This window comes from Eptesicus fuscus, chromosome 2, assembly GCF_027574615.1.
Source record: "Eptesicus fuscus isolate TK198812 chromosome 2, DD_ASM_mEF_20220401, whole genome shotgun sequence".
Taxonomy (NCBI): Eukaryota; Metazoa; Chordata; class Mammalia; order Chiroptera; family Vespertilionidae; genus Eptesicus; species Eptesicus fuscus.
This window is the reverse complement of record NC_072474.1, coordinates 105,443,554-105,515,642: the sequence shown is the minus strand read 5'-3', so window position 1 is coordinate 105,515,642 and position 72,089 is coordinate 105,443,554. Positions and strand designations below refer to the sequence as shown.

Here is a 72,089-nt window from a genome sequence, read left to right as displayed (position 1 = left end):
GTGTCTGTGGAAGGTTGATATTTTTTCCTCTTACAGGTTTGATTAAATTTACTGAAAAGCATAAAGTATGTGATTGTCTAACCCAGTGGTTCTCAACCTTTCTAATTCTGTGACCCTTTAATACAGTTCCTCATGTTGTGGTGACCCCCAACCATAAAATTATTTTTGTTGCTATCTGTGTTTTCCGATGGTCTTAGGCTCTACAGCAGCAGGGTCACCTAAGACCATCAGAAAACACAGATATTTACATTACGATTCATTAACAGTAGCAAAATTACAGTTATGAAGTAGCAACAAAAATAATTTTATGGTTGGGGGTCACCACAACATGAGAAACTGTATTAAAGGGTCGCAGCATTAGAAAGGTTGAAAACCACTGGTCTAACCACTATCCTATACACTTGAAACTAATCCTATATAATAAAAAGGTAATATGCAAATTGTCCCCTCGACTGGGAATTCAACCAGAGTTTGACCAGGGGGCGGGGCTGGCCCACCAACCTCCTGAGGCCCCTCCCCCTAGCTGGCCCCGCCCCTGATTACCCACCCACCCCCCACACCAACCTCCTGCATCCCTTCCACCAAGCAGGCCCAGCTCGCTAGACCCTGATTGGGATAGTCTGGCCGGACTCCACCAATGCACAAATTCATTCACTGGGCCTCTAGTACAAAATAATATTGAATGTAAACAGTAATTGAAAAAAAATCATCTAAAAGCTTTCTGGATTTGTGTAGGGATTTTTTTCCAAGAAGGTTTTTAATTATGAAGACAAGTTATTTAATAGAGGGCTATTCAACATTTTATTTTTTCTCCTTGTGTCTGTTTTAAATATGTGTGTGTGCCTCAAGTAATTAGTTCACTTAATTTAAATAATCAAACATTGACAGAGTTGTTATTTATATCATTTCTTTATATGTCTGTAGGATTTATAGTGATGTTCATCATTATTGATATTGATAACTGTGCTTTTCTCTTTGATCAGTTTACCCAGGGGGTTATTAATTTTATTAAACTTTTCTAAGAAATGCCTCTTAATTTTATGAATACCTCCATTTTTATTCATTTCATTGATTTCTACTCATCATAATTTTTTCTTTCTATGTATTCTGGATTTAATTTACTCCATTTTTTTCTACTTTCCCAAAGTGGATTACTTTCAAACCTTTTATTTATTTTTCTTACATAAGCATTTAAAATGTTTGCAGAGCTTTAGCTATATTCACAAATTTTGATACATTCAGTTTGAAATATTTTCTAAATATCACTGTGATTTCTTCTTTGACACATAGTTTACTTAGAAGTATGTTACTTAATTTCCAAATATTTGATATTTTTCTAGATATCTTCTTTATTAATTTTTAATTTTGGTCAGAGAATATAAATGCATTGAAATTACTTAGTTTTTAGAGCACAGCATATGATTTATCTTTATAAATGTTCCATTTGAACTTGAAAATAATTTCTGCCCTAAAGTTTGGGACAGAAGTAATATTCCATATATATATGGTTAGAATAATTGATATGATTGTTCAACTCTGCTATAATCTCACTAAACTTGTTGTCTAATTATTATAACAACTAGTGAGAGAGGAGCAGTAAAATTATAAACTATAACTGTGGATATGTCTATTTTAAGCTTTGTTTTAGGTGCTTAGACAACTTCAGAATTTTTATATCTTCATGATAAATTGATTTTTTAATCATTTTAAATGTCTCTATATTTATTATCATATTCAATATCCTAAAATCTACTTTGTCTGATATTACTATATAATCATCTTAGTATCTTTTGAGTAATGTTTTCATGGTATTACAGTTTTCTATTATCTTACTTTTAGCCAATTTGTTCCTCATATTTAAAATGCATCTCTTACAATAGCATACAATTTGATTTTGCTTTTAATACCCTATTATCAATCTCTGCCAATTAATTGGAGTGTTTACTTCATATACACTTAATGTAATTATTGATAGAGTTGAGTTTTAGGCTATTATCTTGCTATTAGTTACCTATTTCTCCCATGTGTTATTCACTCATATTTTTTTCCCTTTCCTGTCTTCATTTGATTAATTAAATAAGTCATTTTTACTAAAGTATTTATTTTTATCTCTATTATTAGTGTTTAGTCTTGCTTCATTCATTTTTGGTACTGGTGTTCATTATTGCTTTAGGCATTACAATATGCATCCTTAATTTATCAGAGTGTCATAGAGTAATGTTTTCAAGGTAATGTTATGCTACCTCACGTGTACTGTAAGATTCTTAGAAAGAATATTTCCTTTTACTCGCCTCCCTTTCTCTGTATATTGTCATAGGTTTTACTTCCACATAGGCTACAACATCTACAATCATTATTAATTTATCTAAGTAATCAAGTGGCTCTGAAACAAATTAAGAAAAGACAGAAAAAGACAGTCTGATCTATTTATCCACACATTTACTATTTCTGGTTGTATATTTTTGTGTTTGTGTTTCCATCTGGTATCATTTCTCTTTAGTGCCAAAAAAAAAACAACAGAAAAACCCTCACTTCATATTTATGTGCTAGCCTATGTGGATAAATTGCTCTGCTTGTATTCATTTGAAAATGTTTTTATATCACCCTTTAAAAAAATATTTTTTATTGATTTCAGAAAGAAAAAGAGAGAGAAAGAGAGAAACATAATTGATCAGCTGCCTCCTGCATGCCCCTTACTAGGGATCAAACCCGCAACCTGTGCATGTGTCCTTGACTGGAATTGAACCCGGGATCCTTCAGTCCACAAGCTGATAATCTATCCACTAAGCCAAACCAGCTAGGGCTATCATCCTATCCTATATAATAAAGAGGTAATACACAAATTGACACCCATGCCCTTGCACAAGATGGCCACCCCCATGTGGTCAAAGATGGCTGCCACAAGATGGCTAGCAGGGAAGGGCAGTTAGAGGTGACCAGGCCAGCAGGAGAGGGCAGTTGGGGGTGAGAAGGCTGGCAGGGGAGGGCAGTTAGGGGCGACAGGGCCAGCAGGGGAGGGCAGTTGGGGGCTACCAGGCCTGCAGTGGAGGGCAGTTAGGCACAACCAGGCCTGCAGGGGAGGGCAGTTGGGGGTGACCGGGCCAGCAGGAGAGGGCAGTTGGGGGTAATTGGCCAGCAGGAGAGCAGTTAGGCATCAATCAGGCTGGCAGGGGAGTGGTAAGGGGGGAATCAGGCAGGCAGGCAGGCAAACACTTGGGAGCCAGCAGTCCCAGATTGTGAGAGAGACTGTCTGTCTGCAGTTTAGGCCTGATTCCACAGGGATTGGCAATTAGACATCCCCCCCAAGGAGTCCCAGATTGGAGAGGGTACAGGCTGGGCTGAGGGACACCCTCCCTCCTACTCGCCCCCACCTGGACAGTACATGAATTTCTTGAACTGGGTCTCTAGTTTTTAATAGTATTAGAAAAATAAACAGACATTCGTACCTAGTAAGATAGGAATTACTATGAAGGAGGCTTAGAAAGAGTTGTGGATGTGTATGGAAGAGGCTTTCCCTCAGTCTTGAATGAGTCAGGAAACCTCTGTGGTATACACGGTAGCTCAACTATTTGAAAGATGAGAGGAGTTAGGAGATTGATCAGTGAGATGAACAGAGCGGCCAAGTGAGTTATTTTCAAGCAAAGAAAAATATAATATACTTAACCAAAATTCTATAGTATATTTAGATTGTTTTTATTATTCTCTCCTTTTCTTTTGTTTATTTACTGATTATATAGCACTTTCCTTAAACATTCCATATGTATGTACTTGTATGCTTTACTCATAATAAAACTAGAATTATGCATTTCATATGCAAGGTATCACATTTTTAATATTTTAATACACATGATATTTTCCCTGGGACGGTTGTATCAATTTGCATTCCCACCAGGAGCCTATGAGGGTAATAAGTTTTATATTCTTGGAGCTTATAGTATAATTATTGAAATACTAGAGGCCTGGTGCACAAAATTCATGCATGGGGGTTGTCCCTTAGCCCAGCCTGCACCCTCTCCAATCTGGAACCCATCAAGGGATGTCCAACTGCCTGGTGGGATGAGGCCTAAATGGGCAGTTGGACATCCCTGTCACAATCCAGTACTGCTGGCTCCCAACCGCTCGCCTGCCTGCCTGTCTGATTGCCCCTAACCGCTTCTGCCTGCCAGCCTGATCACCCCCTAACCACTCCCCTGCCAGCCAGATTGCCCCTAACTCCCCTCCCCTGCCGACCTGGTCACCCCTAACTGCCCTCCGCTGCTGGCCCTGTCATCCCAACTGCCCTCCCTTGCCAGCCTGGTCACCCCTAACTGCCCTCCCCTGCCAGCTTGTCACCCCTAACTGCCTTCCCCTTCAGGCCCGGTCCCCCCAACTGCCTTCCCCTGTAGGCCTGGTCACCTCCAACTGCCCTCTCCTGATGGCCCGGTCACCCTTAACTGCCCTCCCCTGCAGGCCTGGTTGCCCACAACTGCCCTCCCCTGCTGGCCATCTTGTGGTGGCCATCTTGTGTCCACATGGGGGTGGTCATCTTTGACCACATGGGGGCAGCCATCTTGTGTGTTGGAGTGATGGTCAATTTGCATATTACCTCTTTATTATATAGGATCAGTCATCTCATTATCCCTCCCTTCTCTGCCATTGTTGGACCACCTATAGATCTATCTTTCCCATTCTCAGCAAAAGTCCAGATCATAAGTGGAGGCTGCCAAGACTCCTTCAGAGAGTCATTCTTGGCCTCTGAGGTACATAACCTTTCCTCCCAGACCACCTCCACCATATGCCCCATATATACCTCAACTCAGGCTCCATATGCACCCTTGGTCCCTGCTCTAATAAATTCTTGGGAATCTCAATTCCCCACAAAATGAGATTCCTAACTTACTGCTCAAATTTTCCCTCCTAGGAATTGAAAATCTGCCTCTGGATCCCATTCCTGTTTCTGGAACCACCGTGGAAACTGCAGACAAAACCTTATGATGTCAATGATTTCTCTGTACTTCGCATTGTCATCCAGCCTAAAATCAATGTCACTGTGTTACATTTATTCATAGGAAGGCTCCCTGCAGGCCACCTCCAAATTACATTCACATTAAGAAAAATTTACATCATAAAAATCTTCATAGCAATGTCCAAAATTCATTTTTACCGCCTCAATCACATCAGAGGCATTCATGCACACAGAATATAAATTTTCAAGACAGAATAACCTTAATCTGAACACAGTTTGAAATTCCTTGGTTTTGTAATGAAGAATACCTTTGTTTGCTGCAGGTGAGCTATCAGAAAGAGAAAGCCTCTTTCACCAACATTCTTGAATGCACATTTTATAAAAACCTAAACCATCTATTCCAGGCGTCCTCAAACTACAGCCACATGCAGGTGTTTTTGCCGTTTTGTTTTTTTACTTCAAAATAAGGTATGTGAAGTGTGCATAAGAATTTGTTCATAGTTTTTTTTTAAACTATAGTCGGGCCCTCCAACCGTCTGAGGGACAGTGAACTGGCCCCATTTAAAAAGTTTGAGGACCCTTGATCTATTCTATATAAGAGAAAAAAATACCTTCAATGGAAACAGATTCCAAAGCAGTTATATTTTGTTTGGTTGTACATATTCATGATTAAAAGTTTGCACATATTTTTATTTTCTCATTTTAATGGTATATCACTTACAATATGGCATTGCAAAACAATGAAGACTTGGTATTTATTGGGTCTGGTCATCAGTGAAGTTTTGTGTGGAATACAGCAACATACCTGATGTACTGTATATGTCATTATCCTTTATGATGTCCATGGGGAAGAGACGTTCCTAATTCTATACAGCATTCTTGTCTTCTCATGATGGGAAGGCACTAATCCCAGTTTCCTTTTATTCCCATGCCTTGCCCTTAGCAGTACAGAAGACCTGAAAAAGTCAGGAAGGAGAGAAAGACAAGTGTTACATGACCTCACTCATATATGTAATCTAAAAAAGAACAAAATAAACTGGTGAACAAAATAGATCCAGAGACATAAAAGCATGGAACAGACTGATGAATCTCAGAGGGCAGGCAAGGGTGAGTGGGGAGAAATTAACCAAAGAATTTATATGCATAACCGAGACAATAGTGTGGTAAAGGCCTGGGAGGTGGCAGGTATGGGGTAGAGGGGTTCAATGGGGAAAAAACTGGGACATCTGTAATATTCAACAAAAAGATAATTTTTTTAAGTTAGGAAAGAAATAATGAAAGAACACAATGTCTTTTGTGTTTTAGGGCCATGAGCACCATTATACACACACACACACACACACACACACACACACACACACACACACACACACCTATAAGCCAAATCCTTTGTTCTTGTCATAGACAACAGACATCATGTGTGCATTCACAGGAAGGAAGCATGCCAGCCCTCTGTCTCTGCACAGTGACCTCCTTCAGCCAGACCAGAGGATGTGGAACGGAAATCTCAAGTTAGGAGTTAGTTGGCTTTCTTGCTTGCCTGCCACCAATGGACACCTACTGGTATATACACTTCTCTGAAAATTCACCTTGTTTATTTGATTCCCTCAATTGTCGCTACATATCCTAGCCATTCTTTCATGTCCAGTCTCAAATGTTGCTCCTTCCATAAAAACATTTTCTGATCTTTCAGAGTAAATGGGAGGATTCTCAATCTCCCTACCACTTGTTTCTCTCTGAAGGTGATTTCAGAAATTGTAATGCAAAATAAGAGTTGGTATGGAGGAGGACTTGGAAAGACATGGCTGAGATAGCTAGGGCACATCACCCAGAAGGTGTGGGGATGGGTCACTATGTAAGTGGGATCTGAAATAACATTGCAAAAGTGAAGAGTTAGGCAGGTGGGTGAGTTATTTCTAGACATCATTCACCTTCATTTCTGAATCGAGTACCGAGTGTGTACCAAGCACTGTATTAAGGACTTTCAATGCTTTTATATGCTTTCCCTGCTTTATAATGGTCTTTTACTCAGGATGAAAACTATGCAGCTGTCCTTGACCCGTGTCTTCCCTCACACCCCAGTTACAAGTCCTCAGAAACATGTTGACTTTTCTGCACAAATTAGTCCAGATTCCCAACGCTTCCCATGACCTCTGAAGCTACCATCCAGCTCCAGCTGGACGGCATCACTGTAATAGTCTCTGAACCCCTTTTCCCTCTTTCACCATTGCTTACCTGCTCCTCCCTGTATTTACCCTTGTACTTCAAGTTTAAGATTATGCCACTTCTCCAGGGAACTCTGTAATGTCCTCCTTCCCCTTAGAATAAAGCCCAAATTCCTACCATGGCAAAAAGGTTCTATGCTACTCGGTCTTTCCCTCTGGTTGCCTTGCTGATCTCATTTCCTAAAACTCTGCCCATCGCTTACTCTCCCCCAGTCACACTGGCAGGCCAGACCATATCACTCTTCCTTCCATACCTCAGGCTGGCTGCTGCCTCGGGGCGTTGTGTGGTCTGTTCTTTGTCCCTGAATTGCTCTCCCCAGGATATATGCTGGTGACCTTTGCTCATATGGAACTTTCTCTATGAAGCTTACTCTGACGACCATATTTTAAAGTGTAACCCTTTCACTAGTCCCAGATTCCCTCTATCCTCATCTGCTTTTTGCCCCTCCCCCCCATATCACTTATTAACTCATCACATAGTATCCAGTTCACTTCCTTATTACATCTATGGTTTAGTGTCAATCTCCCTGCTCTGGAAACTGAGCTATATGAGGGCAGATATCTTTGTCTATCTTGTTCACCGGTATATATCAAGCATCAATTACAGTCTTTGGCTTAGGTAGGCACTCAAATGTTTGCCATTAAATGAACTAAAATATCTGATCTTTTCAATAAGCCATAGGAACTTGTTTACACTATTCTAAGAGGATAATTAACTACATTATCTTCTCACAAAAAAGATTCAAATACTCTCCAGAGGTCAGACCCTTAGTCTTGACTTCCAGTCTATTTCGCATCCTCAGTACTATCATATAATCTTTTTAAGGACAAAAAACAATGTGTATTCTACCTGGCTTGATATAATACACACAGTACCTTGCACACAGTAGCTGCTCAATAAACATTTATGTAAATGTGTTTGGCCAGCTTTTCCCAAGCAACATGACCTTGTTTGCTACAACCGTGGTCTTCTTACATTGGCTCTTATCAAACTTGCCCTAGGAATAACATATCTTGCTAACCAAGGAGTCATAGAAATTATCTGAGTAAACTGAGGCCCAGACAAGTGCTGTGGCCTATCCAAGGCTATACAGCAACTTAGAGAAAAAGGCAAGATTAGGACCTAATTATTCAGACTCTGCAGTCATTTTCCTTTTTGATTTTTAAATATAAAAATAGCATTTGAGTGCAAGTTAATGAAGGCAAATTTATTTGTCTCTTAAGTGTGCCCCACAGGAGATGTATCCAAGCTACACACACCCAGGGTATTGTTTATTTCCTATGACGCTCAACCTGGACTTGTACAAATAGTAGAACCAACCCAATTTACCTGGCTGGCCAAGCAGAGATAATGAGGGGAAGTGGGAAATGAAACGGCCTCATAAAAACAGCTGATAAGCAGTCAATTTCACCTTTAAAAGTGATGGCAGTTTCTGAGACAGAGTTGGAAATTAAATAGAATTTGGAAGATTTTCAATCAATGTTATGTGCCGCGACAGCACAGCCAAGAGTGAACCTGAGTGGGAACGGTGAAGGATTGAGAAAAGACAGACAAGAGAATGAAAGCTGGGTCTCGGTGGGACGCTGTCCTCTCTGATGGAGAGCCTCTCTGATGGAGAGCTAGAGACAGCGCCATGGACTACAAGCCGTGTCTTTATTTTATAGCCAGATGCCACGAGGTAAAGTAAGGGCGTGCTCAAGATGTTTACAACATTCTCGTGGGTTTTGATCCTACTCAGTTACATGCACCTGAACTCTATCAAGCCCACATCACTCATGTGGGGCCATGTGTTCGGACCATAGGTTCAAGCTTACAACTATCGCTGTTGGCTATAATTGTGCTGGGAGGGCTCTGCCAGCTGGGACTTGCACATGGCCATGAGAGGACTATGCCCTCTTATTAGTCTGAGACTTGTACCTGTCCAAACACTGTAGCTGCTCTTCACAATGTTATCCATGGTTTTCATTTTAATTTAAGGGGGGGGGGGGGGCAGCAAAGCCTTGAGCAAAACTGATAGATTGCTACTTGATCAATGTTTTCCTTGTCTCCACTGTAAAAACAAAACCATAAATTATGCTAATTCTTCTTTGGGCTAGGTGAATTTCAGCAGCATCAGTGGATGGTGACAGCCCAAGTAATCATGGAGTCATCACGGCATGAAACCGAGAATCCCAGCCCTGGGCTGCTACCCTGCCCGGGCATTGTCAAAAGACCAGGACCCTCCAGAGTTAAACTGAAAGCCTGTTAAATAATTTAAATGCTTCTTTTGTGTTCAAATAACTTTTTCCTGCATTTCTGAAAGCAGCTTGGGAATAATAACATCAATTCTCATGATTGATAAGACATGGCCCGATGCTATATAAGTTTTAGCTTAATTTTTCTTCCTAATAGATGGCTGTTGACTTCTGCAAAACTGGGATATGTGCTTTGGGTATATGTTAATCTCAAAGGCCCTTCTAACAATGCCTGTAACTTTAGGCTGATGCTCCTTGTCTAATGTAAAAATACTACACAATTCTGTACTAGGAGCAAGAAAATCAAATGAAAGTCAGAATAAAAAACATAGAAAATGGCATTAAAATAGAAGTTAATAGAACCTGGCTCCCCATCTCAAGCCTGTCATTCCTTTGAGCCAGCACCTTTGCAAGAGGAAGCCATTTTTTGTGAATTTGATGGGGAAAATAAGACATTTTTGAGGGGCTAGCAATCTGGATCTGTGCCAGTAACTTAAGGTACATTCTTGATAGCCTATAATTAAGTCACTGCCCCTTTCTCCACAATCTGGTCTAGCAAGACTTGTTTACCTAAGTACTCCCATTTTACAGAGGCCATAAACCATGAACAATACACAATCCCTGGAGGGGGTTATCAGCACTGGTGCCAGGCCACGCCTTTAGGTGTGATCTCACAGCTCCCATCCCAACACACAGGGCTTTTTGCAAAGCCCATGAAAGGTCTGGAAGTCCCATCCATATTTGGGGGACAAAGAAACCAAATGGTATAAAGGGAGAGCTTCCTCCATATTGGTTTGCTCAGGATTTGGAGAGAAACAGTCTCTCCTGAGTCACTGTACTAGTACATGCAAAACATCTGAAAAGAAATGTTTTTTTCCTGTATCTCTGGTACTCTTGTGTATTTTTTGGTCACTTGGTAAATTCTGTAACAAATTGAAGCCATTTGGTGACCTTTGAATGCCTAGGACCTCTGTGTTTGATTGAAATTAACATGAAAGTTTTGGTTTGCATCATACAGCAGAGCCTTAAGCTTATTATTTTCCTCACTGAAATCTTCTCTCTTTTCTTCTCCTGTGCCTCCCCTTCTCTCCTCTCGCTTCCTTTCTCCTTCCCTCCACTCCACTCCCTCCTCTTCCCTCCCCTCCCCTTTCCTCTTCTCTCCTCCCCTCTCCTCTCCTCTACTGTCCTCTTCCTCTCTTACTCTCTCTGAGAAATTTATTTTAAAGAACTGATTCACATGACTTGTGGAGAACAGGCAAGACCAAAATCTGCAGGGAAAGCTGGAAACTCCTGGGCAGGAGGCCATGTTACAGTCTGGAGGTAAAATTTCTCCTCTCAGGGAAATAATCTGTTTTGCTCTTAAAGTCTTTCAACTGATTGCATGAGCCCCACTCACATTATTAAGGGTCACCTTACTTGAAGTCAACTGATTGTAGGTGTCAACCACATATTCAAGTACCTTCAGAGCAACATCTAGACTAGTGAGGATAACAAAAGTCTTGCCTACAGAAATTATATTCAAACAGCGACCTAGTAAATTACCATGAGTTGGCCAAGCCAGAAGGAAAGGAACTACATTTCAGGGCTTTTGCATGAGCTTACATAAAAGCCCTGAATCAAGAATGAACCCTTTTCCATTTGAGACATAAAAAGTAGCCAGAGCAGCTGGAGCCTAATAAACTTTGCTCCCAGATGTCCTTAGTAGACAAAGCAGAGTTACTGAACAGGACTAAAAGCTTTTGTTTCCATTGGATCCAGGCACAGAGCCTACACATATTTATGAAATCTTTGAGGCAAAATATAATTTTACTTATTCTATTGGTCCCATGATTAAAATCTTCCATGGTCCTATTAGATGTAGAATAAAATCTTTGTACTCAGATCTGATACTGCCTTGCTGTCTTCATAGCAACCCCTACCACTCTCTTTCCTAACTACTTCACTCCCATCATGCCTTTAGATCTCAAACTTGTCAGTACTAGTCCAGTCTTGGGGCCATTGAACTTGCTCTTTCTTCTACTCACATCATCATTCTCAAAGTTTTCACACATCAGGACAATTCTCAGTTTTCAGATCTCAGCTCAAAATCCCTCCTCCCCTTCCCATTTTCATCATCACCATCTGATCCCATCTTATTTGTTTGTTTCTTTCCTTACAGTCTATCTCCACTCACTAGCATGGAATTTCCTAAGAGCAGAGACTTTGATAGTAAGCAGATAATACATATTCTTTTGAAAAAAATGGATCTAATACTTTTGGTAAATAATCTTGGAGCTCAAGTTTATTTATCTTTAGATTGAAATTAATAATGCATATTTTGTCTATCAACAGGACTACCAGGCTATGCAATAGAACATGTATTTAACACATTTGTAAACTATGGAGGGCTGCAAAGTGATTCTCTTTTGTCAACCAGAGACTAAAATTTTTCTAGTTGACTTTGAAATGTCTTTGTATTTTTCTTTTTTTTCTTTGCTTTTTGGTCAATAAATTCATGATTCCCAAATAAAAAAAGCTTATAAAAGAACATGATTTAAACAATGTCCCAGACAAGCTATCACAAGGAAATGAGAGATGAAGAAAAACTGTGATAAGACTGATTGCATATTAGCAGAAACGTTCTAGAATCAGGCCCAGTATGAGAAATGTTACAAGCCTATACATGGTGATAAGTAGGAAGGACACAAATTGTAGAGTTAGATAAATGAGGTTCCAAATCTTAGCTCCTTGCTGAATGTTTGTTTGTAAAACGGGCGAAAAAAGATACCTAGCAAGAAAAGATTGTCATGAATTTTAGTTGGGATATGTAACAGTATATACCACTAAGTCTGGCACATAGTAGGTGCTAAAAATATTACTTATGATAATATTAGAAGGGTGAGCATAGCATTTTACACCATGCCATCCATATTGACAAATTGTGGATGATCCATTTAGGGTCCACCAGAGGAGGTCCACTGAGTTGTAGACACCGGCATAATGAGGGTCACGTGATAACTTTTAGACACCAAGTGTAAACATTTCCAAAGCCCCCTGCCTCAGTAGCTTTGGACAATAGCTCCAGGAGTCAGGTTCTTCCATAATTCTTGATGCTGTTTTTCATCCCCGTAGAAAAGTCTCTGGCAAGGACAAATGTGCAGCCTGAGCTGAGAGCTGTCCAGCCAAGAATGATAACATCTACCAGCTTTACAAAGAAGCCAATTCCTCCTGTCTCTTACAGATGTCAGAGTCTGTTTAATGGGCATCCCTATGGCTGCTGTGACAAATGGCAAGGCACTGTCATGGCATTTTCCTGGTCTCCCTCCTACCTGATTTGCTTCCTGTACCTTTTGAAATCTGCCCCTTAAAAAAGTCTACTATCTAAGGCCACAGAACCAGGACACTTTGAAAGAGAATAGAGTGTTGACCTGCTCGCTCACCTTTCTGAGAGCCTCACTTTGATACCCACCCCCACAGGGAGGTCTGCCCAACCCCTCTTCCACCTACTCTTAGAATTGATTGTTGTGCAGTTATAAATAGAGAAACCACTGCCTGTGATTCTGCAGCAATTCTTTTGTTTGTGTGGTTGGTTGGCTATTCATATACCACAATTTTAAAGTTTTCATTAAAAAAATAAGGCAACGCTGCTTGGTCAGGGTAGCTCAGTGGTTGAGCATCCACCTATGAACCTGGAGGTCAGGGTTTCATTCCCAGTCAGGGCACATGCCCAGGTTGCAGGCTCAATCCTCAGTGAGGGGCGTGCAGGAGGCAGGTCAATGATTCTTTCTCATCATTGATGTTTCTATCTCTCTCTCCCTCTCCCTTCCTCTCTAAAATCAATAAAAATATATTTTAAAAAATAAGGCAATGTTCATTTCAGTAAAAAAAAATGACATGTTATTAAATGTTTTAAGTTATTGGAAAGGCCAGATTTAAAGAAAGTAAGTTCAGCTGAGTGTTTTCTGTACACTAGAACTGTTCTTGGAGCTGTGGGTATAGCAAAACATAAGACATAGCTCTGGCTCTTAGAAAAGCTTGCCTTTTAGGGATGACCGACCATAAAACAACCACTTATTGTACAGACCAAGTGGTTAGAACATTGAGTGATGAGAGCACAATGGAAGATACCCAACCCAGATCATAGGCTGGGAAGGAAGGTCTATGGATGGTTGGAGGAATGAGGAAGTCCAGAAACCCTTCCTAACAAATGATGTCTGAGGGCATGTGAAAATAAGATGAGGAGCCAGAGACCAGAATATAGACCTAGGGGACAATATCTGAATAACTGAGTCACATGAGCTTAAATTGAACCTAGTTCACTTGAAAAAGAGGTCATTTCTCATTGGTTTTTCTATCACTGTTTTGATTTTAAAGGAAGCATGATCAAAAGAGGGGACTGGCAATAAGACAGTGCAAGCAAAGACATATTAGCTGAGATGGCAGAGTCAGCACTTAAATGAAACCAGTGCCTGCGGGAACAGATGGAAGGACTTTGCAACAGACATCAGCAGAATTGCTAAAAGTCTGGAGCAAAACTGTGTTTCCAAGACTCAAAGAGCCAGAGAATGTGCTCAGGACCGTGTGCCACTAAAGCTCCAAGTACCTGCAGAGGCCCTTTAAGTCATGGTGTGTGTCTGACTCAGAAGATACAAAGACAAGGGAAGAGTTGTACAAGATTCCAGTTAAAGAGAAAATGAGCCCTAGCCAGTTTTGCTCAGTGGATAGAGTATCTGCCTGTGGATTAGAGGGTCCCAGGTTTGATTCTGGTCAAGGGCACATGCCCGGGGAGCATGCAGGAGATAGTCAATAAATAGTTTTCTCTCATCATTGATATTTCAATCTCTCTCTCCCTCTCCCTTTCTCTCTGAAATCAATAAAAATATATTTAAAAAAAAGAAATTGAATAGCAGAAAGGAGTCTTGAATGTATTGCTAGGTTGACTGTTCCTTCTTTCTCAGTTTAAATGAGTATTTTATTATGCAGTATATACTTTACCAGAATATACTTCTTAGTGTTTACCATCTTGTTTCAATGAAATATATATGGTTTTAAAAAGTAGATGTGGCTATGTGAAGAAGATGTTCACAGGATCTGTGTGTAAGGTTATCTGTCCCCTTGGAGGCTCAGGGCATTCCTGGTCAGTCCTGGGACCATCCAGTTTTAATTACTCCGACCTCTGCAGAGTTAAGGTCTCCTGGGTGCTTTTAAGGCTGTGAAGGTAAACCAATTTCAGGATAGCAAGTGCTGGGAATATTTTGTCCAGAGAAAGAAGAATAGCATAAAATGTAGTGAAGGAACACACACATGCAATGTATGCAAATACACAATATGTGATGTATTTGTGTGTGTAATATATAATTTTCTATATAAGCTTAATTATTTTGTCCCTGAAACCTTTAGCAAGATGGTCAAAGAACATGATTCTGTGTAGGTCTCCCTCTGAAAAAAATAAGAGGGACACATTTGACCTATGGGAATAGAAATCAATTAGTCAAGATTTAAAATTCTCAAAATATCCCAACAATTTATTTCTTTTTTACTCTGAGTCTCTTTTCTGATTGTGAAGAAATTCTAGATTCATTTCCAGGCCAGACAACTCCTTTGGAAGTATAAAAATCCAGGGAACTTGAATTTTTCCCTAAGCTCTTTGTTGTTGTTCTTTTGTTTTGTTTTAGCATTATATGATGATGGTATTTGGGAGCAGGGAATGGAGCTCTGATATTAGAACAGTGAACTGGCAAGCAGTTAGACAGCTAAAATAACCAGTCCTGCCATCTGCAACAAAAGTAATTACAGCCCCCTCAGTCTTTCGTCTAGACTTTTGGGAAAATAAATAGAAAATATTACTGCCTCGGTAAAACATTACTGCCTGTTATATAACTACTTCTAAAATTTTAACAATTAAAAATGAAAGGATTTAACTACAAAGGGTCTTAATATCTTGTTCCCTCCTGGTTAACAGGTTACATTTTTGTCTTACTTTTCCAGTTACCACATGGATTCCTATGAGCCTCTCAATAACACAGTTTGATGTTCAACAACTGAATAAATTGTAATTTGAGTGGGAAATTCCTATTAACATCCAATATTCACTTACAGAGTCTCTTTTCCATTGTTTTTGCTATTCCCTCATGTACAAAGTGGAAAACTTAGTACAAAATCTGCAGTTACAAGGGCCTGTGGTGAATACTACATTACAAGCACAATAGCAGTGTACTGGGGAAATTTGCATATAGCAATCTGGCCAACCAAGGTTTCTGATTGTCTTAAAAGAGTGTAGAAAATATAGTTTTAAACATCTGATTTAACATTTTTTGAGACATATCCCCACACCTTTCCCTCACATCCATTTTTAGGAATTTTGTGATAAGACAAGAGGGTAATGGAATTCCAAGGGAAGAAGCTCGTTAACAAAGTCATGATTTCACCCACTGAGAGGTGAGTACGGGTCTTTGAACTCTATCCTAATGGAATGATATATTCCTAATCAGAGCTAGAATACGTAAAATTATATAAGGAAAGCATCTAATTTATTGATAGAAGAAAACTTGTTAATGGTGTTCACAATAGTTTTTTTTTTATTTATTGTTTAAAGTATTACAAATAGTAGTACATATGTCTCCTTTTTTTTCCCCATTGACCTTCCCCCGGCCTCCCCTAAAGGATGCATCAGGATGAAGATAAGTTTAGACTCAAAATAGACAAAGAAACCTCTTAGAAAAAAAAACAGGCCTTGTCTACGTTCTTGGCACTGAGAGCTGTCCACTGGCTAAGCCACTGTTCAAGTATTACTCTCAGTTGTAAAGAAATTGGAGAGGCAGCCAAATAAATAATTGTCTCCTTAAAACTTATAGTTATCAAGAACTGTAAGCCTACCAACCAGACTCAAATTATCATGGTAGATAGAGCAAACCTCTGTGGGGATTTTTTTGGCATAAAAAGAAACAGTGAGCTCATACATCTTAAAAACTCTGCTGCTTTTATTTATGTTAGCAGATATTGAGTATGTACCCTGTGATAGACTCGAGGGGAAACAGAAGAATGAAACCTGGCTCCATGGTTCCCACTACTAGAGAACCTGCTGTCACCTTAAATAGACTTTATATTTAAAATAAACTTGAAAAACTTCATGGATCCAACACATGCACACACACATACACACATTCACACACACATGCACACATACACACACCTACCACACATGCACACAAATTCCATCATTGTCATTTTTCCGTAACTGCAGGAACAAGTAGTCCATATGAAATACGCTTTGACAGCTTCTTCCTAGAAACTAGACACAGGCCTGAAGTACAGATTTTAACACTTGACCGCTTTCTGCATGAAACAGTGACCAAAAGAAACTGAGGACTAGTTTAAATAGATCATAGGACGATACACTCTCAGAGTTACAATTTAGGAGTTACTCAATAATCGTCTATCCAAATAAAATCGAAGGTGTGCTTTAGCCAAAATTAATCAGAGCTTCAGGACATTTAGAACTCCTGCTTCTAGGCAACTATAACAAAATATATTCATCAGCTACTAGTTAATTAAATGGAAATCAAATGAAAATATACTTTGCTGCCAGAGGCTGGATCCTTGGCAGTGATTAACTGTATTGATCGAGGACTTTTCATTAGATCTCCCTGGGAAGGGATGGTTACAAGTACTTGATGGACACAAAATGCAGAGGTGGGTCGGACTTTGTGATGGGGAAAATGCAGAATCTGCTTCCTACACCTGGACCAGTCTGTCCAAGATTCAAAGTAGATTTGGGTTCCTCTAAGCTTCCATTGCTCAAATGTCCTGTTTCCCATGGTTTCTGAGGATCAATCTTATAGGGCCTCCTCTGCAACTCTCAACCTTTTCATTTTCACCATCAGCCTACCACTTTGCCCCATACAGAAAACACTAACATTCCTCCATTCTCCAAAAGTAAACTGTCCTGCTACTCCTGAGTGTGGCCACCCTTAGGTTAAATGTGGGCTAACAGAAAGAAGTTAAAGCCGGCACAGTGATGGCTAAAGTAAGTTTGAACACTGGACTTTACTCCCCTAAATCTTCAAATCCATTTGCATCATGGAGAAGCTTTTTGTTGGCCATGCCCTTTCCTAGGATCCTGTTTCCTGCCAAGATTCTCAAGCTTCTCTTCTAATTTCCATCTCTCTTCTCTTTTCCATCCTTCCCAAGCCCTCATTCTGCCCCCTCCACCTTCAACAGAGCTGTTATGAGTAACAACAGATTTCCTGAGACTCTGTTATACAGATAATTACTTTAAGGCTATTCCCAAGACCACACTTCTTCCATTATCAAAAACCACCATTATGGTATTTGTTCTAACAAAGGAAAAGTTATCCTTCCTAACATAAATTTGTCAAGAGACTCATGTAGCTGACTTCTTTTAAAAATAATTAATATTTTCTCTCATTTTGTTCATCCCTCCAGTCTTTCAATAAAGATTTATTCAGTCTATATAAGCTACTACGGTAGACCTTGGGGAAAAAGGAAAATTTTATAAATAAATAATTCAATCAAATTTTATCAGATAAAATACTCAAATTTTTTAGCTCTACATTGGTTATGAATATCCCAGTGAATGGTTCAATTCATTTAGAATCTTCTTATTTTGCATAACAACTACTTAGAAACCGGTTATTATTTGAATTTAACTGGTTCATTTTCGAAGTAATGAAATCTTTGCTTTCAACTAGCTGTTTTTAAATCTCTTGAAATGCAAGCATAGCTTTAAGAAATCTGAAAAACATCATCTCATCATAACATATGCTCATTGCTATGAGATAACACAAATCTTTTTCTTCAATGTAGGACTGTCAGCACAATAAAGCTTTCTGGCCATGTTCTGCTTTATGGAGAACTTTATTAGTCTCAATTCAAATTATTTAATTTTTGGGTGTTTTGATGCTGGTTCCAAACCCACATTACCATGTAGGTAAGGAATCTGAAGAACCATTATATAATGTGTTACTACCAAGGAATTCCATATGCAGCAGTTAACAACTATTTCCACTTGAAGGAGTAACAGTGGGCATTTGTTTGTTTTGGTACATGTATCACACTAAATGTAACCTTTATGATGACAACAACCATAGTCTCTTCTTTGAAAGAACAGCATAACAATTCTCAATTCATGACCCAAGCGAGGAAACTGTGTTAGGTTTTGTATCAGCTGAGTCAGAGCGAGCACCACAGCCTGGGAAAATTATCCTTAGTCATAATGATATCTGAAGTGAAATTTCCAGGTGTCCATGCTAAGTGGAGTGAGTCAGTGCTTGGGTGGTACATTCAGGTCCTAAGTACCCATTCCTAAGTGCAGGATAAAGCCTACCTCATTTCCAGCAGTGGCCAGGTTTTATGTCCTCCTATTATTTTTCATTTCTTCCTATCACATAGCAGGTTCATGTCCTCTCAGAAGGTGCTCGCCCTCCTGGAATGATTTCATACATGCCAAGGAGCGTGGGAGAAAGAAAAGCATTTGAATATAAAATTCTTTGGAAATGATTGCAGGGGAAATGGTGTATAACAACAAAAAGGAAGCCTTGGCTCAGGCCCCTTAGAGCAATAACTCTTTCTGACTCATTTTCGCTGATTGGCCTCCTCTCAGAATAAAAACAAGGGTATTGCAAGCTTAGCAAGCCTCCAAGATCTAGTGTGCTTGCTTCCCAATGGGGAGCAGAGCTGCTCTTAGAAAATTGTGCTACAGTGAAGTTCAGTTTGGGTTGGGTTCATCTCTCTGCTCGCAGTTTCCTCACCATCCTTGCCTCCTAAAATGCATTTCCTAAAAGCCTTTAAGAGTCAAAAGAGAGCTAACAATGAGTTTTTCAGACAACCTGACATTCTAGATTATGGGCTTTCCAAAGACCAGATAAATCATGTCCAACAGAACATACTTTTAACTACTCAAAGTGTGTGGCCACATTCAGAAGAGCCACATGTTTTCACATCATTTTTTCAACTCCTTCCTTTCATCTTTTTCTCCATTTATATTTTCTTTATTAATAAACATTTAAGTGGAACATAGTGATCTAACTTTTTTAATGAGTGCCTACTGTGCACCAGGCACGTTTTCTACATGCAGTTTCACATTTATTTTATTTTTTTGTAGGCTTTTAAAGCAACATTTATTTTTTTAAAGTTAATATGTGCATATATAGGAAACTGAAAAACACAAGCAAAGAATAAAGCCATTCATAATCACAAGCAGTTTACAGTCTGACGTGTCCTTTTAAGTCCTGTGTATCTACACAATTAAGTTTCCATTTTTATGTAATTAAGATGGTACAGTTATGCATCATGCTTTCTCACACATCATTAATTTTATCATTTCAAAGTCCCAAAGCTATGAGTATTTTGATAACCGAGAATACCCTATACCAACTCAATTTGGCAGAAAATGTAATCCTGTCTTACTTGGTGACAATAATTTCATAAAAGACAAAAATAGCAGCAGACCTCTAGATAAAAGATATTCACAAAGTTACAATTAAAATATTGTGTTCCCTTAATGTTCCATTAAAAATGAGACCCAAAGCAAGAGTACACAAAGTATAATGCTTCTAAGAGAATTATGATTTATACTTTAAAATATTAGCAAGGAGGCAAGTTTTGACTGAAGTACTCAACAACATATTCCTATAGCACAGCCTAAAGAGATGCACGCACATCAGTGGTTATCACCACAATGTGAATATGAACACATCCACACACACCCCTCGCATGAACAAGTCCTGATGTCCATTTCTGAGACGGTTCAACAACTCCATGTCCAAGATGCCTCTTTTCTAACAATTATAACAAAAAGATATTTACAAATGGGTTAATTCACTAGCTCTACTTTTTATCAGATAGTGTCACCTCAGGACATCTAAAAAGCTCCAATGTTGCAAAATACAGAAAGAATCTTGCCCACAATAAACACTTTTTTAGGCTTTAAAGTAACATTTATTTTTTTAAGTTAACATGTGCATATATATCACATTTATTCTTTAAATCAACCCAACAAAAGGGGTATTATCATGCCTGTGCAACAGCTAAAGAAATTGAAGTTCAGAAAGATTAAGTGAATGATACACAGAGACAGGCAATGTTGGTCCTGCCTCAAATGCAAGTCTTTCTGTCTCCAAAGACATGTTCTTTCCTATACTGTACTCCACCTCGCACCCAGCTCTGGAAGTTACACAGGGCAGATAAGAAGAAGCTGCATGGCCCATGTACTCTAAGCTGCACCAGAACTCGGGTCATTTTCTCTTCATATTTACTTAAGATATTTACATCCAGATTTAGTATCTCTTAGAGCGCACAACTCATTTTAATTTCATCAATGCCTTTTGTATATATAAATTTCTGCAATACTTCTTCCTTTAAAACTCACTCTTTCAAGTCTTATTTTCTCAAATTTTATTTTACTGTAAAGAAAGGGTGCTAAGAAGAGAAATCAAGGGATATTCCTACTAAAGTACTCATTATAGACCATGATAACAAATACGTAGCTCATTAATGTATAAACAACCCCTCCCCCCCCAAAAAAAAAAAAAAAAAACAAGTGTGACCTATTGAGAGGACTAAAGGAAAAAGATTAAAAACTGGCTTTTGAGTTACACAGACCTTAGTCTGGAAGCACATTTGCTATTTTCTGCTTGATCAGGACCTTGAGCCTATTACTCAAGCTTTCTACATAGCTATACATAGTCCTTTTCCTATAACGTTAGAACCCCCTTTGTTTAGAAGAGAGGTTAAATGAAATAATGTATAGTCAGTATCTGATTAGTTAGGTAGGCCTCCAATTTCCCTTTCTCCTCTATTCTTTCTGCCGCTCCCCGAGGCTGAAATTTGCATTCACCCTGCCTGCAAAAGTCTATCTTCTAAGTAACACTGGTCTTGATGGATTGGAATGTTTCTTGTGTCTTCTCTCGGTGAAAAAACAGTAAGGAGCAGATATGATGTGTAGGAGCAATGTCATTGAATTATTCGGAAATATTTTGTTCCTCGAAGAGACCATCTCAGATGGACTGTGAGTGCAATATCCTAGCTGAATTTCACCACAAGTTAGACCTCATTAATCTAACACAATTCCTCTACCTTCTACAGGACTCTCTACTTTATGTATTGATTAAAAGGAAAATGGTCTATTGTATTTGTACAACAAAACAGAATCATGATAAATGCTGCTGAGTTAACAAGTTTCCAGTAGTAGCACATCAAGCTGTAGATGAAAAATAAGAAATAGGAGACTGCTATCAGTTAAGGCCTGAGATAAAACTTAATGTGGGATACTTCATTGTCTCTGGCCACCCTGCTATGCTAGTTAGGAGGTCTGTGGCATGATGATAAATTTGGAACGCTACCCAATTTACCAAAACCCTAGCAGAAGACTAGAATGTGAAATCTAACTGCCCTATTATGTGTCATATTTTTCAAAACCCAGTTTAAAATATAATTTCAGTGAAATAAGACATGTCTGGGCTTTGCCTCATTATTAAGATAAAGACATTTCATTCCTTTCGGATCTTACCTCTTTATTGACTCTGAGTTTTCAGGCATAAAAACTCTGTAAAATATAAGATAAATTCAAATCCAAAAGGTTTGAGAGCAATCAAGAGTTGGGAAACTTTCTTGATTTTTTCATGGACTTGACTCAGTGGATACCATTGTCATTTCAATTTCTTTTGAAATAAATGTAAAACTTGTTGTCTTGGTATCTGAGACTCAAACATCAACTGCTCTGACCCTTATAAGCAGTTTGGGGCACAAATAGTCCAATTTCATTTTTCTAATGAAATGTATTTCCAGAGTTAATTATCCTATCTCTATACGGCCAGATGAATGAGAAGTCAATACCTTTCACAGATTGTCCTCCCTTCTTGAACTTAATTTAAAAATTACATTAAAGCCCTGCTTAAAGAGGTCTGCCCTGCTTAATAATGTCTTTACTGAGGGAGAACTGCATAATAAGATGATTACCAGAGGGCCCCATTTTCTACTGCTTTGTGTTGCTTTGCTCCAGTTTGGCTACTCAAAATCTGCATTGCCTGGTACTGTGCTGCCCTACTGTTGTGATAGAGCCTTGCAGTGGCAATTTAAGGCCAGTGAAGAACAAAAGAAAGGCTCTTCCACTCAGTGTTAAGCTCAGTCAGTGCCATGTCTGTCATCTCCAGCCAGGGCACCTGATGTTAACTCTCCTTAACCCCTGCTGCTACTGCAGATCCCTGTGTGGGCTCCTGAGATTTCTTAAAAGAAAACAATCCCATTCCTTCAGCACTCTTATGCTCAGCCAAGGGTGTTTAGGACTTGGTCTTCCCCAAGTCCAGGGTTGAAGTTATAGTCATGCATTCAGTTATTTTTCATTGAGCCTTGTCCTAGCTTGGACTGCGTTACAAACGACCATAGTCTGAATGACTTCTCAACAATAGAAATTTATTTATCACAGTTTTGGAGTCTGGAAGTCCAAGGTCAGGGAGCCAGCATAGTTGGATGGTTGGATTCTGGTGAGAGCCTTCTTCCAGGTTGTAGACTGCTAGCTTTGTTCTATATTCTCAGATGGTGGAAAGAAGGCAAAAGAACTGGGGATTCCCTAATGACCTAATTACTTTCCAAAGGCTGCACTTCTTAATACCATCACATTGGGGGTGAGGATTTGAACACGTGAACCTGAGGGCTGATGGCACACATACATTGAGCCAATTATAAGCATCAGTCATAAGGAAAACTCAGTTTCAGCTGTTGAGAATCCATTCATGAGAAAGATAGAACCATTCTGCCCTCCTGGAGTTTATTTTATTCCCTTTAAAGCACACCATTTGTCCCAGAGTGACTGATTTGGGAAAGGCATTCATCTGCATCCATACTCTGCACTAGAAAAGGTCCCATGAATTCAAGCCACAGGATGGACAGGGATAGGCAATAATTAATTTTTATATGTGAGTTGAGTTGAGATTATGCCTTGGAACACATGCAACTAATACCCAAGGACAATTGTAGGCTCAGTACAGTAAGAGATGAAAAGTTATATTTCACAAAATATTCTTTTAATAGTTTGGCTTTCAAATAAAGACCAATATTATACTCAACCCATTTTTAATAGTGAGTCTCATACAGTGATGGTTACAGGTATGGTCTCTGAAGCCAGAGATATGAGTTTGAATCATTGGTCCACCATCTGTTTGGTGTATAATCTTAATGCATCTGTCTGGTTTTCTCATTGGTAAAATTAAGATAATAAATGTAAATCTCGCATAGAAGCTTATGTATATTACTAAGTTAATGTATGTCCAAAACAATGTCTGAAATGCACTTAGCACTTGCAAATAACAGCCGAGATTTCTTATGTTCCAGTCCCTAAATATATGGTTTGAAAAATAAGTACTGAAGCACATCAATTTGCAGATTTTTCTGTTATTGGGTTTTTTACTTAAAAACTCAATCATGGTATCTATTTTTTTTTTTGGTTACACTCCATTTTATGGTAAGTCTAAGAAGTGTTGTGTTTCACAAGTACCAGTTTGGCTTATTTAAGAAGAAACCTTCGCTTTAGTAAAGCAAGACAGTAACTTCAGATGGCACTCAGGGTGGATTAATAGACAATGTCAAGCCAACATATTTTCCTTGATAGAGAGCATCAATGCTTTATCCTATGTTTATTAAGTGCTGAGGGAATGTGATACCAAGATGGTCACTGAACACAAGAATCACTCACCATTTTCCCTAAATCTATGTGTTCTCTAAATTTAGACTGATAAGATTTTTATCTTTTTGAAAACACGAAATTTACCTATATGGACTAAATGAATACACGATGGTGTATAGGCAGCTGATAGAGCTGCAAGATTACCTAGGGACATATTCAAAATATTTAGCTCCTGGGATAGTACAGGCTTTTCTGTAAAGATTTACATGTGCCTACTGGTAAAAATATCAACCCCTCTGTTAAAAGAGCAAAATAATCTACTCAAAATTGAACTCAACTATTGTGGATGATGTCTGATGGGAATTGGGGTTAGATTTATGCTAAATTATGAAAAATGTATCCATAAACATACAGAGTGGGATACAGAATGAAAAATGAGCATGCATTTCAATAAAGGGATTTTTGACAAGAAATATTATAAATGGCTATTATGAAGGAGCTTATAAAATTCCAAATTAGATGTCTGAGATGATGGCTTTGAATGTTTCTAAATCTTTTTGCATGTTTAGGGAAGGCCAAGGAGTGTATTTCCAGATAGTCCTGTGCATTCTGCATTTGGGACACTATAAAACCTGCAAATCAGGTGAAATGAAGTAATCAGAGTCTATCACATACAGAGGATCATTGCTCTCTGCTCTGCTATTACGGTGCACAATTTCTAGCGGTGTGTGTGACAGGTGACACAGAGGAAGTGGTAGTGTGCTATTGCCAAAGGAAACAATGTCGGCTTGGGACTCTGCCTGTCCATTTTCCAACGGGGAGCAGTTTTTTCTGAAACTGAGGTGCCTATTGTCTACACAGAATGAGCCCATCAGTGACTTAGGGTTAGGATGACCTCAAGTTATTTGTGAGTTTGTTAATCTTCATGTGTGCTAATGGGAAGAATGTAATGTTTTATTCTTATGTCAACTGTTGCCAAAATTCTGGCTGCAATGCAGTGGAAAGGACTGTCTTGGGTGGGAAAGTACAGCAGTTTAATGGGAGGTTGCACTTGTTATAAAATGACCAACAGGAGAAACTTGAAAGCCACCTACATCTGGATTTTCAAAACACTAGATGCCATCCCCTTTCACATTTCTTCGTCAAGCAATGGCTTTGCCTATAATGCCACAGGTATATCTAGCATAATGTAAATTTCATAACACAAAGATTATGTACTTCTAACTTAAGCAGGTGGATAATTTGCATATGTCAGAGTTAAACTCAAAAGTAGACATTTCCAATCTTTGGCCCATAGTATACATATTTCTATCTGACTTCCATAAAAGGGTTCTTATAAAGAAGTTGCTTCTCATGAAGTCATAAGTTTGTGGACAGTCAGTTTGTGGAAAGTCATTCCTGAGGGGAAAAATTAAAGCCTTGACACAGGCCGCAGGGAATATCTTCAGGGCTCTGAGTGACCCAGCAAAACCCAGAAGGAACTGGAATTATTTCTGTTCCATTCTGAGCAAGCAGCATCCGGGTATCAACCAATGAACTTGTATGCATATATGCATAACCCGTGGACACAGACAATGGGGTGAGGGGGGAGGATGAGGGTGGGCTGGAAGAGGTTATTGGGGGGAAAAGGAGGACCTATGTAATACTTTCAACAATAAAGATTTTAAAAAATGCATTGTCATATTAGAAACTCAAGAGTTCGGGAATCCTAGCATTACTTACTTGTTCACATTAGAACTGAAAGTGCATGGAGAGAGAGAGACTTTGTCTCTCTTGGTCACTGATAATATCTCAGTGCATAAAATAGGATCTGGCATATAATAAATGCTCAATAAACACTAAACCTGTACCAGGCAATTTACATGAATTAATTCCTTTAATTCTTTCAACCATCCATCATTTTATGGATGGGGAACCTGAGGCACAGACTACTTCGGTAATGTCTCCAACATGATGCAGTTAGAAGGGAAAGAAAGCCAGGATTTCAATCCAGCCATGCTGGCCTGGAGCTCCCCTTCTCACCACTGCATTTTGATTAAATAAACCAGAGAGAAAGGACACGTTTTAAAACACGGAAATTTAAAATAATTCCATCTAGAATCTGCACAGACAAATAACCTAAGCTGTTTCCATATCAAATGGAATAAGCAGGGCTGAGAGCACCGACGTTTATCAACATCATCATCAGAATCACCCAGTGCTCTAACCGCACATCTAGTCCTGAGCAAGCTAAATATTTAATCCCCCAATCTCCTGCTCAGGCATTGCTTCTAATGGATTCTTGTTCAGATGCTGCAGAGCAGAAATGATACTGAACCCAGGAACTAGGAGATGACAATAACTACCATGTGTTAAACATGTACTTCAAGCCTGTCCTGGACACTGTTCCAACACTATCTGATTTAACTTCCCCAACTCTCAGGGATGTATTTTTGCCCCATTTGAAGGTGGATGAGGTAAAGGAGTTTCATCACATGATAGAAAAAAGACCTGGGCTCAGTCTTAACTGACTTACAGATCATGGTTAATCAATGGAGGTTTTTACTTCAAGTGCCACCTTTGTCTTTCATCAGCAGTGTGACTCTGACCAAATCCATTAGAAGATTTCTGACCTATGCTTGGTCATCCATTAACACGGTAATAATAATAATAATAATAATAATAATAATAATAATAATAAATGTATTATCTTGCTTATACAGTCTTTCTCAAGACTGTTATAAGACAATATATGTAAAGTGACCAGATTAGTCAATTTAAGATGTATATCTCTCCAGCTCACAAATACTCATCCTATATATTTAATAGAATAAAGTCAATACAAACTACAAAACTCAAAATTTAAATAAAATCTGCAATTGAAACAGACCACTTTTTGATGTTCTTATCTTAGAATTATGGGTACATTTGCTGAAGCTGGATTGTGCTGTTCCTCAGGCCCAGGTTTTGCTGAGGCTCTGAGCACAGGCTATTTTCTATTTGACTAGGTGCCCAGTGCACGAATTCGTGCACCTTGAAAGAAACTGTGGGCCATGAGGCTGAGGTGGGCACAGGTGTGGGTCTTGGCCCACCCTCTGCACCCCCACCCAGCCCCTCCTGCCACAGCCCCCTGGTCTCTCTTGCTGCCACTCGCACGCGCTGACAGCACTGGCCCTGCTCACACCTGCTGACAGTGCAGAGCAATTGGGGCCGGTGTCATCAGCAGGTGCAAGTGGGGCCAGTGCCATCAGCGAGTGTGAGTGGCGGCTGCTGCCCCAATGGCCCCTCAGGAACTGGGGGAGTTGGAGAAGCCCTCAGGGGCAATCAGGGCTAGCAGCTGCCACTCGCACCCACTAATAGCACCGAGCAACAGCTTTCCAGGGGTAGGAGGAGAAGCCCTGAGGGGCGATCAGGGCTGGCAACCGCCACTCACACCCGCTGAGGGCACCAAGCGATCAGAGCTGGTGCAGGGTGCTGGCAGCAGGTGTGAGTGGCAGCTCCGGTGCCGGCAGCAGGTGCTAGCTGGGCCGGCGCCAGCAGCAGGTGCGAATTCTGGGCAGGACTGTGGCACACGGGAGCAAAGAATTTTCAGTAACCACCAGAGGCTTGCCCCAATGACAGCGATCAGTGCCCTGCCTTGGTCTGGCACCCCCGCTCACCTGCATTCCCTGGTGGTCAGCACATGTCATAGCAAGCAGTTGTTTGGTTGTTCCACCATTTCATCTATTTGCATATTAGCCTTTTATTATATAGGATAAGCCCTCACTTGGAGATGATGCTATAAACTGTGCAATGCTCAGTAAATGTAAGAGATCACATTAGGTGTGATTGCTAGTATTATTGTACACCCAGTTATCCTCCTACCTATCTCAGAGCTCACCCTATGCATTCTTCTCCCTCCATGCAAAGTCAAATTTACACAACCCAGCTGAGTGAAGCTTTCCCTGATTCACCAAGACTGAACTCTCCTCTATGCTGCCACTGGAGTCAGTCCTTATTCCCATCATTGCCCATTCTAAGACTTTAGACACATGATGAAATATCAAGCAATAGAAAGGATGGCTATTCCCCTGCTAACTCACATCAGACTGAAGAATTGGATCAGATTCTGTATTCTGGACCACGGATTAGGAAAATAAATTCATGGTCAAAGCCCCTGTGTACATTTGCCCTGTCTCCACCCCAGTGGGCAGCCAGAACTGACCTTTCATAGGAGTTCGTGAACATCCCCTCCCAGGAGTGCATTCAAAAAAGGAACTCAATGAACAGTGTTTGTTTAACTGCCTGGCTATCCAGAATTCCTAGAGAAATCAATGACAGACAAGCTTGCCTTAGCACATCTTAATGAGGTGAAATCTCACTAAAAAGATTAAATGAGCAAAGAGACAATTTAATATCCAGGGTAGAGACTAAGCTGAAATGGAAAATAAGAGAAAAACAAAAACAAAAAACCTCCCGGCATGCTCTAAGATTGAAGCTGTCTAGATGGGAAATATAGTGTTTTCAAGCCACTATGAAAATGGAGAGGAAAGATCATTACTGAGACCTGCCAATGACCGCATCTGATGTTCAGTCTCCGCCAGAGACTGAATGTGAAATTGTGGTGAAGGAAAGAGGAAAGATAGAAGGTCATGTTTCTGTAAACCCCTTTTCCTAGGACTGTCCTGGTATAGAGTGGGAAGGAGGGAGAGAGAAGCAGGAACAGGGGGGAGGGGCAGGGGAAACTTCTGGGCTCTCCATGGACATGCTCAGGTAGTGATAATGGAAAAGCTTTAGGGTCTCCAGGACATGAATGGGATGAGGAAGAATAGGATGAGGCATTTTAGCATTTATAAAATATAAGTTCTGGGAACTTCTTGTTATCTTAATCAATGCATAATTCTAAGAGTCACAGAGCTAAACTAGTTTTTTTTTATTTTCTTTTTTCCAAAGCAGCCCCCTCTTCTCCTACCTGTAGGGAGCGGTTATAGGGTTAAGCCTCAGACTGACCTGTTGGTAAAGCCAAAAACAAGTCCTAGCTTAGAGGGCACAGCCCTCTTAACATAATTAAGCTTGATCTTGTGACGCTCCCTAGATCTTTCCTGGGTAGCTAATGGGCTGTGGGAGGTACAGCAAGTGCTGCCAAAACAAGTGAAACTCAACAACATTGTATATTACCTTGTTTACCTCTGACTAAAATAAAGGCTCAGCTTGCAGTCTGGATCTGTTCTGTGGTCTCAGCCAGGCACAGAAGATCCACCTAGACCCAGCTTATTCTCTTTGTCTGTCTTTTCTTCATCCTTCGCCGCCCCCCACTACTCAGGCTTGCCGAACCCTTGGCTTTGCTGGCACGGTACACCTACCCCTAGTTCATCTCACTTCCTAATCTCCAGAGCCATCACATTCAACTCTTTAGCTTATTCTTCTTATTTTCACCACCTAATTTCAACCTATAATAGCTGCTTTTAAATATATATATATATATATATTTCTTATTGATTTCAGAGAGGAAAGGAGAAGGAGAAAGAGATCAAAACATCAATGATGAGAGAGAATCATCAATTGGCTGCCTCCTGCATGCCCCCTACTAGGCAATGAGCATGCAAACCGGGCATGTGCCCTTGACCTGAATTGAACCTGGGTGCCTTCAGTCCATAGTCGGATCCTCTATCCACTGAGCCAAACCAGCTAGGGCTACAATAGCTGCTTTTTGCTGTTTCTTGATTTTGCAGTGATAGACAGTATCTTCATTTCCTCTAAGGGAGACAAAGGTTTGTTTGCTTAGTGTCCTATGAGCTGATGATTTCTTCACCCTCAACTTCTGCCAGACATTTTCTAGAATGTCAAACACATCAATAGTTTATCTACCTTTTTCCTTAGGGACATTTCTCCTGCAGCCCAAGTCACATGCTCCGGTGTGGAGTGGGTCCACCTTGGCCAGCTGCATAGCAGGCAAAAAGCCTTCTCCTCTTCATTGCCTCTCTATTCTCAGGAACCCTCTGTTTCCTGGATCTCGGGCTTTATTGTATACTAGAGGCTCATTGCATGAAGAGATTCGTGCAATAGACCTTCCTTCCCTTGGCTTCCAGCACCAGTTTTCCTCCTTTGCTCTGGCAGAGTCTGCTGCCTTTGTGCATACTCTGGCCAGAGTCTGCCACCTTCATCTTTGCTGCATACTCAGGCAGGAGTCTGCCATCTTCATCTTCGCTGCCGCCAAAGTGCCGCTCCTATAGATCTCTTCACCCCCCGCCCTCCCTCTCATAGCAAGTGCCCTGCCCCGCCTGGCCACTCTGTGCCTGGAACAGCTGGGCAGCCACCATCTTTGTCCTTCTAATTTGCATATTCCCTCCTGATTGGCCAGTGGCCATAGCGGAGTGATGGTCAATTTGCATGTTTCTCTTTTATTAGTGTAGATTACCTGCCTCTATGCACCAAAAGAGAGCCCAGAGGCAATGAATCCATTGATATCTGTGTGTCTCAAGTGTTATTTCACCCTCGGACTTGATTTATAGTTTTGTTGAGAATGTGATTCCAGTGAGAATTCATCTCCTCAGGATTGTGAAACATTTCTCTACTGTCTTATATCTGTGATAGAAGCATTTCTCTACTGTCTTCTATTTGCCAGTGTTGCAATTAAGAAGCTTGATGCAATTATGATTCCTGATCAGATGCGACCTGCTATTCTTTTCCTGTCAGGACTTTTAGAATTCTCACTTTGATGATAATTTTCTGATTAATTTTTCATGTCATGACTTGGTGTGTGTCTTTTTCTTCATTCTTTTGGGCATGAAGTGGGCCCTGTTAATCTGGGAGTTTATGGCCTTCAATTAATGGAAATTATTTGTTCTATGGGATATTGAATGGAAAAATGTTAAAAATTCTAGATTCCAATGACAACCTTTTGGAAACTAATCTCAGGAGTGACATTCTATCTATTGGCCATATTCCATTTGTTAAAGGCTGGTTAAATTTGGGATTACATACAATTACAAGGAGAGGGATCATTGGGAGCCATCTTGGAGGCTGCCTACCATATCCTGCTTAAAAATAAACAACAGCCATAATCTCTTCACTTCTGCTCCTCATGAGAGTGAAACTGTGTTACCCGGTGGCAACACAGGGCCTCAATTCTGATGTGGAAGATTTCCCTGAGATCTCCTAAGGGCAGGAGGAATTTTGTTGGAGAAAATACTTAGTTTTCTTTTCCACAAATAAATGTTTACCATACTTTCTGGGGCAGAGAATGAAGAATAAAAAAATGCATGCATAAATATTGTGAAAATCCATAGAGTTTGTATTGCTATGGAAGACTTTTATATTCCAGAAAAGTAACTACAATAATTCTAAAAGATGACTTTATCCTACTAAGAGTACTTACAAGAAAAATCACCAATAAGAAAATTAAGGTAAAGACTAATGAATCATTCAACTAATTTGAACAAAATATTCATTTGTCTTAATAATTAAGGTATGTAAACATAAAAGAGTGCTTCTCCAAGATTATACAAATCAATGAATCAAAATTTATTTTCACTTTACCAACAGAGACATTCATTATAAAGGTGATTACTCAAACTCAAATGCAGTTATCTTATTTTTCAAAGAAAAATCCCAAAATTCAGAGAACTAAAACTGGAGTTTTCAATGCTGTTTATATAACTTCATTTCCAGTAAGGAGAAAAATTAAATAAATTATGACACATTGAACACAATCTAGCTTGTTGTTAACTTTTTCTCACTTCTTGAATTGATTGTGCAACTATATCATAACTAGCTTTCCCCTCAGTGCTGCATGATAGACTACTTATTAAATGTTCCCTCATTCCAGGAAGAATGCATTTTGAGGCTTTAGATTCAAGTGTATAATTAAACAGCTGTCCTCACTTCTAGTTGTGCGTGTCTGTGTCTGTGTGTGTGGTGTGGTGTTGTATGTATGGGTATTATAAATGTGAAGTACTTTATATTAGTCTTCACATAAAAAGTTACCATTGATTGTTAGGTTCAATATATGAGCTATTTTGGGATTAGTCAAGGGTTAGCAAATGTGACATTCTCTCTCAGTATCAATAGCCCAGTTCCTGTTATAAAATTCCACTCAAACTCCAACAGACAGAAATTGACCAGCCCTGGAAGCAGTTATACTGGTATGTACGGTACAAGAAATGTTGACCATGCTATGAAATTCAACTTTCCTTATGTTCCGATGGAGCATCTTACTCACTGGTATTATTTTCAAAACAAGGCTGAAATATTATTTCAAGATACATGTGAGTTAAGGAAATAATGTAGATTTACTTAAAAGAATAAAATTTGCATGTTTGAGAAAACAGGCGTTTTTCAAGCTACTATACTATGCCTCCTATCATCCTAGGCATAATGGGAAAGGAGTGATAGAAACTATAATCCAAAAATTCATTAGTGAGACACAGCACACACAAGAGAATTCCACAGCAATATAAGCTATTCAATGTCTAGTCCCCAAACGCATAATCCTTTGAACTATGAAACTATGGAAGCACAATTCATGTTCTATTCAATATATCATCAGTACCTAACACTGTAATTGGAACATAATAGATGCTTAAAAGATGGCTAATGGATGATGAATAAATCATTAAGTGAATTAATAAATAAATCTGTAAGTGAAGTAGATGCATGGCACAGCGTGCTATGGGAGTTAAATAGAGCAAGATACTCCTGTAGGCTAGATAGGTCAGAAAGCTATATTTAGAAGAGATGCATGCTATATGTACGTATCCCCCCCAATATTCATGTGGTGAAACCTAGTCCCCAGTGTGATGATATTTGGAGGTGGGGCCTTTGAGAGATGATTAGGTCATGAGGACAGAGCTGTCAGGAATAGGATTAGTGCCCTTATAAAAGAGACCCCAGAGAACTCTTGTCCGCCCTTCCACCTCATGAGGACACAGAATAGCTGGCTGGCAATGAACCAGGAAGCGTGCCTTCACCAGACAAAACGTCTGCTGGCACCCTGGTCTTGGACTTCACAGCCTCTAAAACAGGAAGAAATAAATGTGCACTGTTTATAAGCCATCCAGTTCATGCTATCTTTGTTACAGCAACCAGGACAAGCTGAAACATGGGATTTACTCAAGTCTTGAAAAATTAGAAACACTTTGGTTGGACAGAAAGTAGGAATGACATTTGTCAAGTTGTTTTCCAGAGAAAATACAACCTTCCTAGTCTTTTTTCAAATAATCATGAAGTCTTATACTTCTTTCACTATTTTATGATCTTATTGCTTTCTTTACAGATATGAATAGGTGGTCTACTAAATGGTTACTTGAACTGGGTTAATCCTGCTTTCTCATTGCTTATCTGTGTGAGTGTAATGAACTTATTTAATTTCTCTATCTCAAATTGTGACCTCTGTTCTAGGGATACTAACAGAACTTTCTTAATGAGTTGCTGGAAAGATGAAAGGGCATATGATAGAAAGGGCTTATGATATAAAAACACACAGTGAGTGTTAAATAGGTGTTAGCTATTTTGGCAGAAACAGCCACTCGCCACAAAAATCTGCTCACCTCCTCCCATGCTATAGCATGGACTACACTACATGATATACATGCTACAGCACAGCTGTAATTGGAAGGGGGCTGTGCAGTGAGACATATCCGAGCTTTCCTGCATGTAGGTGTGACCAGGTGGCTAGTTCTCACCCATGGAATGTGAGCAGAAATTATATGTCCCTTCCAACACAGAACATTAAGAAAGCACACACATCTTCTCCAGGCTCCCTTTCATTCCTTCTCTCAGCTGATCGAGCCCAGCCATACAAGAATTCATTAAGCCCTAACCGGTTTGGATCAGTGGATAGAGCATCGGCCCATGGACTGAAGGGTCCCAGGTTCGATTCCAGTCAAGGGCATGTACCTTGGTTGCAGGCACATCCCCAGTAGGGGATGTGCAGGAGGCAGCTGATTGATGTTTCTCTCTCATCGATGTTTCTAACTCTCTATCCCTCTCTCTTCCTCTCTATAAAAAATCAATAAAATATATTTTTTAAAAGAATTTATTAAAATATTTGTTATTCCATGAGGCCTAAAATAACTTATCACTGATAAGAATTAGTAAAAACACATCTTGCCACTATAAGTAGAGAAACTTTTCAGCATTTACACTGGGTTACCTTAACTCGTAAACCATCAATGGAATAAAGCTTAGGTATCTTTTGGCTTTGCTTTCTTAAGCAAGATAGGACACAAAGCCACAGTGTTCATTTGTGTCCTAGGATAATTCTTGGAGTCAACACAATTAGAGACCTATTCAGTAACCACCAGGTCAAAACAGCAAGAAGCATAGCCCCCTTTTTTTATAAGAAGGAGGCTGGTACTTAAGAGAAATGCATTTTCTCACAAAGATGGTAGCTCCAAGTCCAACCCAGTCAGCAGAGTTGGTTTCCTTCTGAAGCCTCCGTTCATGGCTTATAGATTGCCATCTTCTTCCTGTGTCTCCACATGACTTTCTCTCTGTACATGTCTGTTTCCTAAGTTCTTTTTATAAGGATACCAGTCGTATTGAATTAGAACTCAAACTAATGACCTCACTTAATCTCTTTAAAGACTCTATCTCCAAAGATAGTCACTTACTGAGTTATAGGGATTAGAACTTGGAATACAAATTTTGAGGCACACAATTCAGCCCAAAATACCATGTGACCTACAAATGGCCAAATTCAAGAACTGAAGTACTCACTCTACGAATAATATTATCTTCTCCAAACTTGTTGGCATCCTTTCTACTATGCTTCAGATAGTAGTGCACCTATTCTCCTTCAACATTAATTGGATGGAACTACCACTCTCTCTCTCAATGGTTCCAGTATCTAAATTTATTTTTGCTAACATGTCTATGAAAAATGCCTCTTTAAAGCCACTTTTGGAAACTGTGGATACAACTGATAGCCTCAAAACAGTAGAGTTTGTTTGCAAGCTCAGCACACAAATTCTTGGTGCTCTCTACAGATGTGTCACTTGTCACAAATAACAACAGTTATGCCCAGAGTTCAGGGTCCCCAATAATCAACCACTAGGGAGCCTTTTCTCCGATGCAAAAGCAGAGTCTTTATTCAAACCCGGGTTTGGCTCCCAGCCTCCTCCTGACGCAGCAGTGGGGCCAGAGAGCGAACTCCGGGGGAGTGATGAATTATAAAGGGTTGGACATTTGGGTGGGCTTAGGGAAGTGACGTGGGTTACAGAGATTGCCTAATTTGGACTGAATCTACTTCTCTACATTCCTATTGGCAGGTTCATGCAATTGTTACATTCTCGCGGTTTTCTAAGAAAAAGGAGTCTGATACATAGTTACACAGGATGGAGGGTACAGTACATTTTGTGCTGTCCTGCTCTGCCCTTTCATTCCCCCCTTGTCTTGGGACACCCGGCTCAATCATGAGACGGTTTGCATTTCTACTTTGTCTCTTACTTCTGGCCAAGGCCTTTAGTACTACAGTCCCCAACAGTACTGTCCACAGCGAATTCCAGTTCCTCTCCTGCAGGTGTCGAGATTCCTCCTGGCCTGCGTGGAGCCCAGGCTAGGGATCTCACGGGTGAGGCCGCTGGTTGCCAGGATCCAGGCCGTTTCCTGGTGCAGGAGCTGGGAGTGGTGTAGCCAGGTCTGGACGCCATCTACTTCAACAGCCGTGGGCGTGCTCAGGATAACAGTGTAGCATCCCTCCCAGGTTGGGGTGAGTCCTTGGGCAGTGACCTTCTTTACCCATACCGAGTTCTTGGGCTGGAAGGGATGTACAGGGTCCGCAGTGGGCACTGGCAGAGCATCACGAACAAGCTTATGGGTGGCTCTCTGGGTATACTGCAGAGCCTGTAAGGACTTGAGTAAGGGAATGGTTATGAATTCCAGCTTTCAGTTTCTTCCTGACCCTGGAAAGGAATCGGCAGGGGGAGGTCTATCATATATGATCTCTAAAAGGGGGAAACCCCTACCGGTAGGGGGTACACCTGGCCCATAAGAGGGTGAAGGGCAGGAGGTTGGTCCAGTTTTCACCGGTTTCTAAGGTAAATTTAGTTAAATTCTTTTTTTGAGTCTCGCGCATGCCTGTCCTAAGGCTTGAGCTATATTTTGAGATATCTTGGCTACAAAGGCGGGGCTGTTATCTGATCCTATGACTACTGGCAGCCCGAATCTAGGTATAATCTAGCAACTATAGAGGTAGTTTCTGTCCTAGTGGGGTATGCTTTAACCCAACCCGAGAAGGTATCTATGAGAGCTAGCAGGTACTTGTACTCTGATGCTGGTGGCTTAATTTCTGTGAAATCTACCTCCTAATGCTCTCCTGGGGAATTTCCAGGGGGACCTTCTTACCTTGCTTAGTATTTATCTGTGCATAAACTATACTTCTAGTGACTATGCTTTTAATTATTTTATCTAAGAGTACCTGCCTTGCAGAAGTTTAGAAGTCTTGGTGACGCCAAGTGGATAGCCTGGTATAACTGGGTAACTAACGTCCAACCTATAGCCTCTGGGACCAACAGTCTGTCATCTGGTAGGGTACACCAACCATCTGGTCCTTTAATGGCTTGCTTCTGTTCTGCCAATTCCTCCTCTTGTTTGGTGTAGGAGGGGGTCTACATAGGTCCAGGTACGGCAGGGTTACTAAAACTTGTAAAGGCCCCACTGGTTTTTGGGCGGCTTCCTTGGCAGTTTGGTCTGCGGCTCTATTTCCTCTGGCTTCAATTGTCTTCCCTTTCTGATGTCCTTTGCAGTGCACCATTGCTACTGCCCTTGGGAGCCAGATGACCTTTAATGTGGCTAAAATTTTTTCTTATTTTTAATGTCCTTTTTCACTGCAGTTGGTAACCCTCTTTTCTGGTGGATGGCACTGTGTTCCCATCGGAGGGCCTGGATTAAGGCCAAAAGCTCGACTTTTTGTGCCTTGGTTCCCCTATTCAGGGACTGCGCCCAAATGGTGTGGTCCAGGGCGACTACCGCTGCTCTGCACATCGGATGCCATCCTGAACATAACTGCTCCCAACCGTGAACAGTACCTTGTCTGGTGATGATAGCGGGACATCTGTCAGGTCTGGGTGAGCCGTTTGTACTGCGTCTGTTACCTCCGTGCAGTCATGAATGGGTTCCTCTGGGTCATCATCTGGAAGCAGGCTGGCAGGGTTGATGGCCAGTGTCTTATGGAACCAGATGCAGGGCTGGTCCAGGAGAAGAGCTTGGCACTGGGTGATCCTGGTGTTTGATATTTATCTCTCTGGAGCACCTCGAAGGAGGGCCTCCACACCATGGGGTGTTGTCAGGGCTAGTTCCTGGCCCAGAGTCTGCTTATCTGCCTCCTTCACCAGCAATGCTGTGGTGGCCACTGCCCAGAGGCACGCTGGCCACCCTGCTGCCACGGGGTCTAGCCTCTTAGGCAGATAGGCAGCAGGTCTCTTCCAGGGACCTAGAGTCTGAGTGAGAACCCCTTTGGCAATGCCCCTTACCTCACTCACGTAGAGGTGGAAGGGCTTCCTGACGTCTGGTAAGGCTAGGGCAGGTGCTGAGATGAGAGCCTTCTTTAGCTCCTCAAAGGCCCATTGTTCTACTTCGGTCTAGTTCAGTGGCTGCGTTCCCCCAGTACTTGAGTCTAGAGGTTTAGCAATCTCTATGAGCCCCGGTATCCACAGGTTGTAGTATCCAACTGCCCCTAAGAATTCCCGCTCCGTCCCGCTCAAAGGATATGATGGCAGTCCAAATAGTTTCTGTAGGAGGTCACGTTTACACAGGGGGTACAGGCATTCTGGTATGACCAGAAATGAATGAGTTACCGTGTTCTTTCTGAGGTCCATAGTCCTTTTTTATGTCTAAGGAAAACAGGCAATTTGTCCGGTGGCTTCCTGGACTGCTGTTTTCTTAGAGGTTATGAGTCCCACCGGCTCTGTCAAGACTGAATAGGCTGTTCCAGTGTCCACCAGGAAACTAACAGGTTTGCCCCCCCACTTGTAAGGTTACCCTGGAGGCTTAATGGAAAGGAACCCCGGTCCTGTCAGTCCTTTTCCTCTAAGTTAAAGACCCTTGGAGTCTGAGTCTCCCCTTTCTGCTTCTCTAGCTAACCTGCCAGGACATTTTTTCTTCCTGTGCCTCTGCTTCTTATAATAGGTATACTAATTCCTTCCTATTTGCTGCTGGCTTTTTCTTCTTTCTAATATTTCTCTGTTTTTTTTTTATTATATATATAAATTTTTATAAATTTTATAATTTCAAATTAGTCTTTAAACCTTCTTCTGTGTCTTTCAAAAATGCATAACTATGCCTCAAATTTTTTATTATTTTAAAATATTTAGAAAAGGCAGAGGGAGAAGGGAGCAGGCTCAGCCATTTGAATTTCAAACTGTCATATTTTTTTATAGATAATAATCTCAGATTCTGATAAGCCTGGAAAGGGGAATTTCTAGCTGCCGCCTTTAAGCCCCCTATAGAACACGGTGAAAAGTGTCCAAGGAGTCGCCGAGGGTTCTTGGGTCTTATTGGGGCGGAGGGGGTCACAAGGGAATTTCCCTCCTCATTGTTGCCTCTAGCTATTTAAAACAACCCCTGGAGGGGATAGACACTGGGTGGGCAGAGGCAGGGAGCGCAGCGCGGGTCCCACCGAGGCGTTTTCATCTGGCAGTCCACTCTCTGTTCCCACTGGGAAAAGCGCTTGCCTCCTACTAACGAAAGTGGCGTGGGGGAACCGGTGACCTCTACACTGTAATCAGACTCCCTGACCTTTCTGAAAAGCCACTCTGCTTGAGTGTGTTTCTATTAAAAATTACTGATTTTAAAATTATAACTTAAGAGTTGCTACACACACACAAGGACCAAGTGGCCTACAAAATATTTTCCTTTTCTTTGAAAGGTTTTACAATGTACATTAATCACATCAAACTTAATGACCAATTGAGACAAACAGTTCTGATACTGTTCCTCCACCACTGATTAAGACTGGGTGGTGGCAGGTGTCAGAAATAAGATTCATTTAGGTTTTGAGTTTGCTGGGCAGACTTGGTGACTTTGCCAGCTCCAGCTTTCTTCTTATAGTTAATTTTAGAATGTGGTCTCTGCTTTAAATCTCTTTGGACTACAATTGTTATAACTTTATATCTTCACATTAATAAATATAGACAGAAATGTTGTTAGGCAGGCCGATTCCCCCTCTGACAGAGAGAAAACACCCCTGGGAAAAAAGAATCCCAGTGGCCACTCGGGGGGGTTGCTACCTGTCAGAGCACTCAGCCTTCAACAAATTAAATGTATTGTTTTTTCTTCTATATACGAACAAATAATTATAACCAGGCAGACAACAAAATATCAAACAAACATCTGTCCTTATATCATTTCAGTAAATAAGTATTCTTACATTCTTGGGATCTAAGCAGATAACAGAAACACTGCCTCTAAGTCCCCTGATGGGGGCCTCCCTTTCTTATCGTCGCTTTTTCTGGCTTCTGCCATAGGCCAGTGGGCGGGACCAGTGTGTTGAAGGAAAAATCATCCTGCAGTCCGGCTCGGGGAGGGACAGGTTACACATGGAGCGTTGTTTCAGGAGAGGCAAAACCTTGATAAAAGCTCCGTAATTCAATCACACAGTCAAAGGTTAAACTGGAAGGGAAGAACCACTCAATGTCCTCTAAGAGGATTTTAACAAACTGATAACAAACTGACAAAACCTTGACAAATCAAAACTCAATAAATAATATATACATATAGGGCCCAATTATGATAGAAAATATAAGACAAAAAGACAAAACAAACAGTCCTGATACCAACATGACAAAACACAAAACAAACACCTGTTGAGAGGGAGAGCCTCCAGCCCCTTCTGGGGGGTCCCTCTCTCCTCTCGCAGGGGGAGATTTCTTGTGAGCTGAAAGCCTGGATGGCCTCCTGAAAGAAAATATTTTTAATCCAGTTACAGATGCTATTAGGATCAGGATGAGAGAGGAAGGGAAAGTCCAGGTTATGTCCTCTATGAGGATCCTAATAACTGAAAACAGTAAGTTAAACAAATGGTTAACGGAGTCTATAAAGAGTTAATAGTAACTTCAGCCTTAGTTCCACGTTGGACTATGATGTCACAGGCAGGGGCAGGGCCTGTACATCTCTCCGCCCTGTGAAGCTGTTAGGGGAGTCTCCCAGCACCAAAAGAGATAAGGAAGCTGTAAATAAAAGTTCTTTTGTTCTTTGAAATGTTATAAATGGATACTTTTAAATCAACCTTAGAACTTTAAAATTCAATTTAATACAGTAAATTCACAAATCAGAGCAAACTGAAACCTTCATTTATACAAACAGAGGAATTTTTATCATCTAAGTGGGCTTATTCCCTCTCTGACGGAGAACAAAGGACTCTTAAGAAAAGGTGTCTCAGCAGCTGCTAAAGACCTTTGTATTCCGCCATAGCAGGTCCGCCCTATCTTTAAATAAATTAAACAGCAGAAAGAGATAACAAATATTTTCACATTTATATTTATATACCAAACAGTCTGAGTTTTTGACTCCTACTAGATATTTACCAGAGTTTAAACAGTCACCTGATTAATTTGCCTGAGGAAGCTCTATGGCCTTGGGGGGGGGGGGGGGGGAGGAATTAAGCTCCCTTTTCCACTCACTTGGAGTGAACTGAGTCTATCCCATAATGTCCGTCCAGTAAGTCCACAGAAGTCCACAGAAAGACACAGAAACCAAACAGACAAAGACACTGAAAAGCTGGACGATGGCCCTGTGCCAACTAGCGGGAGCGACCCGCTTCGTCCCTGAGTTTTGAGGGGAAGCCACTCCCCTCCAGACGGGGGTTTTTACGCCCCTCCAGACGGAGAATCAGAGCGTCCTCTGACCCTCCTACCCAAGGTCCACCTGTGCGTCCACTTAGACCGTTTTTGGGCAATTCAGATTTGGCTTCAGAAGCGAGCTCGCGCAGAACAGACAATACAGACACTTACCGCGGTCAGTCAGCAGTCAGACTCTTCGGATCGGGTCCCTCGTGGGTATTGGGGAACCCCGGGCGAGCCCCCAAATGTTATGCCCAGAGTTCAGGGTCCCCAATAATCAACCACTAGGGAGCCTTTTCTCCGATGCAAAAGCAAAGAGTCTTTATTCAAACCCGGGTTTGGCTCCCAGCCTCCTCCTGACGCAGCAGTGGGGCCAGAGAGCGAACTCCGGGGGAGTGATGAATTATAAAGGGTTGGACATTTGGGTGGGCTTAGGGAAGTGACGTGGGTTACAGAGATTGCCTAATTTGGACTGAATCTACTTCTCTACATTCCTATTGGCAGGTTCATGCAATTGTTACATTCTCGCGGTTTTCTAAGAAAAAGGAGTCTGATACATAGTTACACAGGATGGAGGGTACAGTACATTTTGTGCTGTCCTGCTCTGCCCTTTCACCATTACTTTCTTTTCCTGCCTTAATGAAGAAGGAAGCTGTACCTGCCATGAAGTGTCTTCGCTGCTTTGTTCTGAAATCACAGACAGGCTCTTTCATGGGGGCAAGGTTTTGAACCCCAGCCTATTTGTGTGGTTTTGGTATGGAGTAGGCTGAATACAAAAATGTCTCCTGCACAGATATTCTCTGGCTTACAAAGAGCAATGAATCTTGAAGGACTTGATTTAAAATGGGGCAGAAGTTGCATGTTTTTGTAAGAAAAGTAAATCATATTCCCAGAACAATCGGAAGGGGTAGCGTTCACTTACATCTTGGCTCAGCTAGCAGCTATCTGGGCCCCCATGGATGAGGTAAATCATTTCATTGGAGCTCTGCAGGCCCTTTTATGGAGGCTGCCACTGGACAACCGTGGATTCCATTGGCCAATGGGCCACATTGCAAGAAGAGATTGGAATCAGAAATTTATGAAAATCTTCCAATGCTGGAAGAAGCATTTCAGCAGACTTCAGTTGAAAATGATAAAAATCTAGTCATTTGTCAAAAGTCTGCAGACACTCAGAAACACTACAAAAGTCTGCCAAAAATTACTTCTGTTGAGATGGAAAAAAAGATTCATAATTCTGTTCTTGCAAGCATACATAGCATTAATTATGAAATTTCTAGAAAAATTACCTGCATTGATTTGAGGACAAAGGAAATCATGTATTTAACAACAAAAGGAAGATTCTTAGAACTACCTCATTTTGCATAAGACAAACTGCCCTTACATAACAAAGACTGTAATGAAACATAATGAAAATGAATGCCCAGTTTGCCTCTTATTCCTTTGTAAGTCAGAATTTTCAGCAGTTATTCTTATGAAAATAAAAGTCAAAATCAAATAGTCATCCAATATACCTGCATATTTCTGCTTCAAGAAGCTCTCTCTACACTCTTCACATCTCATTAAAACCAAACCAAACAAACTGATATTAGTGCAATTTAGATCTCTTTCAACCATTTTACAGAAGTAGATATAGTTTTGTTAAGGGAGAAAAGAATGAAATTATAACCCTTAATAGATATTATTTCTATTCTTCATTGTGAAATAAGTTTCCAGTCAATTGCTTTCCTTGCACTAGAATGCCAGGATCATCAAAACAATTCCCCACCCTCACCAAGACTACATACCAGAGAAAAAAATTTACCAAAAGGAATCCAAATCACCAAAATGAGATTTAGGTTAATTCTGAGAAGTGAATGATAACTGTAAAGTAAATTTTATAGAAAACATTGTGTGATTGTGTAAGGGTGTTTACAGTTTTTTTCTATTCAGGGATTAAAGTTTTCATCAGATTCACATATCAGTTTTAACTTCCAAAGAACAGGATACACAGAATAAGAATACCTACTGATAGTCCAATACTTTATCTATAAAGGCTTTGACATAGCTATGGGTTTTCTGGGCCTCAAATTCCTTGCCTGTAAACTGAAGGTGTTTATATACTTAGTATTTATTGAATGGGGCTTTCCATTATCCCTCCATTCTAAAAAGCTTCTATGGACATATAATTTATTGAAATATTAGTTTGTGTTTAATTCTCATATATATAAAAAGTCAGCATAACAAGATGAAAAGGGCAGCCTTGGAAACCAGACAATTAAACCAGGCAATTAAAAGTTCCCTAGGCTCTCAGTGGATAGAGCATTGGCCTGCGGACTGAAGGGTCCCAGGTTTGATTCCGGTCAAGGGCATGTACCTTGGTTGTGGGCACATCTCCAGTAGGAGGTGTGCAGGAGGCAGCTGATCAATGTTTCTAACTCTCTATCTCTCGCCCTTCTTCTCTGTTAATAAATCAATAAAATATATTTCTTTAAAAAAACTTGCCTAGGCTATTTCATTTACTAGCTGAACTGAACATTTTACTTAACCTCTCTAGACTTCAGTTTCTCTACTTATAAAACTGAAAGATAGTAGTATCTACCTACCAAATTTTTTGTTAGGATAAATGAAAAGCAGAAATCTGCTGGAACTTTTAATTCTAGCAATACATCATGGCTATAATCCAGAGGTGGGGAGTTGCCAGCACCCAAAACTGGACCTTGTCATACTCACCCAGCCTCTCATCATTCTTCAATCCTAGAGCGTCTTCATCAGACTGCTGCTGTGTGAAGCATAGTACCACGGCCATGCTTGATGACAGAAAATAGCAGCCATGGAAAGATGGTCTCTGCCTCACTCCACTTTCCAAATCTCAGGTGAGTGCATCAAGTTGGTGAAAATAAATTATATTAAGAACCCCAGCTACTGCAAAGGATTTCATGCAGAGTTTTTGGGGTTTTTTTTTTTTTTTTTTTTTACTTTTCTAACCCTTACAGTAGACCAAGGCACACAACGCCTCATAGGCACCATGCTCATTGATTGTCCTAAGGGAAAGGGAGGGAGGGGAAGCCTTATTTTACTAAGGGTAGAGACGGTGGAAGCTTTGAAGGGAAGGGGAGGGGAAAGCTTTCTAAGAGGGAAGGATGTAGATTCCCACTTAGCAGCTATAACAATGACACCACCTTGGAAGAAGAGTCAGACCATCTGCATTAGGTCCCACTTCATTTCTGAGAGACATTAAGCATATTTAACCTCGGCAAATGCCAGCAATATCCTCAAAGACATTGATAAAAAATTAATGAGGTGATAGATAAGAGAATAATTATTGCAATAACAACAAAGCTATTGAATTGCATTGAAGATCCATCTGAATTTCCAAGGGCAGGGTATGGACACTGTTCTTGGTTATTCCCATGCGTGGTGCCTGGCCCAGAATTAGATGTCAATGCATGTTCATAGATTATACCAATCAGGAGGTACAATTCTGTTGTAAATGATAATGTATAGAAATCTGAGGATTAAGGGATGAGAGAAAGAGTAAGAGAAAGAAATCTATATATATATAAAAGGCTAATATGCAAAGTGTCCCCTCGGAGTTTGACTGGGAGACTGGGAGTTTGATCGCTTGCTATGATGTGCATTGACCACCAGGGGACGGCGCGGAATGAAGGAAGTTTCTGATCGGCCCTGATCACCACCAGCCAGGCCTAAGGACCCTACTCATGCACAAATTTTGTGCATCAGGCCTCTAGTTCTTTTATAAAAATCATAACAGAAGGGACATCGATTTTTGTCTCTGTGGAGACTAGATTTCACCTTAACTAGAGGAAGATGTCTAAGTATTCAGTAGTCCTTCCAATGAAGAGCTTTAAGGATAATGTTGGCTTTTAATATTACATCACTACTCAAAGCTTTTAGGCTTCTTTTCTGTCTACGTATGTATTCAGGTATTTCATAACGTTCTAAATCTCTTCATGAATGACAACCTTGTGCCCTTCAGAATTGATAGGAAAGAGGTATTATCAGTGTGTTCTTTTTCTACATTAAAACTGTTATTTTATCTACAATTGAAAGATATCAAGGAACCCTATGAGCCAAGGAAATTTCTCTATTGGTATTTTTTTGTTTGTTTTTCTCCCTAGGATCAAACAATGTGCCAAGTACTGGGCAGTAAATGGAATAAACAACCATTTCCTGAACCTCCACTATGCCACACACTCTGCTGTGCTTCATACATAGGACAACTTTTTAAAAATACTTTTATTGATTTCAAAGAGAAAGGGAGAGAGAGGGCAGAAATATCAATGATGAGAAAGAATCATTGATTGCTGTCTCCTGCACACCTCCTACTGGGGATTGAGCCCACAACCGGGGCATATGCCCTTGACCAGAATTGAACTGGGACCCTTCAGTGCGCAGGCTGACACTCTATCCACTGATCCAAACCAGGTAGGGCTACATAAGACATCTTTAAAGAGACAGAGCCTCCACATCCACTGACCTATTAGGGCCACACTACCACAGTTACAGTTGTCACACATCTCCTCTAAGGTGCACTGTTCTCACCTCTAAAAGAGCAACATTCCTTAACCATTCCATAGGGCTGCTGGGATAATATGTTCAAGGCAAAATGTGAAAAGTATAAAGCACTTACTACATTGAGAGACTATTAAAACTGAGCAATTTTGTTGAGTGTTAATTATTAGAACAGCCTATTGATATTATAAGATAAACATTTTTATATATAAATTTGAATATCTGAAAATAACTTTGATGAATTTTCAAAAATCTAGCATGAGAAATCAATGAAATGTCAGAAAATACAAAATAGTCAAATTAGTATGGTAAACAAAGTCAAGAATTAGAAAAAAATTATATAAATTTATACTTGAAGAAAGTCTATACCCATCCTACAAACATCTTTTAAAATTAGCAACAGTTTCTACCTGCCTCTTAAAATGTAAAGGATTTCTCACAATAACTTCTATGGGTATTTTTACTTTGCTTAACCTGATAAAGCCTCATGTCATCTACATAATATAACTCTAAAGAGAGAATCAAATTACTTGCATTATAAACTTCAAACTGGGCAGACAGCAAAATCAAATTTGGCTTGTCTACAAAAATTATAAGTCATGGAGTTGAATTTTAAATTACCAAACTTTCTACGTTAGTGTCTCTTGAAAGTCTTCTCCAATAATAATAACAATAAAGATCCAACGGTAATATTCACAACAAATGATTTTCAAAATAGGACTTGTCAATCTCTGAATGACAGACTCTCTGTTCATTATATCCAACAATCTTCCTAGGTTATGATGCCTGCAGAGGAAATAATATTACTCACATTATTTAGGGTAGGTGTTCATTATAGATTTAAAAGCGATGACTTTAACATGGAAGATAAACAAATAATGTTGTTTATCCTATATAATAAAAGCCCAGTGACCAGAAAGACCAGAGACCAGAACCACCACGGCCCCTTGCCGGGCTGGCCCCGCCCCCGAACAAGCAGTTAGGGGTGATCAGGAAGTCAGGCGAGCGGCTAGGGTTGATCAGGCAGGCAGGCTAGCGGTTGGGGGTGATCAGGCAGGCCTGCGAGCGATTGGGGGGATCAGATAGGCAGATTAGCGACTGGGGGGATCAGGTAGGCAGGCAAGCGGGTGGGGCGATCAGGTAGGCATGCAAGTGGTTAGGGGCAATGAGGCAGGCAGGCAGAGATCAATTACCTCAAAGAGGGACACCCAGGCCACAGCCTGTGGGAGGGATGCTAGGTGGCTGCGATGGAAGGCACTGGCAGCAGTGAACGCTGCAGGGCGGTGCTGGTGCCACGGCGGCTCCTGAGTGGGCATGGCGCCTGCAGCCTGGCCTAGGACCCAGGTTCACAGCCTCTCCCTGTGGCTTCTGTAGGGCTGGACTGCCACTCCTCCTGCTATGATGCCTGGGAAGATCCCGAACCCTTCCATGACTGCAGGCTCTCTGCCAAGGCTCGCCCCCCTGGCCGGACTCCCCAGCTCAGCCCTGACTGCAGAGGAGCTGAAATATGCTGACATCCACAACATTGGGGCCATGATCACCCCTTTGCACTTCCTGGAGGTGAAACTGGGCAAGAGGCCTCAGCCTGTGAAAAGTGAGCTAGATGAGTAAGAGGAGCAGAGGAAAGGTGCTGGGAAAAGAACAAAGTGGAGGCAGCCCCATGCCGGAATAAGAAAAAGGAGCAGACAGAGTTTCTGCAGCGGGAATCTGAGTGGCTGGATCTTATGAATGTGGAGCTGAAAACCCAGATGGAGGAGCTGAAGCAGGAGGGGCAGCAGCTCATCCTGATGCTCAACTGGCATGGCCTCACCAGCATTGTCAGGACCGACAGCATTAAGACCCCCAACTCAGAAGGCAAGCCACTAATGGAGCAGCTGGAGAAGAAGTGACCATGGGCTGGAAGGAGTAAAAGGAGGAGGAGGAGATGAGGAGAGGGAGAATGAGGAGGGTCCCAGAGGGCTCTTCCTTGCTGCATGAAAAACTCTTCAATGAGGCTCAGCACAGACAGCATCGGCCAGGCTTTTTTATGAAACTCAGATCAGCCACACCAGGGGAAGAAACCCAGGCTGATGAACCCAGGACCAAGTGCTGAGACCAAAGTAGTCCTGAGGGGGTCAGGCTGTTCTGCCTGGGGCCACGCATGCAGGAAGCAGGACAGAGGCGCTGGGCTGGAGAGACGCCCAACCAGGCTGCTTTGGTCACTTCTCCGGCCTCTCTGCCAGGGCACCCACCCAAAGGACCTCCAAGCAGCCATGAAAAGCCATGAGTTGCAACCAAAATTAGGCTGAGTACGGAACTCAGAGTGAAACTACAATCTGCCTGCCCCCAGCCCTGACCCTGACCCTGACCCTGATCCTGACGCAAGGCTGGAGAAGAACAGTGTCAGGCCCTACTGTACCCACCCACTGTGGTCCAGCCCAGTCCTGCCCAGAGTGGCAGCCAGGGTGCAACCTCACTGGCCCTGCTGGAGTTGCTGTGGGCACAAGGCATGGGCACCCTTCCAAAGCATATTCTCACCAAATGTTTACAGACTGGCTGTCCTGACAGGGCTTTCAACTGCACGTGTTTTTTATACTTTCTTTGCTTTTAATATTTTTTACCAAAAAAAAGAAAAGAAGATTTTATACAAGCAATATATAAGTGGATTTCTATAATCACTCAATGTGATACAGTATAAATATGCTATGGTTTGTTTGTTATGAACAGACATTCAGCAGTTATGGCTGTTGTGTGTAACTCCTAAGTACTGTAGTCTCTGGGTGTTTGGTGGTGGCAGGGGCAGAGTGCAGTGCATTTCCATCCTGGTAAACCCTTCATAGTACTCAGTTCTGTATCTCTCAGTAAACATTATTCTTACTTGGAAGGAAGGAAGGAAGGAAGGAAGGAAGGAAGGAAGGAAGGAAGGAAGGAAGGAAGGAAGGAAGGAAGGAAGGGAGAGAGGGAGGGAGGAAGGAAGGGCGGAAGGAAGGAAAGGAAGGAAGAAGGAAGGAAAAAAGAAAGAAAGAAAGAAAGAAAGAAAGAAAGAAGAAAGAAAGAAAGAAAGAAAGAAGAAAGAAAGAAAGAAGAAAGAAAGAAAGAAAGAAAGAAAGGAAGGAAGAAAGAAAGAAAGAGAGGCCCAGGCCACTGACTGGCGATGCTGTAGCAAGTGTGTGGCTAGCCAGCAATCACCCCACAGAGGGAGGCCCAGGCCAGCCAAGCCATCACACCCCACGTCTGTCACCTGCAGAGGGAGGTAACTGGTGGCAGGGGAGGGGGGAGCAGCACTGGACAGATGGCAAGCAGTGGCAGCAGCGGGGGCTGGGCCAACTGCCTGCAGCTGGGGAAAGGAAAGCCCCAATAGGCTCTGATCTCAAGCCGGTCTTAGGGACCCTACCTGAGGGGTCCCGGTTTGTGAGAGGGTGCAGGCTGGGCTGAGGGATCCCCCTGAGTGCATAAATTTTCTTGCACAGGGCCTCTAGTCTTCTATAACAAACTAGAGGCCCAGTGTACAAAATGCATATAACAAACTAGAGGCCCGGTGCATGAAATTTGTGCACAGGGCATTCCCTAAGCCTGGCCAGCAATTGAAGTGCTAGTGTCTGGCATGGAAGGGCAGGTCCCAGCTGACCTCTGGGCCCTGGGCAGCAGCTGGGCCCCTGGGCCCCCATGCACCCCCCTCCACCTGAGTCATCGGGCCCCTGCCCAGCTCCCTCAGTGCCTGGGAGCCAGGCAGCAGCCCCACCCCACTTGCCACCACTGCTGCTTGCCATCTGCAGGGCGATCAGGCTCCACTCACACCCGCCTTGGCCTGGTGCCGCCTGCTCACCTGCTCCACCATTGCGCTGTGGTCCCGTTCTCATCAGGGCTCATCAGGGCTGGCAGCGCCTCCACTGCCACCCATTGTCAGCACCATGTCGCCGACGATCACCATGGTTCGCGCCACCCCCAAGTGATCAGAGCATGTCATAGCGAGCAGTCGAACTCCCAGTCAAGGGGACAATTTGCATATTAGGCTTTTATTATATAGGATGATGATAGAGGAAGAAACAGAGATTTCAGTAAGAATTCCAAACCATGGTCCAGGATATCAGAAAGAGAAGGAATTTAAGAATGGATTTCATTAAAGAATTACTGGTCTACCTCTATTTTAGTTTTATGTTGTCATAAAGAATATTTCCATATGGTTGCCTACTGGGTGTCCTCTTAAAAAGTTTCTTTGTTTCAATCATGTGGGATTTTATTTCTCTCCCAACAATGTGAAAAAGAATGTAGTTTTCACAGGGCTCCTTTTCTTACTGCCTCTTTGTTTAAAGAATCTACCACTACAAGGAAAATCAACACAATGAGAGTATGAAGCTTTGAAAACTAACAAAGTTTTCAGTAAAAATAGTCGCTTTTCTCGAAGACTTTATTCCATGCTGATAGTTCCTGAAGCCCCATGTTAATTCCTTCCTTTCCTTTGAATGTACCAACTTCGTTTTCCTTTCAACCTCTGTGAGGTGGTTTACAAATAATTTGCTTGTTTGCCTGCAGATCAATTCCTCACCTCCCCCCCTGCCTCCACTCTGAGTTACATGGGTGGCAACATCCTTCCAACCTGGGGTCTCCAGTGGGAAGCACAGGAGACAGAAGAGCAGAAGGGAGACAGAGCCAGGGCATTTCTCCCCTCTGTCTTTGCTCAGACAGACTCCTCGGAGGTTGCACCTGCTCTCTGGCCCTAGCTCTGTGGTTTCAGGTCCCCCACCTCCATTAGGTCCACGTGATTCCTGCTTCCACTGCTGACCCCAGGTCCTCTCTTCATCCCCTAAAACTAGGGCTGGCAGCAGCTTCCCACAATTTCCTTAAAATTCCCTTGCTTTGTGGTTGCTTTTCCTAATACTTTTATAAATACATGGAATAGATTCCTATTATTTAATTAGCTAGAATGACTTCTGCTGGCTGGCAGATTCCTTTCTGATAAAATAGGCTATTGATTCTTCATGAAAGGCCTCAAACCGGGTTATTGAAGTACATGATAGTTACATTTTTCATACCTCCACATCTGGTGCAAGAGCCACTGCAATCATGAAAAAAAAAAAAAAAAAACCCTAAGAAAGTCAGTGAGGGTGTGATTCCAAGGAGATCAGAGGACCTACTGTTAGAGTTACATCTTTCCCTCTAGGCAGTTCTGATGCCAAACACCACAATAGCATCTTTCTCTATTATATATACAATTTAATTATCTTAATCTTGTGTAGTAAAGGGATAGGCAAAATAGTCCCCGAGATGGGAGAGTGTGGTCTCTACATTCTTCCTGTGTAGCATTCTGGAGAACCCACCACATTTGGATGATCAGCAATTGTAACTATGTCACTGATTAGAGAGCTGTAGATTCATCTTTTTCCAAAAACCTGTTTCTTCTGAAGCTTCCCTATCAAAGTCAGTAGCAATTCAATTCTATTAGTTCCTCAGTTCCAAATCCCTACTGTCATCTTTAACACTCTCTTCTGTCACAACCTAGATCTAACCCACCAGCCAGTCCTACTAATAAGACTCTTCACCATCCCTGCTTCCCAGCGTAGTCCAAGCCACCATCATCTCTTGCCTAGAAAATTGCAATAGACTCCAAAGTGATCCTCTTGCTTTTATTCGTGCACTCCTCTAATCTCTTCTCGTCACAGAAGCTAGAGAAATCCTTTAAAAATATCAACAACACTATATTATTCCTCTACCCAATACCCTCAAGTTGATCCCCAACATGCTAAGAGAAAACCCAAAGACTTTATTATGAGAAGCACAATAGCCTCCAGAATCTGGCCTCCTGCTCTCCTTTCTGTCCTTATCTCCTAATTTTCCCTCTTTCTAATTTCATTAAAGCAGCATGGGGATGTTCATTGAGCCTCAAACTTACTAGCAATCTCCTCTCTCCTGTCATCATCACAAGAACACTACTTAAATCAATAGAAGAACAGGGACATAAAAGGATGTGATTATTGATTAGAACATAATTTAGATGGGGAGAAAATGTCCAAATGTCCTGGATCACTCTCTCTCTCTCTCTTCAGCCTTGGATGAGCTCAAACACCTATAAAAAGGGATCAGTGTTGCGTACTAATGTTTCAAGGCTTCTGTCCAAGCTTTGCCTTCCATCCTTTGGGCAGGATCCTGGTGCTCCATCTAGAGTTCTCTAAGTTTTATCTTTCACTCCGTTTTTGCTAGTCACCAGCTTCAGTATGACTCTGTATTAATCCAGACTTAGCTCTGGATGCTGTCTTTCATAACTCCCTTCACTCCATAATTTGTTTCCTGAAGGCAGCTCACACTCCTCCCCTCAAGCCCAATTCCAGCCTTGCAAATAACAGAAGTCTAGGCCTTCACTTTTTGAACAGAGATAAAGATAATAATGAAGAGCATGCCACTGAATAGACCAAAAAAATAATAATAAAGGAAATAAAATAAAAGAAAGAACAAAGAACAAAGATACAATCACATACCTATAACAAGAATCATTGTAGAAATATGTTTTTGGAATATCTAAGGATCTAACTTGAGATAAGCGAGACACATAACTATACGCTCATAACATAACCCATGTTTTAAGAGCTTTAAAATCATTCCCTGAAATCATTGAGATGGGGTAACATATGAACCCTCTGAAATGAAATAAAAAGAAGAAGAGGACAGGAAATCATAATGATATATAAGTATTTATTACCTGTAAGATATGGGAACTGAATAGAAACATAGATTACATGGCAGAAAATAAATAAGATACTTTATGAAATCCAGATTTATAGAAAAGAGGCACACAAAAGACCAGAAGTTCTTTTTACACGCCCCCCCCTCCCCCAGACTATTAGCCAGAAGGCCAAAGCGTTTAACAAAATTCAGAAGAGAAAGAAGAGAATGCAAGATTGAATGTTGTCACAAAGGTAGGTACATAGACCCAGGTGGTACATAGACCCTGTTGGGTCTCCCACTCCCTCCAAATACTTTGGACTCAAGTAAATAAACAACAGTGCACAGTATCTCAGAGGAGAAGATACGAGGGTCAGATAAGATTGAAAAAGGACTCAAGGAAAACTCACTTCACTATTTATCAGAGTAAATAGAAGCCTGGATAGAATCTTCCTGTTAGTATAAACAGGTATAAGAGGACAACCCAGTTTAGGAACTTTGAGGATGGCTACTACAAGGCTGTAACAAATTTCCTTACTCAGCATTGTTTGTGGTTTTGAATGGTTTGGGTTTGGTTTCCATCTGTTTGCTGGCCATAATTTATAGAATAACAATATACCTACCTCACATGATTGTTGTTGCTCCTGACACATATTAACTGAATTCTCATCCTAAGTCTGTTCCCTCCCCTGTGCATTCCTTACCACCAGTGATATTTGTGGATCAGCCAGGCATCTAACAAATTATATGTCCCTAGTCACAGGGGACAAAAATGTAAGAACCAATGGAAGCCAATCCATCTTTAGGACTTAAAACAAATTAAAGCATAAGATTTTAGCAATCTCAGATAGCAATGGAAAGTTAATTCCTAAATGCTGACATTTCAACTTTTTGGAGAGTTGAGTTTTTAGAGGCTTCATCTTTTTCTGAGTAAAAAATTATGCTTAGATTTTTAATATGAATCACCCATATATAAAGAGATCTTTTAAAATGCTGACAAGAGATTCTAGAATCACTAAATTTGAAGGCTGAATCAGTTCCAGCATTCATTAAAATAATGGTAGATGGAGATGGGCTGAAAGGACTCCTTTTTGTTTCTGTCTGAAATTGTATACAAGCCTTTTAAAGTCAGAAATGGGAGATCAACTCCAGGATTGAAGGATAATTCTCAATTTGGCAAAGAATTTATTTGAGTCAGGAAACAGAAGCCCAAAGTGTATTAATGGATTTATGAAAGTAATTACATCATTGTGGATTAGGAAAGGGCTTTAAAGTTTATCAAAATATGACATTAATTTTTGATTTTTTGCTTCAGGTTTCTCTTTAAAATGTTTGTGCTTTGCTTTTGTTGGAAGCAAGTTGTTCCTCTTTCCAAATACTTACTCTTTTTTCACATTTAAATTCATTCTTCCAAATATATACCAAGTCTCTCTCATGAGTTAGACACCATGCTAGGAGCTTAGAATAAGAAGTGTTATACCCATTGAATGACTCCCCACCTCTCCTCCACCTCAGCCTCTGGTAACCACTGATCTAGTTTCTGTTTCTATGAGTTTGACTACTGTGGATGCCTCATATAAGTGAAATGCAATATTTGAATATTTGTCATTTTTGTGACTTTATCCATTCATCTATCCACAGATCTATTTCTTTAGGTAAACAATTTTGTTAATATTTCATTAATTATTTTTATTTATTGAGATATAATAGAAATATAGCATTGTGACTTTTTAGCTAACACCTCTATCATGTTACATAATTAATATTTCTTTTTTGTGGGAAGAACTATTAAGATATTGTCTTTTAGTAATTTTGAAGTTTTGTAATACAGAATTATTGACTATTATAACTATGCAATATAATAGCTCTCCAGGAATTATTTTTTACCAGTTGCAAGTTTACACCCTTAAACAACCTCTCCCCAATTCCCCTACCACCAGCAGCTAGTAACCAACATTATATTCTCTATTTTTATGAGTTCTGCTCTTTTAGATTCCATATATAAGTAAGAACATACAGTATTTTTCTTTCTCTATCTAACTTATTTCACTTAGCATAATGTTCTCAAGGCCAATGCATGCTATCACAAAAGGCAGGATGTCCTTCTTTCTAAGGTTGAATAATATTTCATTAAATATATCTGTATACAGAGATTTCTGCCTATCTATCATCGATCTACCTACCTACCTACCTACCTATCTGGTCAAATCCTTATCCATTCTTCTGTTGACAGACAGACACTTACGTTGTTTCCATATCCTGGCTATTGTGAATAATGCTGCAATAACCATGGGAGTGCAGATATCTTTTTGACACATACAAGGATCTATTGCAATTCATTGTGATGTGGGCCATTAAGCAAATTTCTGAAGGTCACACAACTACTAAGAACCAGAAGAGCCAGGATTTCAAAGGATTCGTAAAGCATATTATTAACATAACTAGAGGCCCAGTTCATGAAATTCATGCACTTGGCGGGGAGGGTCCCCCAGCCTATGCCTTCTCACAGTGCAGGAGCCCTGCAATTGATTGCCTCAAAGAGGTAGGCCTGCCGACCCACCCGGGGCTCCTCAATGGATTGCCCCAAAGAGGTAGGCTGGAGCTGGGGGTCCCACCTCCACGGCAGGCATGGGGCCGCCAGAACCCTGGCAGAAGCCACATGGAGAGGCTGCCGGGTCCCACCCCTACCCCCGCAGTGTGCACAGCCATCTTGTGACGGCATGAGAGCATCATGGTGTGACAGCATGAGGACCACCTAGGCTTTTATTAGCAAGATGACTAAGAACACCGTCTTTGGAACCAGAGTCCCTGGATTTGATACCTACTTCTGCCACTTACTTGCTATGTCATTTTGGCAAATAATTTCATTTCCCTAGGCTTTAGTTTCCTCATCTATAAAATGGTAATAAAAGTGTAGCATTTTTTAAATGGCAACAAATTCTTTGATACTTGTATCAATAGCTGGAGTCCATGATCCCTCCCTCCAGGGCTGGTGGGCTGATTGATGTCTGCTTCCACCAATGGAGGATAGTGGAAGTGACACCATGTGCCCTCCCAGAATAGGTCATAAAATATGGATGATGGTCCTAGCTATGCCCAGATTTCAAGCCATCCATCCATCAATCCCTGTCAAGGAGGTGAATGTATGAGTGAAAAGCATCTTATTCAAGTCTTCTAAGCTGTAGCTCCAGACCCTGGATAGAGAGCGGTCATGCTCACTCTGCCATGTCTGAATTCCTGAGCCCAGAATTGTCAGCATAAAATAGTTGTTATTTTATGCCACTAATTTTGGGAAGGTTTGTTAGGTAGCATTAGTAAGAGGCACAGATAATACCTGCTATTATTAGGTGGATTAAATGTGTTAAGACAATTAGAAAAGTGCCTAAGACATTGCAATATCTTAATAACACTAAAATTATAGTAATACTCGTACTTTTTTCTTGGCTCTCCTTTTGTGCCTTTTCCTCCTTGCCCTAGGTCTTGGGAATCCTTCCCTCCATTTCAAAATTGCTTTGACCAGTAGCTGCTGGGGGTTCCCCGCCACCCCACCGCATTCCCACCCCATTCCCACCAATTGGCGGTAGAGTTTGAGATAGTATCTCTTTACTGTCACCCCAATTTCTGTCTCTAAGCAAGGATGTGAATCTTTCTGGGGGATGTTTTTATTGCTAGTCACTATGAGAAATAGCTAATGGAAAACCAAAGTAACATATATGGGAACGGTACAAAGTTTTCTGAATTTCACAAAGATTTGGAAGCTACTGCCTTATCTTAAGATTCATCCCCCATTCTGAGATAGTCACCAGGAGTGGTCTGTTTTCTGCTTTCTGTCTTTATTCCTACAGTACATCCAGCACATCTCTCATTCCCATCCCCTGCCCTCAGGAGAAGGACATGGTGACCCATTTCTGAAGGTCTTCTTGCCAGCATTAGACCTGAGGATATTTGGTAGAACTGGAAGAAAAGCAGATAATTCAATCAGCTTTTCTGAGAATTATTAGAGAAGTGTGATAGTCACCTCAAAGGACTTCTAAGATTGGAATGGCCACCTTCCTGCACTTCCTCGAGGGAACATTTATTCTTTGCTCAGTACAATTTTAGTCACTGTTGAAAGTTTCCCTTTCAACAGTGTGTCATCTTCTCACCCTCTTTTTCTCCTTAATGTGAGTTCAGTCCAGTCCACCCTGCTCTAGGGATAAGTCATTTCATCTCATTTTTCCATCAAAAGCAAACTCAGAAAAGAGTGGCCAGGAGGCTTATCCAGAGAGGATGGATGGAGTAGGTGGAAATATGTTGAAGGCCAGATGGCCTCCAGTTACACAAAAGCATCTTTGAGAAAGTGATGTGTCCAACCCAGTCAAGGAAAAAAGGAGAACATTAACCCAGGACAGAGGAGAGCATGAGTCACCTCAGGCTAGTTGTTGGGAAGCATTTTTGCTCAGCATTGTCAAGTGCCATTTAGACATGAAGGGAAGGGAATGAAGTGGCTCTCTCTGATGCTTTTGAGGTGACGATCCCATCCTTGAACTTCATTCCTTGGTCACCCACAGCACTCTCTCCCTATTTCCTCCCACCTCACATCCTCTCCTCTCTTCCTTATTGTGGCTCTTCTTCTGCCCATCCTCAAATAAAACTCTGAGACCTCGGAGTTTTATTCTCATCCTGTTCTTATAATACATCCCTTCCAAATGATATCATTCATTTCATAATTTTAAACTTCTGTTATAGAGGAATCCTAAACCTCAATCTTTAGCTGAAAACCTTATTATAACTTCAGACTAGCAGATGCAACAGTACCATACTACACATCTGTCATATGTGATCTGGGGGAGATGGCCTTTTGTCAAGTAATTTACCAAGGTCCCTCTACCCTTATACTGAGCCAGTGGTATAAATACCCATAGAAAATAATCTTTGAATAACGAATTGCATACTTTACAAGTTAATTGTATAAAACACATTTGTCTATACATATATAAAATAGACAATACAGTTAAGAACACAAACTCTTGACCCAGAGTGCTGGTCTCTGCCCAGCTCTTCCATTAACCTTAAGGCCTTAGGAAAATCTTTGAAATGTTCTGCATCTCAGTTTTCTAATAAAATGGTGGTAAAAACTGTAGTTTTTTTTCACAGAATTGTTGTGACTATTAAAGGAGTGAACATATATAAAGTTCTTAGTTGAGTCTCTAGCATCTAGGAAGCGATTACTAGACTATTACTATCATCATTACTCATTATTTTTACAATAATAGGTCAAATATTACTGTCACTTATTATTTTACAATAATAAATATTGTTATATTGGAAATCAGCGAGCTAAACAAAGGACGCCTTAATCAGTAAGCCAAAGTTGGAGTCTTTATTATGCCAGCAGTCTCAGAGGAATTGCCTCTCAAAGTCTGAGCAAAATAACATGGAAGAAACTTTCCCTTTGTACTTTCCTTGTGTCTTTATCTCCCAAATATGGGATGGGACTTCCGGACCTTTCGCAGGCTTTGCTAAAAGCCCTATGTGCTGGGATGAGGGCAGTGAGACTGTATCTCAAGGCCTGGCCTGGTGCCAGTATTGATAATTCCATCTGGGGGTTGAGTATTGTTCATGATTTATGGCCTCTCTAAAATGGGAGTAGTACTTTGGGTAAACAGGTCTTGCAGGACCAGATAAGTGAGCTCATTTTCCCTATTATTTGAGCAAGCGTGTTTATAGAAGCCAAGAATAGCAGAGTTAATTCACAGAACAAAGGACCATTTTAGTAGAAAATTTCAAACAGCAGTTTTTACAACATCCTATGTTTCAATATTACTTAATTTTTTTCTCTCCTCCCTCAACTACTATAAAGACCTTTTGGAAAAGGACACTCTTTGATTCATCTTTTTTATTTTTCAGCAACTAGGGAGAAATGGGCCTTACCATAGATGTTCAGTAATATTTAATGAATGAATGAGTGGATGAATCTGTGAAGAATGGAGAAAAAGAATTGGGAGGTGAAGGTAGATGACCAAGAATAAGAGGAACAGGAGAAAAAAATATCAAGATTTGGATTAAGAAAAATGAGTTTAGTAGGCCCACAAATTCTGACAGGAAGATAATACAAATGAAAAATTGCTAGAAGGGAATCACGCTTCAGAATTACTCTAGCCTGTGTCATTGTGTTTGATGAGCAACTCCTTTTGCATTTTCATCTCCAAAGAGATTCCATCCAGGCCTCATGAATCAGGTTCAAGGTCAGGCTGAACCTGGAGTTTGGCTATTGTCAAGGAGCTGAGGCCTGTCTTTTCCCACCACCAGGAGAGAGCACAGCCTTGCACTCATGGTGTCCCCGTGGCCTCACAAGGATGCCTTAGCATCCTGCTTGTCAGACAAACCCTTGGGGATCCTTTCAGGAGGATGGAGTGAGCACTGCCAGAGATGAAGCTTCGGACCCCTCCCCCTCCTCCCTCTCCATGGGCAAGGAGGAGTGATCTGAGGGAAATGGGTCAACTCCTGGGAAACTGTTCAGGAGCTCCAGGGGGAAGAAGATCTTTTTTTGTGAAATCTTGTTTTTGTTTCTCATTAAAAGTGTCTCTCATCCAGACTTTTTGGCTGGTTCAGGATTAATATGAGTACACACTAATGAGGAAGAACATAAACCAGTCCTCAGGGCAGGGGGGAGTGGATATGGAAGAAGCTAAAAAATCATTTCATTAAAAGGCTGGTCCGTAAAAATGACCTACTTATAATGTCTCCTGTCTTCAAGCTCTGAAAAGACCCCTATGCATCATCTGTACTGCTAGAGCCAGAGTGCTGTGCTGTTTTCTAACCTTGAATCAGAGTGTGTCACTCCCCTGTCTAAATCCCTTCACTGATCATCCTCCTGACTTTCTCCTGACAGCAGGATGCAACCTGGCCCATCGGAATTGGTCTGACTCAGTAATTTTCAACCAGTGTGCTGCAAGAATGTTTAAAACATGCAGTGCCTGACTGAGCATTGACCTCTTTTCCTTTAGACTGTCAAATAAAAAACATGACAAAAGCCAACACAACAATAGCCACTCAGTGTGAATGAGTCAAAATTATACCTAATTATTCTGTCAGATCAGGAAAAAATATAATATTTTTGTTGTGCCCCAGAATGTTAATAATTAGTTTATGTGTGCCATGAGATGAAAAGGGTTGAAAATCGCTGGTCTACCCTATTCCCTCAACATGCTGGTCTCTATCTCTGGGCTCCATACGTATCCAACCACTTGAAATTTCCCTGAAGAGCATCCTCCAGATTTGCTAAATGTAGGAAATAAAAACTACAGGATTCTCAGTTAAATCTGAATTTCAGATAAATAATAAACACTCATTTTAGTACAAGCATGACCTAGGCAATATTTGAGACATACTGAAAAATGTATCCATTGCATATATTAAGCTCAAATGAACTTGGTCATCCTGTATTTCATCTGGCAGTCTTAGCCCTCTCTACCCTAGAGCCGGCTCTTCAGAACACAGCTTAAGAGAACACAACTTTCTTCCCTCCCCATCCACCCAAGTCTAGGCCACACGATTTCCCCAATGGACATAAACATGCTCCAGTGCTTCAGTTTCTTACTACATGATTTACAATGATCTGTTTACTTCTAAAGCTCAAGTATTAGATTATATATTCCACAAGGTTAGGGCTTATGTCTCATTCATCATTCTATCTCTGAAGCTTAAAAAGGTGCTCACAACATGTTGTTCAATATTTACGTATTAAATGAATGAATGGAAATTGACTGTTTACAAAGCACTTTCCTAACTCAACAAATTATCTATTTCTAAAGTACACACCTGGAAAACTGTTTTCTGTACCAGAGTAAGCCCTGGGGATCTTTCTAAATACTAGTCAGAACTCTATATGCTCCTTACTAAACTCTTACAATGGCTTGCCACTATCCTATCTAATAAAATAGTAATATGCAAATTGACTGTCACTCCAACAAACAAGATGGCTGCCCCATGGGGTCAAAGATGGCCACCCCCAATGTGGAAACAAGATGGCTGCCACAATATGGCTGGCAGGGGAGGGCCGTTGTGGGCGATCAGGCCAGCAGGGGAGGACAGTTGGGGCAACCAGGCCTGCAGGGGAGCAGTTAGGCGTCGATCAGGCTGGGAGGGGAGTGATTAGGGGGTGATCAGGATGGCAGGCAGAAGCAATTAGGGGCAATCAGGCAGGCAGACAGGTGAGCGGTTGGGAGCCAGCAGTCCTGGATTGGGAGCCACTGGAATCAGACCTAAATGTGCAGTTGGACATCCCTCGAGGGTTCCCAGATTGGAGAGGGTGCAGGCTTGGCCGAGAGACACACACCCCCATGCACGAATTTCATGCACCGGGCCTCTAGTAATTAGAATAAAACCCCAGTCATTTCCATAGCTTATAATTCCCTGTGTGATCCCACACCCGAGTCTAACCTCACTCTGATATTCTAGCCCTCTTCTCCTTGCTCACTGTTCACCAAATGCTGGAAAAAATATAATATTTTTGTTGTCCATGACAGTTCCAATCAAGGCTCTATCTCAGGGTCTTTTCACTTGCATTTCCCTCTGCCTGGAAGGTGTGAAGGTTTATGCAGTTCCTTCCAGCTAAAGAGTCCCCTCATGGGAAAAGCTTCCCATGGCCTTTATCTCTAAAATAAATGCTACTCTCCAGGCCTTCACACAACTTACATTTTCTTCAAAGTACTCACCACTATTTGATGTTTTCTCATAGATTTCATTATCTGTTTGCTTACACTCTGTTTTTCCCAATAGAATATAAGTTCTATGAAGAAAGAGACTTTGTATTCTCCCTTTTCCTTTGCATTCAGAGCACTTAGAACAAAGCCTGGAATGTGTAGATGCTCAATAAATATCTGAGGAAGGAAGGAAGGAAGGAAGGAAGGAAGGAAGGAAGGAAGGAAGGAAGGAAGGGAGAAAGACATATTTCTAACTATACTCTGGAGCCTGAAATTCTTCACTAGAAAAAAATTTTCTTCCCATGTAAGAGGCAAAACCTATAGGCTCCATTAAAAATATATATACTGTGTTTCCCCAAAAAATTAAAATGGAACTGCAATTTGACCCAGTAATACCACTTCTAGGAATATATCCCAAGAAAACAGAAACACCAATCAGAAAGGATATATGCACCCCTATATTCATAGCAGCACAATTTGCCATAGCTAAGATTTGGAAACAGCCTAAATGCCCATCAGCAGATGAGTGGATTAGAAAAGTGTGGTATATCTATACAATAGAATAGTATGCTGCTGTAAAAAAGAAGGAATTCTTACCATTTTTAACAGCATGGATGGAACTGGAGAGCATTATGCTAAGTGAAATAAGCCAGTCAGTGAAAGATAAATACCACATGATCTCACTCATTTGTGGAATATAAAGAACATTATAAACTGATGAACAAAAATAGCTACAGAGGCAAAGAAGCATTGAACAGACTGTCAAACTATAGCAGGATTGGGAGGAGTAAGAGATCAACCGAAAGATTTGTATGCATGCATCAACCTAATAAAAGAGTAACAAGCTAATTGACCATACCTTCACGATGCCCATCATCCAATCAGGAGTGAGTATGCAAAATAACCCAACAAAGATAGTGGGTTAATTTGCATACACAGGTGCCAAGCAGGTGGGGTGGGACACTTGCGTTGCCGCCATGGCAACGATGCAGGTGTTCTGCACCACCCAGCTGCTCCAGGCCTCTGGGCAGCTTGGGAAGGTGGAAAGGCGGCTCTGGGCTGGAGCAGAAAGGTAGCTCCAGCCAGAGCGAAGGTGGTGCCAGCAGCCAGGGGAAGGAAGGCCCCATTCTTGCATGAATCTTCATGCATCGGGCCTCCAGCATAAGGATAAACAATGGATGCAAGACACTGGCGGGGGGGGGGGTGGAATGTGCGGTGAGGGGGGGTAGGGGAGGCCAGGGGAGATCATTGGGGGGAAAAAGGAGACATATGTACTAATATTTGTAATACTTTAAACAATAAAATAAAATTTAAATATATATACCCGAGTAGAGTATATGGGGTGTTATCCAAGGTGTCCCTTGAGATAACTTAACCGTGCAGGTGTTTGGACATTAAGTAGTTGCTAGTGAAGAGACTACTCTAAGCAAGCAGGACTGAAGGTAGGCATCATTATCTGACCTTACATTAATACAGTTAAGACTGGCAGAGGAATTACGACACACAAAAATATGCAGTTGCAAATCACACAGCACACTTTACTACTCAAAAGGTTCCTGATGCCATGGCTCAGGCTTAACGGGGTCCCGGGGGAAGAGTGGCATCTTCTGCAGGCAGGGTGGATCCATCTTTGGGTGGCTGGCCTCTGGTTGGATCGAGTCAGCGGGAGGAGGGCGATCAAAGTCTCCCAATGGGAGGTTGGGCCTTCTTCTGCCATCCGGTGTGGAACAAGGCAGCGTGGAGCATGGATCAAGAGGATGATCGATGTCTGAAGTCGGGGACCCATTTTTAAGCCTGTTCTGGCCCACAGCAGTCCAGGTGGCTATCAGTAGCATATGTCATCACACAAGTGTTAATCAGAGTACAAGCTGTTTATCAATCACAGTGTGTCAATCAGAAGGTGTCTATTAGGTTTACATACATCATTCCTCAGGGTAGCTTTCAGCTATGGTCTTATCTATATGGTGCAGCTAGGGCTTAGCCAGAGTGGTCATTCCCTGTGCTCTTTAATATTTCACACAAATATTTCACAAAATAATAATTTTTCTATAAATTAATTTGTTACTAAGACATTATGTGTGTGTGTGTGTGTGTGTGTGTGTATCCTATATAATAAAGAGATAATATGCACATTGACCATCACTCCAACACAAGATGGCCATCCCCCATGTGGTCAAAGATGGCCACCCCCATGTGGACACAAGATGGCCACCACAAGATGGCCATCAGGGGAGGGCTGTTGTGGGTGATCAGGCCAGCAAGGGAGGGCAGTTGGAAGGGACCAGACCTGAAAGGGAGGGCAGTTGGAGGCAATCAAGCCTGCAGGGGAGGGCAGTTAGAGATGACCAGGCCAGCAGAGGAGGGCAGTTAGGGGCAATTGGGCCGGCAGGGGAGTGGTTAGGGGGTGATCAGGCTGGCAGGCAGAAGTGGTTAGGGACAATCAGGCAGGCAGGCAGGCGAGCAGTTGGGAGCCAGCAGTACTGGATTGTGAGAGGGATGTCCAACTGCCCGTTTAGGCCCGATCCCACCAGGGTCCCAGATTGGAGAAGGTGCAGGCTGGGCTGAGGGATACCCCACTCCCGTGCACGAATTTTGTGCTCCGTACCTCTAATGTGTGTGTGTGTGTGTGTGTGTGTGTGTGTGTGTGTGTGCGTGTGTGTCCTTAAATTTATTCTAAGGTGTGCATGAGTGATATTAGAACCATTCTGGAAAGTAAACTATTCAGAGCTGGTGGAGGAACCACCACATGTTCCAGTGCAACTTGCCCTATCACTCTTATAGATAGATGCATTATCAATTTATAACACACACACACACACACACACACATGCATAAAGCAAGTACTTAAGAACTTTCAACAAAGTGTTAACAATAATCACCTCATTCCCAAGTGTTCAGTCATCTCTTCTTAATATTTTTCTGTTCTGCCTTAATATTGTTATAATAAAAAAACAGCTATAATTTTTTCTTCATTTTAGGAAGAGAGCAAATGTTAACTGTTTGGATTCTATCTGCTGGTATACTCACAAGAACAACTAACTTATTCCCTGAAATTCTCGTGCCTGTACAGGAAGAAACATACCCCAGGCAATTGTAAAGGTCTGGTGCTGAGAAGACTGAGGCCGAATGGCCAGTCACATGGACACTGAACTGACCCAGTACTACTTCTGCTAAGAACCTGCTCTCTTACTCAGACCTCTTATGATGAAGAGTCAGAACCTCTCACATTTTCTCCATCTCCATCCCTATGGCTTTGATAGAGAACACTTGGAATTATCTTGAGTGCTAATGTTCACATATTAGCATCTGTCATTGGTTGAATTGTGCCCGCTTCCCCCAATAATATATGTTGAACTACAAATGCCAGTATTTCACAATATAAACTTATTTGGAAAAAGGGACACTGCAGATGTATTATTTAAGTTGAGATGAGGTCATCTGGAGTAGGATGACCCCAAACCCAACATGACTAGTATCCTTGAAGAAAGCCATGTGAAGACACAAAGACACCTGGGGAAATGGGGAATGCCATCCTATCTAATGAAAGGATAATATGAAAATTAATTATCACTCTGCTACAAAGATGTTGGTGCCCATAGTGGCCAGGGCGGGACGCTGGCATCGGTAGCCCTGGCAACGAGGCCAGCTTCCCAAACCGGGCTGCGGAGAGAGGGAGGGCCTGTGGGCAGTGGGCACACGCCAGGGGTGGGAGCAGCTGGGAGCACGCCCTCACCCCAGCAGACAGGGCTCGGCAGTGAGTGAGCAGCAGAGAGCTACCAGTGGTGGTGGGTGTGGTGGCCCGGCTGCCGGGAGACCGGCTTTCGGCTGCTGGGGCCTGCACTGAGGAGACTGGTGGTACGGGCAACTGTGGGGTCGCAGCCCGAGGCTGGGGCGCTGGGCAATGTGGGACTGCAGCCCAGGAGGCGAGGCGCTGGAGGACCTGGCCACTGCCGCCCCTGCACTGAAGCCGCCTCCTACGAGATGGAGCCTAGCCTAGGTGTGCGGTAAGCGGGTTCAGGGAACCTCTCCTTTTGCAGCGCCCAGAGCCCAGGCTGGCCAGCACCCAAGAGGAGACCCTCACCAGGATCGGGAGGCATGGCTGGCCTCCAAACCACCAGTGACCTTAGCCCAGGCCTGCCAGCTCCCCAGAGGAGACCCCTGCCAGGATCGGAGGCTTGTGGCTGGCCTCCAAACGGCCAGTGACCCTAGCCCAGGCTGGCCAGCGTCCCAGAGGAGAACCCTGCCAGGATCGGGGGCATGACCGGCCTTGAAATTATGGGGGCCCCTAACCCGAGGAGGCCTCCTGGCCGAGGACACCCGAGTCTGTTCTTGACCTAGGGCTGGGATCTCCCCGTGAGGGTCTAGAAGCCACCAGAGTCTAACTGCCAGTCTCGGGGAGGTGGGAGTGCATCCACTGTCTACCAAAAAATAGGACTATCAAACCGTTCAGTCTCAGTGCAGACAAAGATCTGAGGCTGACGGGGTGGAGGCCAGACGAAAACAAAACAGCAGAAACACCCTGCCCACCTGGGCAGGTGCAGCTGCAGGCCACGTGGCCTGGGCAGTGTAGAAAGCGCTACCCTCTCCCGGGTCCTGTGCTGGCACCACTGCCACTCTTACCCTCAAGCCCCCCTGAGTCCTGAGAGGGAAGTGTGTAGAGCATCCTGAAGGAGTTGTGCTGTTCTGGGTTCTTTTGCCCAAAGACACCCTTTGGGATGAATTCAGAGCCACATCTCACTTCCCATGACACTGGAAGAACCATGTAAAAGGATTTCGACAAAAGCTTTCCACATCTCTGTTTATTCTTTTGAATCCATAAAACGACCTTGAAAAAAGCATTCGGCCACCTAAGAGAGAATGCACTTTCTGGCCAGAGCACGCAGGATTCTTTTGCCCAACAGGTTAAAGGAAGCAGAGAGCTGGCACAGTGGAAATGGCACTGGTGCCCTATGAGGAGACCAGGAGAATGGGGTTGCAGAAGTTCCATAAGCCTCTTGCCACCTTCTCCTTTGCAAACCACACCATCCAGATCCACCAGGACTGGAGGCAACTGGGAATCACAGCCGTGATTTGGGATGCGGTAAGCAAATCTTGGGGGGCCTCTGAAAACATCTGCAATTGATTATAAGACTGGTCTTTATTTAAAAAGAAATAAAAGAACAGCTTTGTTGAGATCTAATTCATATACTGTACATGTCACCTAAAGTGTACAATGAACTGTTTTTTTTAAAGTAAATTCAGAGTGGTACAACCATCACCATGCTCAATTTTTAAATATCTTCATGACCCATCCCCTCCAAAAAAAACCTTCTACCCACTGGAATCACTTTCCTGATCATCTTCCACAAAATAGATTGCATTTTAAGGGTGGGTAAAGGAAAGTTGAGGGAAGTTAAAATACTGCACAAAGGATATTGTAAAATGACAAAGCCCAAAGTGAAGATTATGTGTTTTCTTTTAAAAAAAATTTTTTTTTTTTTATTTCAGAGAGAAAGGGAGAGGGAGAGAGAGATAGAAACATCAATGATAAGAATCACTGATCAGCTGCCTTCCACAGCCCCCCTACTGGGGATGGAGCCTGCAACCCAGGCATGTGCCCCTGACCAGAATCAAACCTGGGACCCTTCAGTCCACAGGCCAATACTCTATCCACCAAGCCAAACCAGCCAGGGCCATGTGTTTTCTTTAAGTTCTGTGTGGTTGTAATGGTCCCCAAATCTATACTAATAAAAGGGTAATATGCTAATTAGAGTGGTTGTCTTCCAGACATCCTTCCAGACAAAGCTGCAGCAGCTGCAAGGGCCGAGGCTCAGGCAGCCATGGGCAGCTGCGAAAGGCTGAGGCTCAAGCCAGCAGTGGCAGAAGCAGCGGGATAATGGGGGCGGTGCCCCCAGAGGGAGGCCAGACTGGGGGCCAAGGCACAGGCAGTTTGGGGTGATCAGGCCGATAGGGGAGGGCAGTTGGGGGCTATTGGGCCAGCAGGGGAGGGCAGTTGGGTGTGATCAGGCCTGCAGGGGAGGGCAAGGTAGGGGCGATCAGGCCGGCAGGCAGGCAAGTGGTTAGGAGTCAGTGATTCCAGATTGTGAGAGGGATGTCCGACTGCCAGAAGTTGGACATCCCCTGAGGGGTCTCAGATTGGAGAGGGTACAGACTGGGCTGAGGGGCACCCCTGCTCCCCAGTGCACGAATTTCATGCACTGGGCCTCTAGTGTTAATGATAAAGGTGGAGACTGGAGTGATGCATCCACCAGCCAAGATTGCCCAGGGATCACCAGAAGCAAGGAAGTGGCCAGGAAGATGCCCCTACAGATTTCGGAGGACCATGACCCTGCCCACCTCTTTATTTCAGAGTTCTAGTCTCCAGAGCTGTGAGATAGTGGTTTCTGAAAGCCACCCAGTTTAGGATACTTTGCTATGGCAGCCTTAGGAAATAAATCCTTTTGATTCCTTTCCTCAAGGATAAAAACAGTGGCTGAGAAACTTTTCAAAACATTTAAATATCCAGAAACATTTCCTTTTGTAAATGACCTTGTGGGATAGGTCAAATGGTATATATTGTCTATTTTTAAATGAGAAAATTGAAGGACAAAAGGGTCCTTGACAACCTCTGCTCTCTCTCCCACTCTCCTGCTTGTTCACATTTCTATGTCACAGCACTTTTTAAATCTGTCTACAACTTTCTGTCCCATGTAGGTTCTACGAGAAAGAGACTTTATTGTTGATCTTAGTCTCTACAACAGGGTTTATCACATGGTTCTCAACACACTTTTATTAAATGAATAATTGAAGTGATTTGTCCAAGAAAGAGGGGAAGAAAGCAAACTCACACCTATTAAAAACTGACTCCCTTTCCGGCTTTTTATTTTTGTACTTCAGACATTTGATCCTCCTATTGCTCAAGAAAGGAATTTTACCCATAATTTACATATGGAGAAACAGTGCTCAAAGCGTATGCGTAATTTGGTTATAATCAGATGGCCCAGAAATGATAAAGAACTCAATGGTCATCATGAGCTCATGCATCTCGAACAGTCAGTGCGACTGCAGGAGGTATAACCTCCAGGGGGGAATTTGGCAACACTTACTTTTTTGGCCCAACAACCTATTTCTATCAATATATCCTAAGTATACACAGCAAATACAAAAAGGGGAAAGACACAGGACTCATTGCAACACTATTTATAATAACAAAAGATTGGAAACAACCCCTGTCCCACAGAAGGGGTCAGCTTATATAAATCTAGTATGAATAAATTATGTAATACCATATATATACTGTATATAAAAGCCTAATATGCAAATTGTCCCCACAGGAGTTCAATTGGGAGACTGATCACTCGCTATGATGTGCACTGACCACCAGAGGGTGGCGCGGAATAAAGCAAGGCCCTGGCCAGCAGCCAGAAGACTATGATCGGCCCTGATCAATGTTCAGGCCTAGGGACCCTACCCATGTATGAATTTCATGCACCAGGTCTCTAATGTAGTTATAAAAGGGAATGAGAAAGATCTATATAAGGGGATGAGTGGGATGAGGGAAGTGATTAACTGGGAACTTAGATGTATCTATGCATAGCCTATGGACACTGACAATAGTGTGGCAAAGGGAGGGCAGGTGCAGGATGGTGGAGGTCAATTGAAGAAAAGGGGGACATCTGTAATACTTTCAACAATAAAGATAAATTTTTAAAAAAGATCTTTATTGATTGCCATTGAATGATCTTCAGACTCATTAAGTTAAAAAGCAAGGTAAATGGTATGCTTAAAAAGCTACTTTTACTTAGGTAAGAAAAACTATTAAAATACATATATACACATACATATATTTGTTCATATCTTCTTAATTAAAGTTTGACGGATCTAAAGCTAAGAAGTGACAATAAGACTACCTGAGGAGGAAAGACAAGGTGGGGAAAGGAAACAGCTAGACCTCTCAGAATGCTCTGGTTCAAATTTATGGTTTTGACTCTGGAGTTATGCAAATATTTGCACATTTAAAAACAATATTAAAACAAACAAAAACAAACAAAAACACAACCCCAAAAGTTAAAAAAAAGAATAATATAATTTAAAAATAAATGAATTTAACTATAGAAAATTGATGTCATAACCACTTAGTGAACCATACTTTCATACTTTCAAATACAATATTTTTACTGTAATTCCCTAAAGTGATAAGTTCTAAGAACAATACAGCAACAACCAGAAATAATTTCAAAGAAATTTAAAACCAAATTCAGAAATCTTATTATTAGTAATATTTGCAGTGCTTGATAAAAGAGAAAACCAGTAATAAATGTTATCAATGTTGTTAGAAACCAACATTTTTAACAAAAAGATTTCAGTGCATTAACCAGTGAACTTATATACATATATGCACAGCTCATGGACAGACGATAGTTTGGAGAAGGACAGGGGAAGGGATGAGTCAATGGGGGCAACGCACTTTCAACAATAAAGATACATTTTTATAAAATGATTAAAGTGCCCTGGCCAGTTTTTCTCAGGGATTAGACCATCAGCCCATTGAATGAAGGGTCACAGGTTCAATTCCCCATCAAGGGCATGTACCTCAGTTGCAGGTTCAATCTCCGGCCCTGGTCAGGGCTCATGCAGGAGTTGATGTGTCTCACGCACATAGATGTTTCTCTCTCTCCCCTTCCTCCCTCCCTTCCACTCTCTCTCTGAAGATCAATGGAAAAAATATCCTTGAGTGAGGATTTAAAAAAAATGATTAAAGTATAAAAATCAAAGTATAAAGCATATATTATAATCTTTGAATTGGAAATGTAATATAATCATGATTTTTTTTTATTTCTATAAATCAAATAACATGCCCTCTCACTGTCTATTGAGAGAGCCTTGTAGCAATGATAAGAGCACCCAGAGCACCCAGATTGTGGTCTCTAAACACCAAAAAGAATCAAAGAATTCTGTGGAAACGGACAACTCAATATCTGAGGCATAAAATGTACCAGCTAAACCTTGGACAATCTGCAAGGCCAGACGGTAAGAATGCTGCCATGAACAATGAGGCCTTGACAAGAAGACACAGGATCAAACCGGAAGGCCTTCCACTGGCCTCATATGGGACCACTTAAGCACCAAAAAGAAATTAATGACAGAAATGTGGCTGAAACACACAAATATATAACATTCCACAAATTCATAATACTACAAAAAATATATATAACAAAAACCCTTAATCAGTAGCCACCATCTCAGTATTCTGAGAACTAACCTTAAAAAAATCAGGCATTTATTCCACTTTCCATATACACAATATTTTCAGGAAAACTAAATTATCAATAAAGCCCAGCTCTTCTTTAGAGAAGAATCCCAGCTAATGAATGCAGAGGGAAGGAAGGAATTAGAAAGATCTAGGTTCTGAAACGACTAATGACAACAGATCCAAACAACCACCATGGACAGCTGCTGAAAGCGCGAGGTGAAAATTGCGTGGAGAACTGGATAATAGATGGGCCCGGCCCACACACCTGTGCCCACTTGCTCTACCTACCTACAGGCTCGCCTCGTTGTATTGCACTCCACGGCTGTGGTGTGGTTTTTTTATAAATTGAAGGCAAGACCCTCCACCAGCATAAAGAATACAGCTTGCTTTATGGCGGTGGCCTGGAGCTTACCGGCTGTTAGGCAACACACAGGTCCTCAGACTCCGGGCATTAGGTGGAGAAGACAGGAAAAGTCGTGGGCACATACAGGGTACAGGAGAGACTTTATTGTAGACCGAGCAGCCACTGCCACTACAGGAGCCATCACACAAAGCAGTTCTTGGAAGTAGTACCCCCCAAAACGGTCGCCCAAAGCTGCAGCACACAGCGTCCCCCACTGGCAACTTACATACACGGTCAAGCCTCGTGCCAATTAGTGAAACACTCCTGTGCCACGTTAACATCACCAGGTTACATAAGGATGCGCTTGCGCAGTACCTGTATTGCTACAGCTGTTGTTGCCCTGGCGTAGGGCAAAGGGGCCTTTCACCTAATAACCCTGCGGTGTCCTTGCCTGCACACCTGCGCATGGCAAACTGGCCTTGATCATCTGGCCTACTCCAATGAGGGTCCCCGCACTTACCATATCTCTGGCATATGCCTGCGCTGCTGTCTAACAAATACCACCAATTCCACAGCTTCAAACAGCTCAAATCATTAAGTCATGGGGCAATGAAGCAAGGCACAATAAAACGAGGCGGGCCTGTAGGTAGGTAGAGCAAGTGGACACAGGTGTGTGGGCCCATCTATTATCCAGTTCTCCACGCATTTTTCACCTCGTGCTTTCAGCAGCTGCCGATGGTGGTTGTTTGAATCTGTTGTCATTAGTCGTTACAGAACCGATATCTTTCAAATTCTCTCCTTCCTGCTGCATTTATTACCTGGGATTCTTCTCTGAAGAAGAGCCAGGCTTTATTGAAATTTTAGTTTTCCTGAAAATATTGTGTGTATGGAAAGTGGGATAAATGCCTGATGTTTTTTAAAAAGTTCGTTCTCAGAATACTGAGATGGTGGCTACTGATTAGGGGGTTTGAGGGTTGTTGTTTTTTTGTTTTGTTTTGTTTTGTTTTGTATTATTACAAATAATAATACTCTAAAATCCGTAATTCAGAGATTAAAACAGATATTGCCTTTTTCTACTTTTAATTCCTTTTTCTCCCTTCCTCCCCCATCCTCTCCACTTGTCAGAACAGTCCCAGCCACTCCACTGGGAGATGTTGATAATGGGAGAGGCATGCATGTGTGGGGTATAGAGATTATATGAGAAATCTCTACCTTCATCTTAGTTTTGCTGTAAACCTAAAACTGCTCTAAAAATATCAAAATAAAATAAATAATTATAAATATACAAATAAAAATAATGGAAGGAGATAGATGTTATAGATTTAAAATACTTACAAGACAAATTAAGCAAATGCAATGGGCAGACCTGTTCAATTCTGGGACAGGTTGCAGGCTGAATCCACTATAGGGGGAGTGCAGAAGGCATCCAATTGATAGTTCTCTCTCATCAATGTTTCTATCTCTCTTTCTCTTACTCTCTCTCTCTCTCTTTCTTTCCCTCTCCCTTCCTCTCTCTGTCTCAAATCAATAAAACATATTCTATTAAAAATTAAAAAAAACAGGAAAACTTTCAAGTTTTTTTCAAAAAGATTGATTTTATATGGTAATAAATATTTATTGTTAACTTTATGTTATTATTGTGAGGGTTTACGTCTGATGCTGTGGGGGTTTTATTAAAGTTCTTGTTTGTTGGAGACATACTAATATATTGATGGGTAAAATGATATGATGCCTAGAATTTGTTGGAATAGCCCAAAAAGAGGAGGAGGAGGAGGAGGAGGAGGAGGAGGAGGAGGAGGAGGAGGAGGAGGAGGAGGAGGAGGAGGAGGAGGAGAAGAAGAAGAAGAAGAAGAAGAAGAAGAAGAAGAAGAAGAAGAAGAAGAAAAGACATAAGCAAAACAGGATTAGAAAATCTTAA

At 41.6% G+C, this 72,089-nt stretch overlaps 1 long non-coding RNA gene across 3 annotated transcripts; it reads right to left on the bottom strand.

Moving 5' to 3' along the window:
- Positions 1-35,070: 35,070 nt before the first annotated feature.
- Positions 35,071-41,370, bottom strand: LOC129152156 (uncharacterized). 3 transcript variants are annotated; one of them, XR_008558885.1, is made up of 4 exons: positions 40,933-41,370; positions 39,784-39,877; positions 39,351-39,592; positions 35,071-35,886 (listed from the first exon to the last, which is right to left on the bottom strand). It is a non-coding gene; the product is annotated as an uncharacterized LOC129152156 (long non-coding RNA). The 3 variants fall into 3 exon arrangements; XR_008558890.1 differs by lacking the exon at positions 40,933-41,370 and having other exon boundaries at positions 39,351-39,548; positions 39,784-40,341; XR_008558884.1 differs by lacking the exon at positions 40,933-41,370 and having other exon boundaries at positions 39,784-40,340.
- Positions 41,371-72,089: the final 30,719 nt, after the last annotated feature.